Genomic DNA, 72,089 nt, shown 5'->3' with positions numbered 1-72,089 from the left:
TGGTTTTCTAAAGAAGCAGATGGCCCAGGGTCTTGACATGGGTTGACATGCAGGGCAGAACTCAGGCATTTGTTGCAGGTTTATCACAGCAGAGATGAACTGTCTCAGAGGCAAATATGTGCGGTTTTCAAACTCTCTGGTTTCTGTATCATCCTCTTTATTCTTAATGGTGACAGAGATATTTTCCATTCTGCTGGCCAGTTCTATGGTATTACTCTGGAAGTTGCTACTGGAAACTCTACCTTGAACCTGATCCTCCAAACTCTGCGAGGTTTCTGTGAGCATCTAATTTCTTGCATTAAATGATTTTCTGATTAAACTAGCTAGAGCTTTTCTGCCATCATACACTGAACACTGACAAAAATAGGTTTTTGCTCCTAAACGCTCTCCCCAGTTTGATCATTGTCCCACTTTTCTGCACTTTTCATAGCAAATGTTTATTACTTTGATCAATAAGGAACTTTTTTTGTATGGAAATATTCATGCATGTATATGGGTAAATATAAATATACAGGTACGTATGGTGTGTACATAAGCACGTTCAGGAACAAACAAACAAAATGTTGCTATAGAGGAACCCAAAAACCCTCACAGCAAAATGGCCAAATATCTGTGTTTGTCTTACCATGTCTTGCACCAAAATTGCAGCTTAATTTTGGATCTCTGCTGCAACCCTATACCACAGCTTTGGTTATTTTAAATCCATAATTCATTGAGTCCATAGGTGACCTGTTATCTCCTACATGCTATCAAAGCGTTGATTATGAATTCCCACCCATTAAAAAAAAAAAAAGAAATTGTATATGAAACCAAAACCCCAGATGAGAGTTCCTGTCTTTCTCCCAAGCTTCCTCCTAAATTAAACAGGAGCCCTCATTGCCACAGTGAGATTACATTTGCATCCAGAGTGAGCAAAGCATGCATTCCTATCTTTCTTGGTGCATTGTGCTGGTGACTTCAAAGTCTTTAAAGGGAGATGTTCTTATTTATTTATGTTAGGTTTTCAACACATTTCCAGCAGGCACTGCCTGTTTGAGTTCTGCCTCTTTCTTGATGTTTTAATTCACTGCTAGCAGACATGCGTTTCTTAGCAGCATACAGGTTGAAAGGCCAACCTCAGCCTGGATGCTGCTACTAATCAGACACCCTGGTTTGGTTCAGCATTTTAATTCATTTCATTTATTTATTTATATGTTTGTTTATGTTTTCTCCTGCTCAGAGGTTAACTATGGTTGCGTCTACCTATCTCCACAGCTCAGAAAGTAAAAATTCAAGGGATTGATGTCTCTCTATACACACACAATAGACGACTTTTTAAACTACATTCCTCCTCCAGAGTCTCCTTCGTTGTTTGGGATTCATTTAGACATCCTATTACCCTAAGGCAAATAAAATATAATATTATTAATTAACATTAATCACATATTTAATAAGTTCTAAATGAATCATAGGCAAAAAAATTATTAATTTTCACAATAGTCCTGTGAATTAGATCCTAATTTCACAGTTGAAGAAACTGCAGCTTGGGCCGGCCCCGTGGCTCACTCGGGAGAGTGCGGTGCTGGGAGTGCAGCAGCGCTCCTGCCGCGGGTTCGGATCTTATATAGGGATGGCCGGTTCGCTCACTGGCTGAGCACGGTCACAAAAAAGGACAAAAAAAAAAAAAAAGAAACTGTAGCTTAGGAAAGCTCAATAAAGTTTCTAACGAATATAAAAGATTCTCAGGTGCATATCTACAAACAACACTGGACTTTCTTGGGCTACATAACTCGGGGGGATAAACTAGTCTGCTCACAGCTTTAGAAAAACCATATATCTCTTATTTTGACCATATTCTTAGAATTGTGAGCACTTCAGAGTCAAGAAAAGCACTAACCAAAAGTTCTCCTGTACTCATTGTCCTCTGGGTTGCCAGGTGGTCCTTCCATTTTCTTCCTTTCTTGATATCTTGAATGCTCCTCTGCCTACCATGCTTGCTGCTGTTTCTTTTTAGTCTCTATTCCAGAGATGAGGGCATTGAATCCAGGAATATCTAATCTGCTGGCGGTAGTCCACCTTAAAACTGGAGAACTGAGAAGTCACAGTTCTGAGCAACAACAGCTTTGAAATGGTATCAGAACCAGTGATGTAAAGTGGGCCAAACCCAGATAGAGGATCTAGTGGAAGATGAAAGATGAAATCCAAATTGGTATGTGATTGGCAAGACTGAAATGATGGAGAAATTAGCTGGAATCAAAGCTGAGCCACTGGAAATCTCCTCCATCTCAAATGCCTTCTGAAAGTCCTCATTTGCCAGCTAGAAGAGCCTCAGTGTTGACTCAGAGGATGTCCACAGACAACCAGTTTAGAATAGAAAAGAGCTCTTTATGATTCCCGTTTTGATAGAGTAGTGCCTGGCACATAGTAGACACTTGGTAAATATTAGTTGGAAGAAAGTGCACATTCTAGAATGGAAATGCAGTGGTTGTTAAGTCACACTGAGGGAATGTGGACCGCCCAGAACAGCTCCGTTGATTTTCAAGCATTCTGAGTTTAGAGCTGCTTCTGTCTTTTGGCACTTAATTGCAATTTGTGGCAGGCTGGAAAAGATTTATTGGTTTAGAAGGAGAAGACCTGCACACCTCCGCACATGGAGGCACGCATGGTTTCCCCTGACACCAAATAACCCTAATGATGGTTTGATGAGTTAAGGGTAAGCGAATCAAAATTTATTGATTCAATTTCCTCTATAATACACAAGGGTTTAAAAATTCAGGGAAGAGCTCGATTTGAAGATATCAGGTTTAAAAAACAGAAAGCAAAACTTGGCCAAATTGTAGTGCGCTGCTTTTCTTCCAATCCAAGCTGGGAATGTCTACAAAATGAATGGTCAATACATTTCTTCTAATTTTGGTTTAATATAAAAATAGTTGGACCTGGGTTATTAACCCTGGGCTCCAGTCCCTGTCTCCATAAAATGAAGTGATATTTATTATAAACAGCTAGTATTTATTCAGGATTGAGTATAGGTCAGGCACTATTCTAGGTGCCGCATTTAATTCCCCTCATGTATTACCACATTTAATTCTCACAACAGTCCTATAAAGTAGTTACTATTATTATCAGCATTTTACAAATTAAACTCTGGAGGCACAGGAAGATGAAGGAATTTGTTTCAGGTCAAATAGCTAATAACTGTAAAACCTAGGATTCAAATCTAAGCAGTCTAACCCTAGAGCCAAGTATCCAGGGATTCATGGGACACATGCCATTTTGGAAGATGGGTCTGGGGAATCTGGACTGAGCTATATCTTCCAGGTCCTCCTGGAATCCCACTGGTTACAGCATGGCTTATTGATGTGTAATACTGGTCTCTCAAAATGGATCAAACTGACATTAAACCTTCACTTTCTTGACCCATTTTGAGAGACCAGTAGTATACAAATGCTCTGACCTCTATAGAGCACCAATCATTTCCAGTGACTTCAAGTTTGAATTTCGTTATCCTTACACATAGGTTATAAATAAAGAAAAGTATATTTAATTTTCAATCTTCATCTGGGGATGTAGCATCCAGTGTTAAGAGAAATAAAGTAACCAAGCATAACAAAAAATTATGGAAAATGACCAAAAAGAAGAGACTTTAAATTCTGATAGAGTCATACCAGGGAATATTCTGACACATTAACAATGTTGGTAATCCTGTGTTTCTCAGAACATGAATGTTTATGATAAAATACATGAAAAGAGCAGAACAAAATATTATACACAAGTATAACCATAATTACGTAAAAGAAGCAAACAAATAAAACAAGCACAGAAAAAAAGACTGGAAGGAAATTAATGAAAATATTAATAGTTTTTGTCAGTAGGTGGTAAAAGTATGCTTAATATTTTCTTTCTTTTAAGGACTTTTATTTCCCAGATTTCTTATAATGAGTATGGCATGTATTTTTATTGTCATGAAATAGAAACAAAATTTTAAAATATGTAAACACTTTTTAAAAGGCTGTCTGAAATTTTTCATAAAACTTTTGCTAATACATGCAATTCTTGTGAATGCCCTAATGATGGCATGACATACAGCAGAAGAAATATTTCAGTGACAGTATGAGAAAAAATTATATGGAAAGAATAGTACATTATAAATCAGATGATGTGGTTTCTTGGATTTGCTATTCACTAGCTCTATAACCTTGAAAAATCATTTAACCTCTCTGAGCTTCAATTTCTTCATCAGTAAAGTAGAGATAATAATATTTGCCCTATATACCACTGAGAATTGTTGAGAAGATGAAGTGTGTACAGAAATGCTTGGGAAAGTTTAAAGTAAAATACAATAGACTTTATTCTTATTAAAGATTGATAGTTAACTGTTTCAATCTCAGAATAATATAGGAATTTCTAAGTTACATGTTCTATAACTTTAATTGTTTACTGTTCCAAATTGCCTTGACTATTAGTGGATAGTTTTAGCCTTGAGTGCTATAAAGGAAGGCTAGAACTTAGCTAGTTCTAACATGATTAGTGATGAATTGGGGAATGGAGATCATTTGACAAATGATTGAAGGAGCATCACTGTACCGGACATCCCAACTGGAATTCCTGGTAGAATCGTGGGGGAGACTTTATAAGACTATTGAGAAAACCGACGTAGAAGATCGTCAGAGGCAGGACCTGCCTATGTGAGACAGGATGTCAGGGAATGAGGATCATTAAATTAGAAAACAAATGCCTTCTTTCCTGTCTTATACAAACAAGTTTTTATAACCACTCTGAAAACAAATCATCACAGCGCAATATGCTGAGGCTGCGGTGGCACGTGTGAAGGGCTTTAGGAACATGGAGAAGCATGTGGTTGCCCCTGCCTACGGAAGCCGAAAAGGCTTCCTAACGTGGGCAATGATGGAGCTGGATTATGCAGAATGTTAGGTTACATGGGGAAGGAGAGCACAAAAGAACATGAGCTCTTCATGGAACTACCTGAGATTCTCTGTGACAGGAGCATAGAGGAAATTGGGAAAGAAGTGGGAGACGAGCCAGAGCAAAGTGCCTGATAAGCCTTTATGGTAAGTCTGTACTGTAGTCTAAAGTCATGGTAACACAACTAATGTTTTTTTTTTTTGTTGTTGTTGTTGTTGTTTTGTGACCGGTAAGGGGATCACAACCCTTGGCGGGGTGTCGTCCGCACCGCGCTCAGCCAGTGAGTGCACCGACCATCCCTATATAGGATCCGAACCCGTGGCGGGAGCGCCGCTGCACTCCCAGAGCCGCACTCTCCCGAGTGTGCCACGGGGTCGGCCCAAACTAATGTTTTAAAACCGTAGAATTACATGGCCGTATTTGGCTTCTAGAAAGATAATTCTGGCAGCAAGACAGTGAATGGACAAGATGGGAATTTGTCTGGTGGGCAGAGACCAGATAGGAAAATGCTTTTTTGGTAGGGGATAATAAAAACATCAGAGGAATACAGAGGAACAGAGTGAAAAAAGCATTTAAAAGACAATTTGGAAGGAAATAAAACTAGCTCACATTTATAAATTATTACTACATGCCAGGCACTGTGCAATGAGCTTTACATGGGGTATCTTATTTTATTCCTAAAACACTATGAGGTAGGTATCATTTGATGGCTGTTTTACAGAGGAGGAAAACAAGGCTGGGGATTTTATGTAACTTGATAGAGGTCACAGAGTGATGAAGGTGGGATATAAACCCAGGCTGTTTATTTTTATGCATTCTTGGCCTGGAGGTGGGCTGCTTGAGAAGGGTTGCAAGAAAGTGAGAGAGGTCTAGGTGGCCTCCCATGGTTCCACAATGGGACAGTGGGTGGATAGAAAATGAATGCTGGGGCCGGCCCGTGGCGCACTCGGGAGAGTGCGGCGCTGGGAGCGCAGCGACGCTCCCGCCGCGGGTTCGGATCCTATATAGGAATGGCCGGTGCACTCACTGGCTGAGTGCCGGTCATGAAAAAGACAAAAAAAAAAAAAAAAAAAGAAAATGCTGGAGAATACAAAGGAGGGATGTGTTTGAGAGGACTTGTAATATAACCAGTATTGAAATTGTTGAATATCAGCTATCTGGGTAGAGATTCCAAGAGACAAATGGAAATACACGTTTAGCATCAAGGAGAGCGATATGGGTTGGAGATTGATGTTCTGGGATTTTAAACTGTTACTAAAAGAAAATACCCATACAAAATCAGCTGCAATAATTGCGAGAAAGAAAACAAGACAGGAAGAAAGGAGGGAGGGAAGGAAGGAAGAGGGAGGGAAGGGAAAGGAAAGAAGGAAGGAAGGAAAGGAAGGTGTAGGAAAGGTGGCTGCCAGACCACCAGCCTCAGAGAAGCAGAACCCTGGGCTAGAATGCACATGAGGGCTATTGGACCTGAGGGACACCTTTGCTTTCTTGAGTCAGGAAAGAGGCCTAATGAAATTCATGCTCCACTGTGAGTACACCAGTGTGACCTGAGATTGACAAAGAAAACGTGTCGCTAACTTCTGTGCTTAGGGTGGCCTCCAAAACCCTGAGTTATTTGTTGCCATCCATTATTTTTCCCCACACAAAAGAACACTGCAGTTTTATTTGAACTCTGTATTTGATCAGTTAATGAAGAAATCCAGTGTTTATTCTGAGATGCAGTTAAAGCCACATCTTGACTTATTGACTGTTCCGGCTTTGACAGTCAAATTACATACCACCATGGAGCAGGCAGAGCATGCTTCTCTGAGAAGTCACCTCCCCCTCTCCTAAGCACCTCTGTAATGATTCCATAAAAAAAACACAATATCTAAAGTAAAACAACAAAACCAGTCCTCATTTACATGGGCGAAGTATTTTAAACTATGTGCACTCTTTCTGAGTTATATTCCCCAACCTAAAAGCTATTAATCCTTTCTGAATTTTAACAGACTCAAAAAGTCTCTCCATCAATTTCATGTGAGAAAGGCTGGTGAGGGGAGTCTTCCACAAACTTTAATTTTATAATAGAGTTCTTCAGTTCAAACGGGCTTTTGACCTAGCTAATTTAATTGTCTTTGTTATTGATAGCTGCAGAGCTGTAAATAAACTTAGTCTGAGAATGTGCTTGTGAGGTTTATTTTCCAAATAGCATTTTGGATGACCCTGCAAGTGGCAGAATTTCCCATTGTTTCTAATGCTGTTTTTCACTATTACCCACATGAGAGGGTGATGTAACATGGTGGTTACTGCTGAATTTGAGGCACCAAAGTGCTTTCTCCCCTAGACCATGTTCCCTCCAGGACCATTCAGGGCTGGCTCCATGACCAGTTTGCCAAGGGAAAACACACATAGTTTAGCAAATTGAAAGATCCAGTTTGCTGTACCCTCTGCTCCATCTGACTCATCCCTTCCCTAACTAAAGGAGGGGATAGGGTGGATGAAAAGTGGCCTGGGGGGAATTGTCTTTCCAAAGGCAGGGTTAAAGGAGAGCATCTACAAAGAGTAGGGTCCCTTTTTCCCTGTCACTCCTCTCAAGGTTGGTTGAGCCACTGGAGCTTCTGGAAGATGGGAGAAACCTAGGGGAAAATGGCTAAGTGGTATAGCCTGACAGAAACAGCAAAGACCAATACCTAAAATCATTGCATTTCTTTTTTTTTTAATAGAAACATAATTGGTCACACATATCTGTGGGTACCACGTTGAATATCAATACCTGTGTGCAGTGTGAGATGCTCTTATCAAGATACCTAGTATATTCAACATTACACAATGTAATCATTTTGTGTGGCCCTTTACCACTTTCTCACTAAACACCCCTCCCCATCCCCTTAAGGGTTTCTTTTTTTGTTCTTGTGTTTTGTTTGTTCAGAGTTTCCTAGAAAGAGTTGGAAAAATCATGGCATATTGTCATCCTGCTTCCTACAAGTTCTCCTCTTGTTTTTCCTTTCCCTTCCTCCGTCCCTCCCTTCTTTCCTTCCCTGCTGTCCCCAATCCTTGCTCCCTTTTCCTCCTCACCCCCAGGCAGTCCTTCAAACACGTTTGGTATGTATTCTTTCACTTTATATATATATATATACTCTTATAAACTGCCACTTACATGTGTTTGTAATGGACACAAATGGAATCATGCTCTAAATCTTATTGTTGCTTCCCTGATTCACTTGACACTGTTTTCTAAGGTCTGTGTTGCTGTGTGTATGTTTCGTTGGTTGCTTCTAAGTGCTCCATAGTACTCCAAAGGGTGAACTCACCACATTTTATTTATCCAGTCTCCCAGATGGACAACTGGACTGCCTCCAACACTCTCCACTATCTCAAAAAACACCATGCTTAAGTGTCCTTGCACGTATCTCTCTGCTTTTCCTTTTTTGGTATATAACTGTGAGGTGGGTTGCTAGTTCCTAAGGCATACTGCATGGCATTTGATTCATTTTGGCTAGAGTGGTTTTTAGGACTTTACCAGGCTGGAGCCCACCAACAGTACAAATTCCCACAGTTCTACCAATGCTTAGCATTGTCTGGAATGTAAGTTTAGTAAATCTAATTACCGATGAATTTGATTGTTTCTTCTATGCTTGCTAGCTTTTGGGGTTGTCTCTGTCTTTAATGACCTGCCTATATCTTTTGCACATTTTCCTATCCGGTTCTTATCTTTTTCTTGTTGAATTTCGGGACTTTCTTGTATACGGTATATGTAAATTCCTTATAAATTCTGGATGTTACAAATAACTTCTCCAAATCTTTTACTTGCATTTTAGTTTTGTCACTGATGTCCTTCATTGACAGAATTTTTTTGTTTTAATGTGATAAAATTAACCATTTCTATTGCTTTTAATATCATCCTACAGTAATAAGCTCTTATTCTGTTCCAGTGCATAGATGATTTTTACCACTAAGGCTTGTAATATACTTTAGTAATCAATAGGTCAAGTTTCTCCTTGCTTTACCTTTTCAAAGTTGGATTTTTTCCCTTCCATACACATTTAGAATAACTTTACTGGACTGCTAAAAAAATATAAAGCTGAAATTTGTTTGGAATTATGTGTAACTTACAGATTTATTAGAACATCTAATATCAAGATGTCCTATTCAGGAATATGAAATGTCTCCTGTTAATCAGTTCTTTTATATCTTTAGTAGAGGTGCATTTCTTTTTCCCAGAGAGTTTGTGCTATTTGTTAATTCCTAAAACCTTTAAGGATTTTTTCCCTCTATTTTGAATGGTATCCTATTTTTGATTGTATTTTCCATTTATCTCAAATCTGTTTGCCCCTCCTTCTTTGGCTTTAGGCTTATATTTGAAAAAAAAATCACACATCAGCATTCTCTCCCATAGGAGCTAGAATTTTCTTTATTCAGTGGATCTAAAGTATATTGAAATCCAAAGTCTGGCTGATGTTGAAACTTTTATACCTGTGTCTAGTCTGGGGTTTATAACAACAACGTTTTCATTACTAGAGAGATCTGAGTTTTCTTCTAGAGAGCCTCAAATGGTTTGCTGATAGGTTTTGAACATAACCAGTGTCATTTTAGGCAAGGCCACGCACAAAATGGCTGTCAACCCCCTCCCCCTTTTCCTTAGGAGAAGCCTCCTCACTTCTGCAAAATAGAAACCCTTTTGGCTTCCACGTAGGTGCAAGTTTCCACCCGGGTTGCATCAGCCAGGTGGAGCTTCTGCACTAGCCTAATGTTCCTCCTCAGTTGCATCAGCCAGCCCTGGCACCCTACAGCCTATATAAGCTCTCCCACCCCGATGCCTGGTGCTGCTCTCCACTTTGAGTGCAGCCCGGCAGATTTCTTTTCTTTAATAAAGCTTGATCGGTTCCTGGAGTTTCTGCTCACTTTCTTTCATTTGCAAATATTACTGCCTTAAATTCCCACAGCATTTTTAAGAGATAAGGATGTAGGTGGCATGGGTCACTTACTGTATTACCTCAATCATCTAAGGCCACATCTTGACATCATTTGATGAGACATGAGAGATCAGTGAGAATCAGGGACAAGGCTTTCAGCAGTGAAGACAATTCTCCAACCAGTACAGTCAACCTATACACATGCTTCGCGAGGGGCTCAGTACACAGGAACCAGGGGCTGAACCAGACAAATGTCCCTCTGAGGAAATACTTTGCCTGTATTCGTTTCAACTTTTGCTCCCACTGTTTTTCCAGCCAAATCCTTCCCTGTTTTTCTTTTCTCCAAATCCAGATATAGAAAAAAAGTAAAGCTAATCCAAAACAAACTGCCAAATTTATTTTATAGGCTTTAATGTGCCACTTAAATTGCCAGACTATTAAACGCCAGACACAGAGTTGCATTCTCAAGGGCAATGACGGTAGTTGAAATGCTCTTACTAATCTTTAGCCAACAACTTGTGATTTCACTGCCTGCAAGTGTGATCTTACTCTCTGGGGGAAAATGAAAGACCTTCGTCATCATTGTCTTCTTCCTCCTTCTCTTCTCTTTTTCCCTCTTCTTCCTTCTCCTCCCTGCTTTCTCCCCGACCCCCTCCTTCCACGACTGTCCTCCCTCGTCCCCTCTTCTTCCTTATTCATAAAGACCTTTTTAAAAGGAGACAATATCAGCAAAATAATTTTGTGAAAGTGTAAACACATATTATGACAATTTTATTTTATCAATAAAATCAAAGGAGATTAATTGAAGAAATGAAAAAAAATGCCTTCAAATTTTGTCCAAGTTAAATTGGAAATAAATTTAAAGAAAATATTTTTAAAATGTATTTGTATTATTTTTCTTAGAAGTTAAATCATGACACAGACTGGGATGAAATTAAATTTTTAAAAATTATTCTCATAAGTGTTTCAGTGATATTTTCTCTATAAGATGAAGACAAATGCTCACCACAGAAAAATGCTATGAGAGATAATGCACACATTAATTAGTTTGAATTACCCACTCTACAATGTATACATATTTTGAAACATCATCTTTTACACCATTAATATATACAATTTTTATTTGTCTTGTCAATTAAAAGAATAAATTAATATAAACATGAAGACAGACACATTTTGATCGCTTTGATCAAAAATCCTACTATAAAGATAATTATTCTTCCCCATGCAAGATTGTTACTTGTACTACATTCTAATATATACATATTTACTTCTTTATAGCTTTTCCAGATTTATACCAGTTTAGCTCTGCAATGCAGACTTGGGAGATATAACATCATTGAGAATGATGTTGCTTTTAGAACTTGTTCCAGCTGCCTGCTTATATAGTGGGGGCTAAACCTTATGAAGAAAGGGCAGATAAACAATTAGCCCAATTCTTCAAAGTTTCAGTGTGTTCTGGCTTAAAGTTATGATGAACAGAGCAGATAAATGCCTATGAGAAGAGCATTTGAAAAATAAAAGTGAATAATCTCAATCTCTTTCCATCTCAGGTATACAAGTTTCTCTGTGCCCTTAGGATGGCTTATAGAACTCTAGAGGAAAATGGTAACTAATTCAAATCATAAATCAGGAAGGTATCAAAACCAGAGAAAAATTACACCAGTACATTGTAGTATATGTATAGATCAGGGTTCAATTATAGAAAAGGTCTAATCCATTGAATTAGTTGCTCTAAAAAATGTGGAAGATCTTGAGGAGAAGGCTCTAGGCAGAGGTTCCAAGAATAAATCTGAAAGCAACTCTGCAGAACTGACCCACCAAAGGAGCAGCTGCCTCGACCCCAGTATGGGAGGAGGAGGATGACCAGGAGGTTGAGTGACCAGGAAGCCATTGCCTTAACTGTGGGCTCTGGAATACACTCCTGCCATCATCTGAGGATTAAGAAGCTGCTGCCAAAACAACTGTCTCCAGAACCATGCCATCACAGCCACAAGCCTTCCCAACAAAATGCATATCCCACCAAACTCTCAACACCCACTAAATAACGAACTAGATAGTGACCCCAGTGTCTGCTGTTGTTGAAAAGACAAATACTTCCATGGCTATGCCCACCTCATTTTTGCCTGCCAGTTCTTGCATGGGTACATCCGCTGGGTAGGAACCAAGCACTTGCAGAATCCAAGCTATAAGGCAGCCATTCAATAAGGCATAGCACAAAGGGCTTAGAACAGAGTTGAATGAATCAATATCAGCCATATGCCACAGTATGCATATTATCTGCAACCAAGCAAAACAAATTTATAAGCATCTCATTAAAACTGTTGTGGTGGGAAGATCCTATAGTTACCAGTGGACCAAAATGACAATAGGAAATTAGTTGCAATCTCAATTTGTATTAATTTTAGATGTACAAACTATCACTGCACTATTTGTTATTATATATATATTATTTTTGTCAAGATTAAAATATTTTCAGTGACTTCTATTGGTTCACTTGCAACCTCAGTCCCCCTTACCCTATTTTCTTATAAGTTCTCTTAATTCTCACCTGTAATTCCTCTATCATGAGAATTTTCAAAAACCTAACTGTTGAACTTAGAGAGGAAATATTCAATTAGAATTATTTTTATTAGTATAGAGTTTAACACTCCTAGAAAGATAAGGTCTTGACATCTCCTGCTTTATGCCTTCCTTTTTTCTACTACATCGTATAGGACTTTTCTCCTAATGAGTTAGAGGTATCTAGGTGGTTTCAAAACATATTTTTGAAAGTGAAAAGTGAATGGAACCAACCTAAATGTCCATTGATGGATGACTGGATAGGGAAATTGTGGTATATACACGCAATGGAATACTACTCAGCCATAAAAAAGAATGAAATTCTGCCAGTTGCAGCAATGTGGATGAGCCTGGAGAAAACTATTCTCAGCAAAACAATCCAGGTACAGAAAGAGAAATTCCACATATTCTCACTCATAACTGGGAGCTCAATCCATAAATAAACAAATGAGCAATAAAGAGAAAGAGAGAGAGAGATAAAGAAACAAACAACAATCACAGTAATACGTTGAACTTTTAGAAAACTAGAGGTGGAAAAGGGGAGGGGGGGCTAGTGAGGAATTGATCAACAGACACAAAGAATGATTGTGTATTGTAATGATGAATAAGCTAACTATGCTGATCTAACCACCACACATTCTGAAAATCAACATGATACCCCACATGTATGTATAATAAAATAAATAAATAAAATAATTAATCAAAGAAAAAAGTGAAAGCTTAATTATAGAAAGACACACAGACCACCCACCCACACATTTAGAGAGACTAAAACTGGGTAACCTGGACTGAGAGGAGGGGGATGGGTGGGACCTCAGTGGAATCTGGCCTAATAGGGTGAGATTGGGGCATTTAGGTAAGGTCAACATGGTCCAGCCCCCAGTGTGGCCTGTGCAGAAAACTGATTGGAAACTGAGTCAAAAAAACATAAGCCCTACTAAGGTGTGCAGAATTATCACCATTCCAGAGAGTTCCACACATTACCTGGGCAGCAGTTTGTACGGTCACTGAAATAAGAGCTTTCCTTTAGGTCATGAGATAGCAGCTCACTCATGCCATAAGACTTTACTAAGCTCCATGTTGACTGCCCTTTGAGAAAACTTTGCTCATTTGAAATAGTCCAGAACACTCATAAGCCCTGGATAATAGAGTGTGGGTGGACTTGGTGGTCAGGGAAAGGTTGTATGTAAGGAAAATCTTAGCACTAGAACCGGGATGGCCCTGCACAGTGGTGCCACATACACTCATTACACAGAACACGAGGGGTGTTCCTATACATGATCTCCATTTCACCCTCCAATATCCCAAAGCAGAAGGTACAGAAGTTCTTTTCATCTGATCTAGAAATAAAATTCATAGAGGTTTTAAAACTAGCCAAAAGTCAAACCACTCCTAAATGACAGAATGGAATCAATTTTTTTTGACTCCAAAACCTGTGCTTTGTCAATGCATTGATCCTGTTGATATACATCCTTTTTAGAGAGAAAAAAGCAAAAAAAAAAAAAAAAAAAGAAATGTCACAAAGTTGAATTTACTCAAAAGTGTTATTCCGACTTCAGTGGATTGAATTCAGTAAGTAAATTGCCTTATTAAAAGGAAGAGAATTTTTGAAACCTGAATTCAACTTGTTGGAGTAGAAATACCCTGAAGCTATGTTATCATAAGAAAACAAATTTTTAGAAAAACATCAATGTCAAAGCAGCACTGATTTGGTCAATTCAATTAAATTACTAGTTAATTACATGAAAAAAAGTTTAAAAGTAGGGAAAGATGCAGCCAAGGTAGTTATTTGATGTTGTGAAACCAGATCAACAGTCATCGCATTTTCTTTTCTCGCTTTTCAAATTATGGTGTTGGCACAGTGTAGGGAAATAAATTCTGGACTTGTAGAATCCTCAGTACATAATGTTTCTCAGTACATTATGCACCATTTATTAAACTCTGTGTATTTCTACACCAAGGCTGAATTATGATCCCTGATTTTACTGCCCTCTCCTCAACCCCCTGTGCTTGGAGATTAATTCGGATAATTTACTTAATATTCATTTGTTTGTTTATTCATTCATCCCATATAGTTTTAAGCAGTTGCTAGGTGACAGGTATTGTGTGATTGTTATAAAGAACATTTAACAGTATTTCCACGTGAGAAAACATGACACTGTAGAACTGTGCTGGAGCCAGAGAAGATCTCTTGTTTCTTTCTAGCTCTAAGCAAAAGTTCTCAAGGAGCTCAAAAGAGAATACTAAAACAAAGATATTACTGCTATCATAATCAGAAAAGATTTCTGGTTCAGTAAATGCTGTATTTCATGATGGTTAAGATATTAGGATCTGAAAAACTGGAAAATACTCAAATGTCTTTTTACAGGTGAACAGATAAATGTACTACGGTACATCCACAGAATGGAATAGAACTTGGCATTAAAAAGATATGAACTACTGATTCCTGCAACAATATGTATGAATCTCAGTGAATGATGCTAAATTAAAGAAGCCAGACTCAAAACGCTATATGTTTTATGACCCTATTTATAGGACTTTTTTTGAAAAGTGAAAACTATAAAGAAAGAAAACAGATCATTGGTTGTCAGGGGTTGGGGGTTGGGGGAGGGCTTGATTACAAAGGGGCATGAGGGAATTTGGGGAATTAATCAAACTGTTCCATATCTTGAGTATGGTGGTGGTTACATGACTGGGTATATGTGTCAAAGCTCAGATCAGTACACCAAAAAGGATGACATTATATGTATATAAATTATACTTAAAAAATAGTATTTGGTTCTGGAATTTGATGTGTTAGGTTCAAATCAAATCCCACCTCTGCTCTTTTTTTGTATCTTGGGCAAATTACTTTGCGTATTTGAGCTTATTTTACAGCCATTGTTTATAATTTCAGTGTCATAATAATATTTACTTCATTGAGTTGTCATGACGAATAAGTGAAGTCATCTGTGTGAATTGCCTAGCACAGTGCCTGACATGGACTTACTTTCAGCAAAGAGAAAATCACAAGGCTATGCAAATAACAGCAACATATTTACTGCTGCTGTTCTTCTGCCATGCCAGTGGTCCCTCCAGTATTCCCTCACTTCCATACAGGTTCTTCCAGAACCACAGTTCACATTCTGGGCCTCCGCATTTGCCACCCAGGATCAGTATGGGTACTGTGGGCACCCTACCATCCCATCTTTCTACATTTGCCATTCACTGGTGCTCAGCATAGCTGGTTCCATGACACATTTTCTCTTAATGGCAACCACACACTGCGCTTGTCACAGCCAGAAAGAAAGAGATGACAGCACACAATTCAATCATCTTTCACTGTTGATTTATTCATGACGCCTGAATTTTTATTTTTTTTCCCTCACCCAAAATATCAAAGAATGTCATTTACAAACAAAAATAAGGAACGCTTGGAATAATATATGTACCTTACTCCTTGTAATTTATTTCATAGCGCTACATTATTAAGTCCTGAGAACTCCTCCAAACAGCATTATTTGGTAGTGCAAAGAGTTCAGTTATTTTGGAGGTCAAAAAAATTGAAATCACTTTCTTCCAACATCAGAGTTAATGGTGAGGAACCATGGCGTGGATACTTTAAAACAATGGATAGTGCCCAAGTTCTCTACATGGTACAGTGCTTCATTTTGGAAAGCATTATCATTCTTTCTTCCAACAGATTACTTTTCTAATTATATTTTGCTTATGTCATTGCCATTACTTTGCATTCTCTGAGAACTCAACAAAGGACGATGAGGATGAAAGGTAGCAAAATGACCTAGAAAAATACTGGATTCATCTTCTGGAAGTCAGAAACCTCAATGCACAATTATACTTCAACTTGCTTAATAATGCCCAAATTTTTTTAAAAAGTGCTTAATAATGCTCAAATATGAAAAAGAAAAGTGGACCATATTGTAATGGTCTTATGTTAAAATTCTAATGATTCTGGAGAGATGACACATTCATCCTTATTAGGCATTTACACTTTCGTGAGAACAAGTTTATACACTCATGGTTGAGGGGAATGAGACAAGGAAGAGAAACAAATGGGAGCTTTGAGCAACTATAGGGAGCAGGGAGATATACTTCTAAGGGCTGTGTTGACACAAAAAGAAGATACTGAAATTACTAAAGCCCAACTTTTTCTACTTACAGTTGTCAACCCTTTCAACCCATGGATCATAAAGTGGCTTGTTTTGTTTTGTTTTTAAAAAATATAATTGGAAGTTGGCTGTACATAGAAATGTTTCTGAATATTTGTTATCTCATAAATAGTACTTTTAGTTCTGGCTTCAAAAAAGGAAGGTTCTGGATTTTAACTAGTCACATAGTTACATTTGATATGATATAGCCATACATGAGACTTTCTGGAGAGTACACACACACACACACACACACACACACACACACACACACACACACACAACAGCTCCACGGACCCTTTGCCTCTTTTATAAATAAAGCCAAGTTTGATCCCACTCATTACCTGTAACAGGTGCATGATCTAGAATTTGGGTTGATAGTAGGTAATAAAAAAGAGGTACACACACAGTAGGCAATGTGCTTTGGTCACCACACAGCACAGTTTTATTTCAATCATGTGTCAGGTCCTTCACTTTTGGAAGAAGATAGGTTTCTAGCAAAAATATTTTTTTGGCTTGCTGAGTAAATAATTTGGAGCACATCTACCTGCAAGAATAGTATGGTGTTTGTTCTGTAGTAGTGTCCAAAGATAGCTAACAGCAATTTTTCTTTCCTGTTTGTGCATTCTGCTCTACCTATGAAGAAGAGCATATTTCCCCCCTCCTTTTGAATCTGGATGGAAAGGCCAAGAAAATGTGGTAAAAGCAATATTTGAGACTTATAAGGCCAGACCTTAAGAAAACTGACACACCCTGCTTCCTCCCTTTTGAAAGCCAGCTGACAAGTGAAAGGTCCAGGCCATCATGTCAGATACCTCCATGCTATGAGTAGCTGGTCACATGGGCAGATCAGATGGAGCAGCACCAAGGACCATATATGTGAGTGACCCTAGTCCAATCCATACTGAGCAGATGAGCCACCCAGCTGAACCTATTCAACTCACAGAATCAATAATAAATCTTTGTGGTTTAAGCCACTAATTTTGGAGTAGTTGAAACATTTTCCTTCCTCAGTCATTTCATATGTGTCACCTCCAACAAGGATTAAAAAGTCAAATAAACACATGTGCCATTAATTCATTAAGAATGCATATACATTCAAAAGTAATACTTTTTTATTGTGAAAACCCAAGTAACATTTAAAAATTCATATTAATCTTTCAGTTTGAATTAAACCATCACGACCAATAATTTTTATATTAAGAAATCATCCTCTACATTTATTAGGTTTGGAAGATCCTCTTTCTAGGATCTCATTCTTCTAATATAAGCTGAAAGCAGCAATAAAACCAGAAATGCATGTCATTGAAAAGTACATCCATCTATTCATTCATGTTGTTTTCTCTGATTCACACTTTCAAAAATTTATGAGCTCATTTTGAAAATGTGAAAGAAAAAATCAATAGAGTAACCGTGATTTATAAAGGTGAAAACGTCATGTCATAAATATTTCATCAGGAAAATGTGGATGGCATCAGATTTTATCTTATCGTATTCCTCAATCTGATATGATTAATTCATAAGTTAACTGACACCCATTATTAATGGAGATGATTGCTGGGTACATAGAAACAGCACGAGGGCTACAAAAAAAACACGAGGAGAGTTTTAGAAATAGTCTGGGGCAAAGGTGATTAAAGGCACTAAGGAGAAGACAACAGGAAGATGCCAAGATTTTCTGCACGTCTTGAAGAGGAACATCAAAGTGAGTCAGATCCTACAGTCTGCAGGAGACTGGGGCAAACTCCCTTTTTTTTCCTGCTAGGGATGGATCAGATGCCTCTCTCAGAAGCCATTTCAGTGGGGAACCCGGTCACCAATATTTGTCATGACTGTAGCTCAGGTTTCCCCAGATATCCAATTGTCTTTAAGCTCCTCAACTCAGTTTTGAGGGCTCTGGAGAAATTAATACATGAAATGGAGAAAGCAAAAGACATTTTGTGGAGAAGAAATAAACCGACCACATTCAAGAGGCTCATAGTCAAGCAATTAGTGGTACAACCAGTGACATAATAAACACCCATTGATCCCCAGAAGAGCAGGAGGCCAGCACAAAGAACAAAATAAATTAGAAGCAGATCAAAAGAGAAGCATATTCAATAAAGAACTCAGGCAGAATGCTGCCAAGGCCAGCTCAGCACTGAGGTTTCAAATGGCCAAGTCATGAGGGGCTGGATTGCCCAAGCTGTGTACTGCCCCTGATAGAGTTTTCAACGGTGGCCCATGCTGATGTGATTTTATTCTCAAGCTATTGATTTCATTGAAGAAATCTGAGACTTTCTAAGAGTCATCTGGACGTAGAAGGGTTAGAAGGGTTAATTTAGCAGCAGGGGCACTCACTAAGTCTAACATGCTTCCTTGTAGAGGAAATGAATCGTGGATTTGAAGGTAGTCTTTTTATCGCTCCGAAAAACAAAGTCTGTACAGGTGTTATGCCTCCATTAGTGAACTTCTCAACCTGGAGCTGAAAGCAGTCTATTTGCATTGACGTCACATCAGCACAAAGCTGCAGGAGGGTGGGGGGATAGATTCAATTATGCTGAAAGTGACAGAGGATGAGATGAGGAGGTGTGTCAGGGAGGAGGAAGATGTATATGGAGTGTACCAGCCGTCTTGATTCTAACGGGCTGTCCTTGGTTGGAGGGGAGAATTGGTAGTTTTTCTTAGACTGACCCCAGGACAGAACATGCACATTCAAGAATCCGATGTGGATAGCATAGACATTTAAAAGCTGTTTAGCATGCACAAATGTTCCTTAGTCTTTCCCTCCTTTACTATGAGGTCAGATTATATTTATTACACATATATATTTGTTTATGAACTCTATGTGGGGAAAATGAATTCTGATTTATCCACTCTTCTCTTCCTAGTACCTAGCAAGTAGGAACTAAACAATGTTTTCAATAAAGTTTACTAAATGAATGAAATAAATTAACGAATGAACAAAACTCTTGAAATTCTTCCAGAAATATAAGGCATACTTATATTTTCACAAATATTTTTACTTACATATTTCACTTAAATATTTTTCTTCTTTGATTACAGTAACCAATACATTCTTACACACTAGAATAAATTGATTTAGAGCTAGAATGGTATGTAAAAAATAAGTAAAAGATAAATAAAATAAAAATTCAGCAAAACAAAACAGACAAGGTAGGACGGGTAGGAATTTATAAGCAGGACAGGTAGGAATTTATAATCTTATATCTGAAATTTCACCTACTTTCTGAGACCTTGAGAGTTTCATCCCTAAGGATTTTAGTTTCCTCAGCATAAAAGTAAGGAAGGCAGGTAAGGGGAGTAATATTATGTTTAAAGTGCTTTTTAGGGACAATATTCTATGATTCCATAAAAAGGTGTATTTTTTGAGCATGATATGGAATTCAGTAAGTTCACGAGATGAAAAAATTATAACATGTGAGAGCTGAGGAATAATTTCAATTCAGAAAATAAAACGGGGAGAAAATAAAGTATCTGGTCCAACACTATACCTTCAGGAATGTACATGATTAAAATATGAAGGGTTAATGGTGGTCCCATCTTTCTTCAATATTTCTAGTTATGCCTGTTTATTTCCGTAGAAGCTGATCTGGGATTGCTCAACTGGGTTAATGTGAATTTGGAAGCTCCAATGGTTCTCTCTCTCTCTCTCTCTTTTACACACACACACACACACACACACCCCACCACCATCACAACCCAAAAAATGCCTTCCGGCTCAGTTGCTGGCCATCAGGACCCAAGAAATAGTATCTTCCTTTCTCCCATTGTCCATTCATTCAGCAGCAGGTTATTCTGATTTTATTCTAATGGTAAAGGAATTTGTGAATAAAAAAATGCTATCTTTGTATCTGTTGAGAGTCCTGTATTTTTGTTAAACATATGTCATTCTGTAATCTTCCATACAGTAATTTGCTAATTGGAAGAAAATTTGAAGCTAAAGTTACAAGTGAAGCTAGAACGGACTAAATAAAAACAAAGCCTGATTCCTTTGGCTTCCTTATTCCCCCCACCTCATACTTCCATCAGTAATCGGCTGTTAAAATGACTGAAATCGTAAACCTGAATGAAAGTGTGCGAAACGTCCTCTATAATGAAACGCTGGCAGTTTAGAATATGTCATTTTAGACATATGGCCTGTTATAACATTTGATTCACCTATCCAAAAGGAAATATCCAAGCTAGTTTTTTTCCCTTCATTAGTAAAATCCATTTTAAGGTCTCCAGGAGGTAAATTATTTTTAGAATTAGTTTTTATTTTATTAGTCAGGTTGCAGAGTGTCAAAATTGCACAGAAGCCAGTGGCACTTCACTGAGCTTATTAATATTGATACGATCACTCTGTGTTCTGTGCTGAGTGACACTGCTAACCTTCTGGAATGGCAAGGATTCTTTTTAAAGAGACCACACCATTTTTAAAAAAAGAGCCTTAGGTCCTTTCTTCTGGTGTTTGTGAAAAGGGCAAATAGAATGTCTGCATCAGTTTTCTGTGATTCAATTAATTCAACCCACGTTTCCTAAGCACAACTTCAGGCTAACACTAAATGCTAGATGCTAGGTACCCAGGCTGCACAAGAACTCCAAAATGTGACCCTCTACTGTAGATTGGATGCCCACCCCCAAACCACACTGACGCTTAAATCCCCGCTGTAACTGCTGAGAGTGGGAAATCCTATTATGGTAATTGAAAGGTGGGGCCTTGAAGAGGTGATTAGATTGCAGGACCATGCCTTAGTGAATGGATTAATAATGGTGGTCAGGAGCATGGTTTTGAATGCTTTAAAAGGAGAGTGCATGAGGAACTATCCCTTTCTCTGCTCTGCTATATTCTACCATGTGAGAGCCCTGAATTGCTGTAAAGCCACCACCAAAGAAGACCCTCACCACATATATTCCCTGAACTTTGGACTTCCCAGCCTCTAAAACTGTAAGCAGTAAATATTGTTTCTTTACAAATTATCCAGTTCCAGGTATTTTGCTATAAGCAACAGAAACTGACTAATGCACCCTCCCATTCAAGGAACTCAGTTTATTCAGTAAACATTTCTCTAGCTCCTATTAGGTGCCAGGCACCGTGCTAGGAGCTGCAGAAGATTTGAAATGGTTACAGTACTGCCTCTATAGTCAAAGACTTACTAAGTGGTAGAGAGAATGAAATAATTATTCCATTATAAAGATCTCCAGGGGATCAGTGATATGAGAGATTATGTCCATAGGGAGTAAGTTGTCTTAGTTAGCTTTCTGTTGCTTATAACAGAATAACTGAAACTGGGTAATTTATAATGAAACAAAATTTATTAATTTATTTCTCACAGTTCTGGAGTCTAAGAAGTCCAAGGTTGAGAAGGCACATCTGGTGAGGGCCTTCTTGGTGAGAACTCTCTGCAGAGTCCTGAAGTAGCACTGGGCATCACATGGCAAGAGGGCAAGAGTGTGTTCATGTGCTAGCTCAGGTTTTTCTTCCTCTTCTTATAAAGCCACCAGTTCCACTCCCATGATAACCTATTAATCTATTAACCGACTAACCCATTAATCCATAATGGATTAATCCATCTCTGAGAACAGAGCCCTCATGATCTAATCACCTCATAATGTCCTGACCTCTCAACACTGCCACATTGGGAATTAAGCTTCAACATGAGTTTTGGAGAAGACATTCAAACCATAGCATAGGTCTCCAAGGACAGACGATTTCCGAACAGGGCTTAGAAGGGTGGGTGAATTCTGAGAGATGGATATTAAACGTGCAGGCAGGGAGTAAAGGACTAAGGAGATGTTCAAGAGAAAACAGCATGAGCAAAGAGAGGCAAATATAACTGAAATGTAGTTAGCGAATGGCAAGTTGGTCCCTTTAAGTAGAAAGACTGTGTTTGGGGATACAGTGGTTGATAGGGGAAATTAGGTGGTGGCCGTGTTGCTGAAGCTGGAATGGCAGCTGGAGAAGTCTGAACTAAATTTCCACAGAATGAGTGTCTAGCAAAAGTTTCCAAGCAAGGAATTAAATCCATTGCTTATGAAAACAGTTTTTAATACAGAGTTGGATTAATTCTTTAATACGCAAGCATCATATTTGGGATAGTATTTACTAAATAATTCTGAGTCTGCTGTTTTTCTAGAGTAACTAGAATCCAGATTGTCATTTCTGGTATAACCTAAGAATCAAATAGTACCCAGTAATTATGGAAGGTTCAAATCAACATTTTATTTACCATAGAAAATAAATGGACATTTTGCAATTTATATTAAATATACAACCAGGAATTTCTTACACCTAGGCCCAGGCTAAGCAAAGGGAACAGCTGTGCATATGGGATCCCAAAGAAAGGCTGCAGAGTAGCCAGGGACATGATCCTCAGGGAACTGTAAACTTCATCCAATCTCCATACCCTGAAGTGGGAGAGGAGCTTGGGGGAGAAAAGTGGATGGGTTGGCCTATCCTCCATCTTTCCTATTCTTCTCTCCTTTCCCTTTAATCTCCTCTTAATGGTTTTCCTACTAATAGATCCTCAGACCAATCCAATCTGCTCCAAAATGAGAAAGCATTTGTATATCTGTGTATTTTTTCTTTTCTCAGTTATATCATTGATATTTCTAAAGTGAGCTGAACAATGACTTTATCACTGTAGTATGTGCAAGATTTTATTTTTGTGTGTGGGTTTTAATTAGCTTCCACTCTGATGAAAGTTGCAAAGGCCCAACTCAAGAGAGGTTGGACTCTGAGGACTACTGATGATAGTGGAAGCTAAGTGATACTGAACAATAAGACATGACTATAAAATGAAATGGTGTAATAGAGAACTTCGTTTTCCCTTACAAACGTGATTATTTCAGATTTTCCTAATTGAGAAAGTGGTCTGTTTGTCCCTAATTTGTTGGAAGGGAGCAAATATTAATACCGCAACAGAGGCCAGATGCCAAATAGGGTAGATTGAAAAGCTCTGACATGAGTTGATATAATGTAGATTTTATTTTTATGATGTGGTTGTGAATTATGTACTTTATTCATTGGTAATTAGAGAGCAGAACAGATGGAGAAGGTTTAGCTTAAAATGATGTGTCCATTAAAATAACCTACACTGCCAAGTGTCTATTCATGTTCATGAGTACAGCAAATTTGTTCTATTAAAATATGATTGGAAGATAAGGACTTATTGTCATAGTGTTGGAGTCATTCATCTAATGATGGGAGCAAAAATCTTCTGTAAATGTCAAACCCACCTATTATCCTGTTTTGCTTTGCAGAGGGTCTTAACTAGACATTTTGGCTGCTGTGGAAATTCTAATGTTGGCATCTCTATCAGTTTTCCCATTATTTAGACATTACCGTAAAGAAAATCAAACTAGCTACCTAATGAAAACAATGATTTTAACTATTACTTAAGTGCATATCTTTTAGTGTATTGTTCAAAGGACAGATGGCAACTAATTATTTTTAATGTGAGTATTGTATTTTTTTTTTCAAAATATATGTTTGCTTTTATCTCTCACATATTTTCCCCAAACTTTTTGGATGGCATCTAGGGCTGCTTTTTCACTCAGCTTTAATCTGCTTTCACCAGAGTGAGGAAATGAAATAGTCTAGGTTTTTGATGTGAGCAGAATGAAGCAGGCCCTCTCATGCACTGTTGGTGGGGGTGTAAAAGGTGTGCTCCTCTGAGAAGGGATTTGGCAACATGTATCAGCAACCTCAAACAACTCATCACCAGAAATTTCAATCCTGCAGATCTACCCTATAGAAATAACACAAAATACAGACAAACAGAGGCACAAGTACAGCCACACACACAAAAAAGCTTTTACCTAAAAACAATAATTGCATTCAATATATAATGATTAACCATGGGAATTAAGCTAAATGCACTATAGAGGAGATGATTAAGAAAATTCTGGCATAGCCACATAAAGAACTGCTGGGTAGAGTGAGTGAGGCCATCCTGGGCCTTTCATCTCAACCAACCCAGCAACTGAATGCAGTTGCATAAGCCTAGGTGAAATGAAAATAGAAAACACCAAATCAACCCTTACCATCATGAAAAAGGATAACTCATTACTGTTCTAATCTACTAAGTTTTCAGGTGGTTTGTCATACTAAAATAGATAACTGATATGCCCAAAATACTATCAGATATCTCTAAGGGCAACTATGGAAATATGTGTCTTATCTTTCTTTTTTGTATGAAACTAATTAATTCTCATTATAGAAATTGTTTAACTTCTTTCAGACTTTAGAACCTGACATTTGAAATTCCTTTGCAATAGACTCGGCAGTTTTCTCAGGTCTCCCAGTCTAAAGTGGAAGCCTTGCTAAAAGAACTAACCCTCCCAAGACATTGTTAGTGTGCCATTCCATGGTCACTGAAAGTAAACCGTTCTGGGTTGGGCATATAATGAAGGACACAGAAATTTGTGAGCAGCTGTTGGGCAGTTAAGGGGTGAGATAAGGAATATGCAGTTTGTGTGACAGAAAAGCATGCTACGAATATTTCTCCCCACCAGAAGTAAGAAGTGCCGAGCCAACTCTCAGGATAAACACTAAGCAGGAGATTATTTCTTATTGGTCCATGTCTCTAATTTACTGCTTCTGTAATTTCATTGTTGGTGCCTCTCTCATTTGAGAAGGAAGTTGCAGTTCAACCAGTATCTGCTTTTGCTCTGGCAATTTCGCCTCCCTTATTGAGTCACAGAAGACCTGACATTCTAATCAGGGTGGGGCAGGGAACTGTCCACAACCAAATTAGGAAGTGAGTATTTTACTAGAGAATTATAATGAGGATTAAAATGCCAGGCTGAAAGTCAACTGCCAGCCAAGTGACATTCGGTACTGTTGATCACTTCCTTCTCTTCAAGAACTCTCTCCTCCCTGGCTTCCACAAACATTGCTCGTGACTTTCTCCATATCTTTCTGGCCATTCTTTCTAAATATCTATAAAGCACTCTTAAAATAATCATCCCAGAATTTTGGTCTTTATACTTCTCATCTTATACACTCTTTTTGTGTAACATAATCCATTTCTGTGGTTTTAATTACTGATGACTTCTCAATTTGCATCTTCGGTTTCTAAGTTATATCCAACTATCCACTAGATATCTTCATCTGGACCTTTCCCAAGTACCACAATCTTATCATGATTGAACAATGCTTATTTGTGTATTTTTCCCAGATCCCCTTCTCTCCCATTATTTCTACCCAACTTCCTTCCAGACTTTTACCTTCATATCTAATCAAGTTTTGTCCATTTGTCCTCCTTAATGTCTCTGAGAGCAGCATCAAGTCCATTCCCCGAAGCACAGCGTACATGGCGGTTGATGGTGTGGCCCCTGCATACCTCTCCACCTATTCTTTCACCTTTGTTCTGCCCTGAGCCGTAATCATAGCCAGTGGATTTCAGATTTAGTGCGCCTCACACCTTCCTGCATTGGTGTGTACAGCCCTCCCTATGAAGAATGCTCTTTCCTTCTGACTTCCTCCAGCCAACGCCTCCTCATCTTACAAAACTCAGTTCAGAGGGACTTGTTTGAAGGGGCTTCTCTGACATCCCTTCCCTGCAGCTATGTAAATTATGTGTTCCTCCTCCCTAGTGCTTTACGTGCAGCTCTATCATTACATTTTATCATACTGCTTGCAATTGACTCTTTGCTTGTCTGTCTGGCCTAGAAGACCAGCCAGTTTCCTGAGAGCAGAGACTGTGTGTTTCATGTAAGTAATTATATTATTTCATTAAATACTTGGCTCCTAGTATGTGTAAAAGGCAGGCATTGTTTTTGTAATGAGTGAATGTGATATAACTAATCCTTAGGAGAAGGATCTCTCTGGAAGTGATGCAGCAGGGAGAGGCTCAGTGTGACTGTATAGGGTATGACAGAGAAATCACAAAGAGTTCAAATATAAGACTCAGGAGTTTCAGCCCCAGTTAAGTGTGAGTCCATGCCCACTTAGGATACCTGGCCAAACAACCACGTGGGATTCAAACAAAGGGATTCTACCTCAGGCCATGGTTATAGGGTCAGATGTCTTGCAATTACCATGGCAATTCCCACCACTTGTCACACACAAACTCTTGTAGTTTCAAACCAACAAAACCGTCTCCCTTCTGGGCTCTGGCACTCATCACATTTCCTCTTCAAGGCATACTAGACCCTTTCACCTACAATATTTGCCTCTTTTCACTTTATAAACTTCCTCCTTCTGCCAGAGTTCTGGCAAAAGCCATTCAAACTGCCGAGTCTTTGTTCTCTCCACTATCTGTGCCGTGCCATGACCATATCTACTAGCCAAAGAGAGTACATGTGTTTCTAGTCTTTACTGCCTGGGCAGCTAGGATTTGCAAAGCACTAAAATAGGTGGTAGAAGGTGTAAACACAAGTACATAAGACACACAGTCCTGATGGAGCTAAGAAACTCTTTAAAGATGAACAACACATGAAACATATAGTAAATAACAAGGTGAGAGAGGATATGATAACTTGCTCAAGAGTTCATGGGTCAGGTCTTTGTCCATGATACTTTTAATCATCATGACCATCTGTGAGGTTAATTATGGTTAGAGAGAGGTATAGGTGAGGAAATCAAGAATCAGAAGTGAGAGGTAACTCTTGCAGCACCACACAGCCAGAATGAATCACAGCTAGAACTCAGGCCCGTACCATAATTTGATCCCAGTCATATTTTTTCTTCCAGAGCCACAGGAGTTTGGAAGAGAATGCAATCGCCATGGATTAGAAGGCTCAGGCAAACCTTTACAGACGAGGTGAAAATGAATCTAGTAGTTAAAGTATTACCAGGATTTAGAGAAATGAAAAGGAAATATAAGGACATTTGGGGCAGCAAACATCTTTAATAGCACCCTTTTGTAAAATAAAGGATAGAGATGAAACTAAGAATACCTTACCTACCCAGTGAGCCCTAAAAATTCCCTCTTCCAAAGCAATGAAATCCCTTTAACCTATAGCCAAACTAACTTCTTTGTGAATTCTCTCAAAAGTACCAGTAGGTCACTTGGTAGCTCTGGGGGCCATAAATGGAAAGGGTATTTGCAACTTTACTCTGCTGTGATAACTCTGCTTGCTCTACGAGCCTCTCAATTTGATATCCCCCACTAGCACTGAACAGGGTTTAAAATAAATGTGTCAGACAGCCATTGCTTGCAGGTTATGCAATATAAAAATGAAATCCTCTTGAAATAACATTAGCTAAAGAGACCAGCCATTAAATAAATACAGATACTTCTTTCCTGGTCAACAAACATGGCACTGAGCTGTTAGAGGTCTTTGCTAATGTGAGTCAAATGTTGACTTATTGGGAAAACTTCATATTTAGATTATGAGGCTTTTATCCATCACAGAGGAGTCCTGAAAGAGTCATAGTGATATTCGAATTATAGCTTTGTTTGCTTGGTGAAACGAATTCAGTCGCCATGTCTTCCTGCACACACCTTGACCATAAATCTGAATTTCCCCCCGAGACAGGTTGTGGCCAAAGGCCACCATAACGATGTGATCTTCTGAGTATCAGGATAGAAATTTGACCAAGTGGCTTGGGAATCAAAAACTGGAGACTGACACTAGCCTAGACCTTTTTCTTACAAGAAATTGAGGTTCCCTCTATAAGCAGGCTTTCTTAAGTGTGCCTTTCTTTAAAAATATTTCCTTTGATTTCCAATCTTCACTTCAGAAAGTAATATCAATTAAACTTAAGACCAACAAATATGGGTATCAGTTGTTTCCTGTTCAGGGAAATAAGAAATCAGAATCCTGAACCACAACTATTTTATGTGACTGGAGGCCCAACCCAGGTCATTCTGGAACTCTGGCTCCATCAATCCATTTCTGCAGTACATGCCTTCTTGTCTTTTTCCATGTATAGAAACAGCCACCAAGAGACAAGACTACAGGGTATCTATTATCTCAAGTGTCTATTTAACTCAAACTATGGTATTAGTGTCACAGAACTCTTCCCAACCTCCAGAAGTACCACCCTGCTGGCTTTGCTCTTAGCTCAGTCTTTGACATAAAACAGGAAAATACCAGCACACCTACTTTTCCAAACTACCCTTGTCAGCTGTTGCCTATGAACATAAGTATAAAAGACATGATTGACTTGAATGAAATTACATATGAAACATGTAATACAATGCCCAGTGCCTAGACTTTCCAGCACTTCTTGGAGAAATAACACATTTGACCCCAACAGTGAATGCAAGCTTGCATCTGCATCAACCTGTAGCCTACACTTGCCCAACTCATAATCCCTTCGTACCTATGGGCTGGAAAGTCTTGTAAAATCCTCAGTTTTTCTATAGAGGCTTCAGTTCCAGAGATACAGAGATGACAATCAGAATTAAACCAACTCAACTTCCTTAAAGGGAAGAAGTACATTAAATCAATTTATACTTGTGTCCTAAAAGAAATTTAAAATCCACGGGCTAATTTCCATCTAAATCCACAGATATTCACATTTATATGTTGGCAATTCACTGTCATTCCTTCACTGTCACTTCAATCCTAAGATCGAAGGAATAGCATGGCTCATTGGGGTCTTGCATACTTCCCTTTCATGAGCACTGCCTTAGCACAGGGCAGTAAGCCAGTGATTGAAAATAGGTCTCTACAAGCCAAGTTTCATTTATTTTCAAATTTCTGTCATGCATAGACCTTCATTTCTACCTCCCTTTTCCATCCAATTTCTGAATTTTATTGTAGGCATGTGTGTGCATGTGCATGTGTGCATCTGTGGGGGGAGAGGGAGAGAGACAGAGAGAGAGAGAGAGAGAGAGAGAGAGAGAGAGAGAGAGAGAGAGAGAGAGAGACAGACAGACAAAGAGGAGTTTTGGTAATTGGGTTGAGAACTTTGCTGGATCTTTCTGTCTGAGGCATTTGTGCAGAGTAAATGGAGATGGATGAAGTAGAGGTGAAATAGAGTTGTTTTTAGGAAGCATTGCAAAGGGGGACAGGAGGTGGGAGGAAACGGGAGAGGTGACCAGTGCCTGTTCTTCACTGTTTCCTATAAATTGGCAAGCCCTCTATTTGGTTTGGCTCCAGTGGAACCCTTGTTCTGTGGCATTGGCCAAGTCACATGACCTCTTCAACTTGTCTTCTCATCTGTAAAATGGGGTTAATACCTTATCGGGTTGTGGTTAAATGAAGTGACAGATCATATGTGAAGACATTTGCCAGATTCTTGTCACATATCAAGTGCTCAATAAATATTCGTTTCTTCCTTCCTGAAGCCCAAAAGCAAAGTTTGTGAGAGCGATATATTTTGCTGAAGGAGACCAAAAGGCATATATCAAATTCTACTTCTTACAGTAATATGTCAGCATGCTGGTAAATGTGCTGTATCTGTGCAAGGAGAATAAATTGAAACGATTCATGCAAATTCTATTGAGATTTGAAAAATCAAAACTGCAGGCAGGATATACAAAGAAGATGATTTCCTTTAGATCTGAAGTCTGTGTTCTTTCAACACTCTCTGATTTCTTTTAAGTCCTGGGTACCCAGGCATATGCCTATGTTTTGGTTGCTTAGAAGCATAATTTGTTTCTCTGGTGACTTCGCATTCTTCTTTTCCTAAATTTTTCCTTTATTTTCATCTCACAGAAGCACTGCCATCCTTCTTTCAAGTGATAGGTGCTTGATACATATTCCCCAGCTGTGATCTGTGGTTAGGAAGGCTGGCTTTGCCTCCTTTTTCCACCCATGGGTAGAATATGTTCTTTTTATGATATATGAACTTGAGATTGCAAAACTTTTGATCTGAATCCTTTATGGCTTTACTGTGTAATAGGTGAAAGGATTGGAAGTAAGGTTTGGGGAAAGAAGAAATGGGAACATTTTTCTCTAATTCCATAAAAGACCTTATTTAGGATATTTCCCTCTGGTCCTATCTGGAGAGCGCCACTGTAATTATAGATTGCTTTGATAAAGGCTTTCTTAAAATGCACCGAAGTGGATTCAGAATTCCATTTTTTCAAAAAGTGAAGTACAGAGCATTTATACACTTTGCTCATTTACTAGTCATAAGGACTCAGCAAGATTTCAATAAAATAATTTAAAATAGTTAAAACCTAGGCTACATATGACATATGTGCTCAGTACTACAATTTACTTCAAATACTGGTGATGCTTAGCCTAATCACTTACAAGCCCAGCTAGAAATCCACTAGAATTCCACATTCTTATAATTTGAGTTTTTGTTAATATTTTCTTATCAGTAGTACTACTAATAAAATATCATAAATTTATCAAATAGCTATGCATCAGGCTCTGTTATAAAAGCTACATTATTTAATACTGCCTCCAAAACTTCGATGAAGGTACTCTTATTCCCATTATAGAGATGAGACTTATTAAGGCACTGGAAGATTAGACATTTTTCCAAAATCATACAGATATTAAATTTTAGAGCTGGGATTCAAATCAAACAATTTAGATCCAGGGTATTTGCCTTCAATAGGGATTGTGCCTGGATATGTTTGAGACAAGAATATCATTGTCTTGTCCTTCTTGTTACAAAGATGCTAATACAAGTAAGAATATATAGATTGGGTTTAGATGTCTTCATTGCATTTTTTGTAGATTGATGGCAAAACTGACCCAGATTTTCCAGCATTCCCTGTACTCACATCCTTTATTAAAGACTTTGCAGCTACTTCCGTAGTGATTTTCCTCATCCCTCCTGGAAACTGGGCTGGGCCTATGACTTGCTTTGATCAAAAGAATGTGGCAGAAATAATGATGAGCCAGCTGTCAGTCCAGCTTCAAGAGACATTAAACCTTCCACTCTAATTTTCTCTCTGAACCTTGTCACCACCATGAGATCTGGCCTGAGACAGTCTACTGAAGGTTGAAAAACTATATTGCATAAAGTAATCCCTGTGAGGGGTATTCCCCAGACTCTAGCTCTCCTGACACCTGACTGCAGACATCCAAGCCCAGCAGAGATCAGCTGAGCCCAGCCAAGCTCAGCAGCACATCCCTGCTGTCTTCTAGAATCTCCAGAAATAATAAAGTGCTAATGTTCTAAGCCACTGAGTTTTGGTGTGTTTGTTACACAGAAATAGAAATAGCTAACCAATTCAGTGCTGGTAGGATGGGCGGGGGGGGGGTTCTTAATGTGTTTATGCCCTTGATTGCAGAGTTGTAGCATGTTGCAAATTCTCTTAATCAACTTTCTCATTAAAAAAAACAAAATAAACAAACAAACAAACAAAAAAACACAGAAACTAAGACTTAGAGAGATTAGTAACTCTCACCCTTATCTCCATATTCCCTGTCCACAGCTTTCCCTGTTATTGTACAGTTTCTATTAGTTAGAATTTATAAAAGCCTTTTTTAAAGCTGCAGGTTAGAAACAACCTAAATTTCTAGGCATAGAAAACCATGCTAAATGGATTCACCAGAAGTAACAGTTTAGCACATTTCTTAATGCTGAGGGTGTATATACAACCTTTGTGCTATTTTTTGGTGAGCGTCCAGACACATGATACTTGTTTTTTATTCCTCTATAGGGACCTTATGAATGGATTTGAAATATGATTGCCAACTAGGCTTAGCAGACCTTATAAAAGAAAAGCATTGTGGGACTTATCCATCAACTTAACACTCCCATCCCCCTTAAATCATAGAAATTCTAGAACTAGTATTTATTAGCTTGTTCTTTCTGTACATCAATTACCTTAGGCCCTCTATGCTGCAGCTCCATCAAAAGCATTAAACAGTTCCCAGTGGCAAATTTCTGGTTATCTTTAACTCATGCTGTTAAGTAAGTTTCCACAGTCTTTATAGCTCCAGTTTTTATTGTATTTTTTAAAAGACTTCGTTTCAGCTGTTAAAACTCAAGACATTGACTTAAAGGGAAAATACCTGCCAGCATGTGAATGTAGAATTTGAGTCTTCTGCTTTATCAAGGCCAGTGGGTTTGGGGCATCCCTACTATATTGGATAGTTTTCCAATAGTTGTTTGCTTGGTTTTCTGGTGTTAATATATTACATCTACATTTCTAATTAATTGATTGGTTTTTCCACCTTACAAGGTCTTTAGCCAGTTATCTGGCCTGCCTCAGCTTTCTTCATCTGGATGGCTTTATACTTCCCAAGCAAACTTTCTGCCTCTTTTGAATTTGTTATTTTCTGGTTTGTGTGATTAGAGGTGAAAGCCCATCCTTAGCTCTTCTCATGCCCACAGCCTTCTTCACGATGTCCCTGGTCCTCTTCCTTTCTTGTCTGGGCTCTTAAGATGACCAGAGTGATGTTCCTGCACAATGCCATGGTTGTTGTAGGACGCCACGCCTTCCTCTACTTTTCTCAACAATGTGAAATTTGCCTTTTTGAGAGGAAGTTACTATTTTAGAAAGGGGGGAGCATTAAATTGAGCCACACTTATGGGGTAGTACTACTGTTTACAAGGTCCTGTCTAGAGTTTTAAAATTTGTTGTAATATCTATACTGATTTCTCCATCCATGTAACAAAGCAAAACAGTTGACCTAGTATGTTGTAACTCACTTTTAAAAAATTCTGTCACCTTTTTCTTACATTTCATTTCCTTTAGGTAAGGGATTTTGAACTGCTCTAAATAGAAAAATAGGCCAATCAATTCGCTTAGTGATTTCCCTGCCTGCATTTAAAAATTTCTATTTGTATTGCAATTTGCCATTTTCTTCACTTAGTTGTTTTGGGAAAATTTCTGTCTTGCATTGATACAGCTTTTCTTCCAAGTGATGTGTTTGTTTTATTTCCCAAATAATTTTCTACCCACTTAAAGCCTACTAGGCCAGAGTGACTCAACTATTTTTTTTTTATTCTTCTGTGCATGTCTTATTTCCTCAGAGCAATGGTTTACAATACTTGAACACCCTTGAACACACTTTCCAAATATATTGATATTTATAAATTTTTGCATGTAATATATATTTACATGTATATATATAAGTATATCATGAACATTATAAAACATTATAAAAATGGGAATTGAATAAGGAAGATGCAAAGTATTTATTTTTTCTAATATATTCTTTCTGAATATCTTATATATCCCATTTTGGACACCCAGGGTTTAGTGATGTTACATTGTTGCATGTTATTTATCTGGTCAAAAATTTTAATATCACCCATCTCTGAAATGGTGTAGCAACGAACTTGGAAAATAAATAGTTGTCTATGGACTCCAGATTTACTATTCACAGGTTAAACTGAAAAAGCATCCAAAGGCTTTCTGCGTATTTACAAAACTGGTAGTTATTGATAGTCACAAGCTACTTAATACATAGAATTCTATTGTAATCTGAAATTCCCTGTTCTAGAAGGCAAATACATTTTTGCTATGCTAAAGTTAAGAATTTTATGTCCTCCTAGAAGATATTAGTTGGATCCTCTTTCGTTGACAACCTTTTTTTTTTTTCGTTGACAACCTTTTGAAGTTGTTGAAGCCAAGTACATTTTGACAATGGGAAAATATAGTTCCACTGAATGTTTTCATGGATCTAACTTGAAACAGCTTAGCAATTATAACACAGATGACTGGAAACAAAATAGACTTAAAAACATAGAACAAATGGGTTTAATTTCATATACATGTATGGGAAAAAATACGAGTGGCTGGACACCATTTTAATGCAATTGTACATATACAAATAAATTTTATTTCATTTTAAAAAGCCACATTAGAAATATTTGATACATTTTAATTAATTTTTATCAATTTAAATCAATTTTCTAAGCTGTGACTATGTTTAAAACCTTTATGTATACATTTTGCTCTGTTGATTTCTGACTTGATTCTGCAGAAGAATCACTTTAAGGGAAAAAAAATATATATTTAAGGGAAAAAATATATCCATATTCAGAACATTTGGAATAACACCCAGGATCCCCAGGTGAGTCTACTGAAGATGGATCAGAGATTTCATTTTTGATAAAGATGCATAGCTTGTTTTGATTCCAAAAGAAAGACAATTTGTGCATGAAATTTTATTTCAAGATCTTTTTGGAAATTTTATCAAAAAATATTTATTTCAGAACCTAATATGTGATATTTATTTTCTGATGACTACTCTAGCTTTCTCGTATATTGAACACACACACACACACCTGTGTTTCTATCATCCTATTGTAATATTTTAGATAGTGCATAAGTAACAGCTGTCAAATGAACTTGGATATTATGTCAATTAGCTTGCATATTACTTTTATTTTTAGCTAGCAACAACAAGAGGGAAAGATGCAAATGACTAAAGGATTTAGTTTTGGTTTTTGCTACTAGACTATTTTCCTTATTTTTATTCTCTTTCTACTCCAGCCTTCTATTGCTGTTACACTTGCTTTTTCCCTTCTTATTGTATTTGTGATTAGATGGGAGGCACCTGTGTTATAATGGAATGTACCAGGGCTTCAGGTCAGCCTGCCTAGGTTCAAGTCCCAGCTCAGCCACTTCCACTGACTTTGTCTAATCTTTCCATGGTCTACCCCCCACCCAATTTCTTTGTGCTTTAAAAAATGTAAACCTAAGTCATAAACCTTGAAAAAAGTCAAAATTCAGAAAAAATAAAGGAAGAAAATTAAAATTGTGCATATGCCTGTAACTCAGATATAATTACTGCAAACATTCCAATGTATACTGTTCCTGATTATTTTCTAGTCATAAAAAATTGCACACTTAAGCACAAACACATATTTTTAAAAATTAAGACCATATTTTATATACTGTCAAAGGATTATGTGTTTTTATTTTAATTGACTACATTTTATTATATTGTGTAAATGTTCTTTTTATTGATTTAAATTTTAGACATTTAGAAATAGTGGTAGAAAAGATATATTTGCATACATGTGTTATGAATGTAATTAGAGAATTATATAAGGACACCTAGAAAATTCATGGAAAAATGGAATGGAAGGATAATACAAATTGTTTGATGAACTTTCTGAAGACCCCTCATGTATATGCAATTTCTCTACACAAGATAATTTCCATCTTTGAATTTCTTCCACTTCAACAAATGAGAATTGGGAACAGCATAAAATTTTAAAGTAGAGACTTTTCCAGAAAAATGAAAGCTGAGGGAGTTCATCACCAGTAGACCCGCCTTACAGGAAATGCGAAAGGGAATTCTTTGAGGGAAAACAAAAGGCTGCTAATTAGTAACATGTAAACATATGAAGTATGAAATGCACTGGTAAAGGCAAATACATAGTCAAATTCAGGATACATTAATATAGTAATGGTGGTAGTAAATCACATAACTTTAGTATAAAGGCTAAAAAAAAAGTATTAAAAAGAACTATGGCTAAAATAACTTCTTAATGGATACACATTATAAAAATATGCAAATTTTAGCATCCAAAACATAAAGTGTGGGAATGGGGGGGGGGGTAAAAATGCAGAGCTTTGTCATGTTATCAAAGTTAAGTTGTTATCAGCTTAAATTAGATTGGTAAAACAATAAGATGTTGCTATGGGTTGAATGTCCCCCCAAAATTCATGTACTGGAAACTTGATCCCCATTGTAACAGTGTTAAAACAGTAGAAAAGTGTTAAAAGTGTAAAAGTGTAAAATGGATTTCCCGTTATGTATTTGAAAGGAAGAGTCTGTAAGAGGTGATTAGATTGAGAGGCCTGTGCTCTTGTGAATGGATAAATCCATTCATGGAGTAATGGGTTAATGCTTTAATGGGTTATCAGGAGTGGTTCTAATGCCTTTGTAAAGAGAGCAAGTGAGCTCCCTTGCTCATGCCATTTTCAGCAAGTGATTGCCTGCATTGGCACAAGAATCCATAAAGGGCTCCCACCTAGAAGAAGGCCCTCACCAGATGCTCTCCTTGGACCTAGAACTTCTCAGTATCTGAAACTTTAAGAAATAAACCTCTTTTCTTTATTCATTACCCAGTTTATATATTCTGCTATAAGTGACAGAAAGCAAACTAAGACAGATGTTTTACTTAAGTTTCTTGTAATTACAAAACAAAAAAGTTATAGTAAATACACAAATATAAGAAAACAATAAATATAATGATAATAGTAAATCCTTACCTATCAATAATTATTTTAAATATAAATGGACTAAATTTGCCAATCAAAAGACATAGAATGGCTGAATGGATAAAAACAACAAAGACAACAGCAACAAATAAGATCCAACAACCTTCTGCCTAAAAGAGACTCACTTTACCTTTAAGGACACAAATAGACTGAAACTGAAGGGATGCAAAAAGATACTCTATGCAAATGGAACTCAAAAAAGAGAAAGGGTAGCTATACTTATATCAGAAAAAAATAGAATTTAAGTCAGAAATTGTCAAAAGAGACAAAGAATATTATTATATTATGATAATGAGGTCAATTCATGAGGAGGATATAACAAATGTAAATATATATGCACTCAATATTGGACCACCTAAATATACAAAGCAAATATGAATAGATCTGGAGAGAAAAATAGACAGCAATAAAATAATAGTAGGGGACAGTAATACCCCTTTTTTCAACAACAGATCCAGACAAAATCCAGTAAGGAAACATTGGACATGAACTACACTTTAGACCAAATGAACCTAAAAGATATATACAGAACATTCCATCAAACTGCAGCAGAATACACATTCTTCTCAAGTACACATAGAACATTTTTCAGTATAGATTATATGTTAGGCCACAAAACAAGTTTTAACAAACTTAAAAAAAATATTAAAGTCATATCAAGTGTATTTTCTGACCACAATAGAGTATAGTTTTACACTAATAATAGTGATTTAGGAGGAATTTTAGAAAATTTACAAATTCATGAAAATTAAGCAACATGTTCCTGAACAATCATGGGCCAAAGTATAAATTTAAAGGTAAATTTAAAAAAAAATCTTTAGACAAATGAAAATGGAAGTACAACATACAAAAACTGTGGGATGCAGCAAAAGCAGTTATTAGAGGGACGTTTATAGCAATTAAAGCCTATGTTAAAAAAAGAAGATCTCCAAAAAAACAACCTTAAGTTACACATTAAGGAACTAGAAAAAGAAAAACCTAAGTCCAATGTTAGTAGAAGGAAGGAAATTACAAAGATCAGAACAGAGATAAATGAAATAGAAAGTAGAAAAACAACAGAAAAGTTCACCAAAATGAAGGGTTAGTTTTTTGAAAAGATAAACAAAATTGACAAACCTTTAGGCAGACTAAGAAGTAAAGAACAGACTCAAATAAATAAAATCAGAAATGAAGTAGAAAATAGTACAAATAATACCACAAAAATACAAAGTACCATAAGAGACTACTGTGAACAATTATACACCCACAAACTGGACAATCTAGATTAAATGGATAAATTCCTAGAAACATAAAACCTACCAAAACTGAATCATGAAGGAATAGAAAATCCATGAAGGAATAGAAAATCTGAACAGATTAAAATTAAGTAAGGACAGTGAGTCAATTAAAAAAAAAAAAAAAACTCCCATCAAAGTAAAGTCTAGGACCAAATGGCTTCATGGCTATACTCTACCAAATATTTAAAGGAGAACTCATACTGATTTTTTTCAAGCTCTTCCAAATAATTGAAGAGGAGGCAATACTTCCAAACTCATTTTGTGAGGTCTGCATTACCCTCATAGCAAAGACAAACAAAGGATAAGGCCAAACAAAGAAAGTTACAGGCCAGTGTCTCTGATTAACTTCAATGCAAAATCCTCAACAAAAAAACTAGCAAACCAAACTGAACAGCATAGTAAAAGTACCATTTACCATGACCAAGTGGGATTTATCCTCAGAAGACAAGAATGGTTTAGCATATGCAAATATAGAGATATAATGTATCCCATTAACAAATGAAAGACAAAAGCAATATGATTATCTTATTAGATTCAGAAAAAGCATTTGACAAAATTCAATATTTTTTATTATAAAAACTCTAAACAAATTAGATGTAGAAGGAAAGTACCCCACATAGGAAAGGCCATAAATTACAAACCCACACTGAATATCATGCTCACTGGCAAAAAGTGGAAAGCTTTTCCTCTAGGATTATAAAGAAGACAAAGTTGCCCACTCTCACCACCTCTATTCAATATAGTACTTGGAAGTCCTAGTCAGAGGAATTCAAGAAGGAAAAAAAAAAGGCATTGTAATTGGAAAAGAAGAAGTTAAATTGTCTCTGTCTGTAGATGACATGATCTTATACATAAAAACCCCTAAGACCTCTCCAAAAATCTGTTATAAGTAAAAAATAATTTTAGTAGAGTTGTGGGATAAAAATCAACATACAGAAATCAGTAGCATTTCTATATACTAACAACAAACTGACTAAAAAAGTAATCAAGAAAAACAATTTCATTTACAATAACACCAAAAAAGTTACTTAGCAATAAATTTAACCAAGGAGGTGAAAAATCTGTACACTAAAACTACCAAACACTGATGAAAAAAGTTGAAGACACATATAAATGGAAAGATATACTGTGTTCGCAAATTGAAAGAATCCACAGTGATTGTGAGCAAAAAGAATAAAGCTGAAGGCATCACACTACCTGATCCTATAACATACTGCAAAGCTATACTAATCAAAACATTATGGTACTGGCATAAAAACAATGAAACAGAATAAAGAACCCAGAAATATTCACATATTTACAATCAATTGATCTTTAGTAAAGATGCCAAGAGCACACAATGAGAGATGGACAGTCTCTTCAACATGTATAGAATGGAATTGAAGTTTTATCTCACACCACATGCAAAAATCAACTCAAAGTTGATTAAAGACTTAAATATAAAACCTGAAACTATAAAACTACTAGAAGAAAATATATGGTGAAGTATTCTGAATATTGTTCTAGGCAATGACTTTGTGAATATGACCCTAAAAGCACAGGCAACAAAAGCAAGAATAGACAAGAGGAACTGCATCAAAGTAAAAAGCTCTGGACAACAAAGGAAATAATAAACAGAGTGAAGAGATAACCATTGGATAGGGAGAAAATATTTGCAAACCATATATCTGATAAGAGGTTAGTATCCAAAATATATAAGGAACTCAGACAACTCCATAGCAAGAAAACAAATAACCTTATTAAAAAGTGAGCGAAGGAACTGAATAAATGTTTCTCAAAAGAAGACATAAAAATGGCCAATAGGAATATGAAAAAATGTTTAATATCACTAATTAGGAGGGAAATGTAAATTAAAACCACAAAGATATTGCCTCACATTTGTTATAATAGCTATTATAAAAAAGACAAGTGATAAGGGTGGGAGATATGGAGAAAAGAGATCCCTTGTACACTGTTGGTGTGAATGTAAGTTAGTACACACATTATGGAAAACAGTGTGGAGATCCTCTAAAGCTGAAAAATAGAACTACCATATGATTCAGCAATCCCACTACTGTATGTATATCCAAAGGAAATGAAATCAGTACGTTGAAGAAATATCTGCACTCCCATGTTCATCGCAGCATTATTCACAACAGCCAAGATATGGAAACAACCTATGTCTCTATCAATGGATGAATAGATAAAGAAAATGTGATACACACACACACACACACACACACACACACACACACACACACACACACAATGGAATATTGTTCAGCCTTTAAAAAAAGCAGAAAATCCTGTCATTTGTGACAATATGGATGAACCTGGAGGACATTATGCTAAGTCAAAGAAGCCAGGCACAGGAAGACAAATACTGCATGATCTCACAAATGTGGAATCTAAGAAGGTTGAACTCACAAAAGTAGAAAGTAGAATGGTGGTTGCCAGGGGCAGTGGGGAGAGGGGACTTGGAATAGGGAGATGTTGGTCAAAGGGTACAAAGTATCAGTCAGGTTGACTAAGTTCTGGAGATTTATCACAGATCATAGTGATTATAGTTAATAATAATGTATACTCAAAAATTGCTAAGAGAATAGCAATATTCTTAAATTTTCTCACTACAAAAAAAAGACAAGTATTTGAGGTGGTGGGTATATTAATTGGCTTGTTTAAATCATTTCATAATGTATACATATGTCAAACATCACATTGTACACTGTAAATACAGTCATGCATTGTAAACACACTTAACAATGGACCGCATATAAGACGGTGGTCAGAGCAATAGGCTATGTCATATAGCCTGGGTGTGTAGGAGGCTACACCATCTAGGTTTGTGAACTCATGATGTTCACACAATGATGAAATTGCCTAGCAATGCATTTCTCAGAACATATCCCTGTTGTTAAGTGATGCATGACCGTCTATAAAATCTTTTTGTCCATTATACTTTAATAAAGTTTTTTAAAAAATGAAAATAGAAGGAGGGGACAGTGAGAAAAGTAAATAGAAATGTAGGAGCGAACAAAGCAAACATAAGAAACTTGTTTTCTCTTGTTCTGTTTTCTCCTTGCTTCGTCTGAGTTCTTAGTTAGAGACCTAGATAGTTAATGTGGTAAATCATCAATTGCAAATTTCCCATCTCAGAACCTAATTTGTTATGGGATGCTGACAGTTCATCCATTAATGTTCTTCCCAGAGAGAAAAAAAAGCCCTAGTGGAGACTAGATGGATTGGCAAGGAGGAAATGGGAAAAGAAATAAGGAGAATATGGGAGCAGGAGGGAAAAGGAATTTAGTTCACTACGTTCACATTTACTTTAAACAGGCCAAAATAATACTATTATTTCAAAATATGTTTCACCACATATTTGCTTAATGTGGGTTACACCTCCATCATTGCATATAATCTTTTATTTATGTGAATGCTTCCTACGACATGTGTGTTCCTTATCTTGACTATCTAGTTCTGAAAAATCATCTTGCAGGTATTTTTAGAATTGCTCACAGTTGTATCAGGTGAGGTAATAGATGTCACATGACCTACATAGGTCCTGGCACATGGCACTCAAAGATATTTTTGGAAGCAGATTCTGAATCTTTCAATGTGAGCCACTGCCATAATCTCAGCCCCCTTCCTTTATGGTTAGAAAATACAATTCTGGTAGCATAAATTGCTTGTTAGCTTGTTTTTCTGCTGAATGGATTAACAGCCTGATGTCTACACTTAACAGAAGAGAATGCCTTTAAGTCCTCATGTACTTTAGCAGCTATAACATTTGCAAAGGCTCCTGAATCAATCTTCTATCTTTCTGGTTTATTGTCATTTAAGAACAGATGTGAATTCCTTTCCCGTGTGAAATTTCATGGCTGGACTCAGCAATACTTCGCTCTGGGCCTGCAATTCGTCACTCTGTTGGGCTATCTTAAATTCCAATGCTGGGAAATTGCTGTGTATTTCAGCAAGATAATTATTTTTGCCAAATCTCAGCTACCTTTAGGTATAGAAGGGACACCCTGGAATAGGCAGATTTAGTTTGCATCAGCATTTAATAAAAACTTCTCTATATTTCCTCTTGAGCCCCTCCAATGACTCATAAAATAAATAGTATAGCATCAGCTCCTTATTTTTGTCTCTGCTAGTCTTTTTTATTCTAATCAGGCACTGCTGTCAAAACTGTGGGCTCACAGTGATAAGAGCTCATGAAGTAAATAGATAGTCAAACTCACCCTGCTTAAGTAATTTTTCGCTGCAGGGTATAAGCATTTGCCTGTGTTTTAGGTTTTTTTTGCATTCTTTCTAAGCAGAGAATTATTAAGTTATTTTATTCTTCTGCTTCTATTCACTAATCTTATATAGTTGGACTGGCTTATATTTCTAATCAGGGGCATTTAATTTTATAAAAGGATATGCATTTATTAAAATGGAGATAATGTAGCTAAGTATATGTATCTATCTAACATCTATCTATCATCTAGTATTTATCTACTTTAGAAAGTATTGAGAACCTGCAAACATATTTTTGATTTCAAACTATTTCCAGTGAATGTTGGTCTGACAAAATTTCTTATATGTTTTTGTTTTTTCAAGTTCCATTGAATGATTTATAAAAGCCCCTAATTTATAATGGATAAATCATTTTTGAATTAACAAGGACGATAGCTTGATTATTTTCATTTTATTTAGGAAAGTTAGCAAGCATATAAACAAACAGACACAAAACATGGAGATGTACACATTTAGCTTTTCCAATGTGGTTTAAACATATGACAGGCTTACTTAAGAATAAATATCTCTTTCTCATTTTGTATATTGAAGGAGACCATAGATTCATTGCTGGGCAGCATAGTTTAATAAGAACGGTCAGAGTGAAATGCCTTATGAAGCGATTAGATATTATTATGAGGCACTCCAAAACATGTTATTGAAGGATCTGGAATAATATATCTTTAATAAAGAAAAGAAACTCAAGGAATGGAGCATGGCAGCTATTATTAAATATTCCAAAGTTTCCCAGGTAGAAGTGAGATTTTTCTTTTATGCCCAAAATAAAGCATGAACACCACAGCATATAAAGTGTTAAATAGCATTATTCTGAAAGAACCCAAATAAAGAGCACCCTCTTTTTCCACTCGAGTTCTGAAGTTTTGGGAATAAACAACAAAGCAGTGGCAGATAAAGATCAAAGCATTATTCTTACTAATGAAGGAGCTCGACTGGAAGCACATGGTAGCATGAAAGCTAACCTCAAAACTAGGCAGATTTCCCATCCCAGTTGGCCTACCCCAAGGGCAGCGCTCCCAGAGGAAGGAGGGATGTATATTGCCATGTGTTGCTCTCACTTCTGAGAGGAGGAAAGTCAGGGCTGAGCCAGTCATGCCCCTTTTTGCATCCTAAATGTATCGATCAGAGAAGCCATCTGCCTTCTCAGAGATGAGTGAGTAAATGGGGCCAACGCCAGGAGTGTATTTGGGAAAACTGCCTTTATGTGGAAATCAGAAGTGAGAAAACCATCTCCCTGTAATGATAAGAAAAGTCTTTTTGTTAGTCAATACATCTCAAAGTTCCATGTCCTGCTTTTGGAGTTCACCAAAGAATTTAATGTATTCGATCAATAATTGTTTAGTGCACACCAGTTCTGTGCTGAATGCTGGGGACACAATGGCACAGAAAAATAGGTACAATTCTTCCCCTCATGGAGCTTAAGCTGGGAGAATATTCAAGCTCAGGGTGGACAATGAGTTGGCAAAAATGTGGTAGACCAGTGACTTTTCGCTTTGGCTGCACTTTGAAATCACCCAGGGAACCATAAAAAAGATTAGTGCTTGGGATCCACCCAATTCTAATGCTGATTTAGTTGGTCTCGTGTTCAGTCTAGGCATGAGGATGTTTAAAAACTCCCCAGGTAATTCTAATGTGTAGTCAAGGTTGAAAACCACTGTGGTTAAGGAAGTTCAAGGGCAGGATTGTGAATGAAATAGATGCATATGAATGCCTCGATCATGCTGCTATTCCACTGCTGGCACATACCATAGGTACTCAAAAACGCTCACTGAATGAACAAACTGGCAAGTCAATGATTCTCAGCCCTTTTTGTCCTTTTAAAGGATTATTCTCTTTCATATTTGACTTCTAGATAAGAACTAACATATCTGCAATCTTTTCTTCTTTGTTCATTAATTTTTTACTTGACTGCTCTTCAGAGCTTCACTTTCTGGACAGATTTCTAACTTTTCTGCTTTGTGGCTTTCAGTGCTTGATCATCTAGAATGCTTCCAAATTGATTTCACGTGAGAGATTTTGAATCAGGCAGATTAACCACTATGGAATAGTATATGGCAGAATTCTTTTTAACCTGCTTATATTCATTTTATTCTCTCATTCATTCATTCACTCACTCATTTATTCAATATCATTCTATTTTCTTACCTTGTTGCTGGTTAATTGGCAATCTAGAATTGTTCTAGAATTTCATCTTCCAAAATGCTGTTAATGGATACAAAATTAAACATAAAATCTTCCATGGCTAAATCCCTTGTGTCTTACATACATTAAAGTAATTAATAAATTTAGATCATAAGTATTTATTTAAAAGCTTCTCTGTGCTAAGTACTGTTCCAGGCACATATGATACCATAGTAAATTAGATCATCAAGTTCCCTACTCTCAAAGATCTCACATTATGAAAGGTGGAAATGACATTCAAAAAGTAAACTGAACAACTGAGACAATATTTTCAAATAATAAAATGCATTGCAAAGACAATAAAATAAGATGATGGGATAGAAAGCAACTGGGAATACCGCTGGGTATAACAGACCACTTTGGATAGAGTGATCAGCAAGGGCCTTCTTGTTGAGAAAACATTTGAACTGAGACCTAAACTATGATAAGAAGTAAGTATTTGGGAAATAGTTCTCCAGGTAGAGAGAACAGCAAAGGGGGGAATTGCTTGGTGTGGCTGAGAAATGTACAGAAGGCCAGTGACTGGGGTGAATGGTAGGGGTACAGTGGCAAACTAACTTGTTCCTCTCGGGAGTTGTAAAGTGGAGTTCAATTTCACTCAATGGAAAAAAAAATGTACAGGGACACTTGTGTTTCTGACAATATGAAAGACTAAAAACCCTAAAAAAAATAGCAAACATACTTTTGAATTCAAAGCTAAACTCACAAGAAGAGAAAGAAAAGTCCCAGAGGCTAGAATGAAGAGGGAGTTGGAAATCAGAAACGTAAACTAAAGATGAAGCTTCTGCCTTTCTGTAGGTAGAGAAAGGGAGCTGAGATTGAACAGGTCGAGCAGCTATGGAGCTTATGTTTTAATGGCCCCATCTATTTCAGAAGACAAGGCAGACTTTTGGCCCACATGTGGTGGGGGGTTGAAATTGATAACACATTATAAAGCCAGAATCCACGAAGGGTTACACCTGCAATTAAACTGTGTGCTAGTAAAAAGTCTGCCCACCTGGAGAGGAAGATAACTAGGAATCTATCTTGACCTGGGTAACAGAGATGAAATAAAGGCTCTGATAATTTGTAATCACAAGTCTGTCTCCAAGAAGGCCTGTGGTACAAGTTTTTACTATAGTGTGATCTAAGCACAAATAGAAATTTAAAGTAGTACAGACTAGTTATCTGAGATAGGCAGAAAGGAGAGTAGGATGAGGGAGAGGCATCCAGAGGTCTTCAAATGTACCATCAATGTTTTATTTTTGAAGCACAGTGATACTTAGTAGGAGTTGGTAATATTACTTTTTTAAATGCATCTCTAAATTTTAAGTTATTTATAAAATATCAATTAATTCAACATGAAAAATATTGAAATAAATGTAAAAATTTTTAAATGATGAAAAATGGTAAATTTCATAGAAAAAAATGTTTGCTTAACATTTGGTCATTATGCAAAATCCTGTACTTTGAAGACAGTTGTATAGATCTACTACCACGTATAATTTACTCCTACTTTGATTCTTCACAATCTGGCAGCACATGGTTTCTTTCTCATTTCCTCTATCCTATTGTTAGTTGCCATCAGTATCATTATCATCTTCATCATCATCCTTATGCCTAAACTCTTAACTTCTGTATTATTAGATCAGGAGCTTCTTGAGGACAGAAGCCACATCACATTCTTCTCTGCTCCCCACAATGCCAAGCACAGGGCTTTGCACACCGTAGTCATCACCACCTTCGATCAGTCTCAATAGACCCTAGACTGTACTGAGCATTAGGAATATAAAAATAATAATATTAGCGAGAAGTGCTCCAGCCTAGAAGAGCTGATAATATAATTGGATGGAGAGTGCATACCTGTAGTGGTACAGAATAATGTCATCCTAACAGCTGGCATTAAATTCTACTTGGGAAGGAAATGTTTTTGGGGAGAAGGTGGGAATAGCTTGATATTTTGGGATATAAGGTGAGACCACGGTGGCATGAATATCCAGAGGCCAAACAACAAAAGTGATGGGTTAGGTTCTCTGCGTGAGAAAATAAGAGAAAGTTTGTTCTGTTTGTGGAAAGGAATGGGAGAAAAGGGTGACAGAGAGACCAGATGGGTATCAGAGGTTGGGATATGGTAAGCGAATAAAAAGTCCCGGGAGGTGAGATGACTAAAGGAGCAGGGATCGTTCATATTCAGCTTGAAGTTGTTTGCGTTGCTGTGAAGTGGGACACCTCTTGAATTATCCTCAATTCTTCAGTAATGGCTATTGCATTGTGAATGCTTCCATTGAGGGAAGGAAGCTTTGTGGAAACTGAGGAGGGGCTGGGTTTCACATTCAGGTGTATCCAAAACAGAACAAATACAGTACTCTGGGGCAATAAGATACTCTATAACCCGAAATGTTTCAAAATGGGTAAAAGCCTATAGTCAGAGGGGACCATATGAAATTAAGCCCCTAAAGGACTTTGAGGAAATCTTGGGGAGGACTTTGAGTGTTCACTGGGGTTTTAAGTTGATGTTATTTAGATCTAAAACTGCCAGGAGACCCTTGTTAACATCTGGGATATACTTGCAAAAGGCAAATAGCAATGTAAGGTGGAAAATATTAAGAACCGAATAAGTGGTATTCAGCGTTAAAGCAACATCAAAGGGAGAAATACCAATGTCTGTGAGAGTCAAGGAGGGAATTCTAGAAAAGATGGGACTTGAGCTAGATCTCCCAGAAAGATTAAGATAAGGGGGGAAAAGCAGTGAGTAAAGTGTCTGAAGCAACGAGAACAGATTGAGCAGACACGAAAATGGGAAGACTGACCACGGACAGCCTTTACGTGCTCAGGGAAGGCGAGTACTCCAAGGAAAGCATAAAGGTACTAAAAGAATCACGTAATGCATCCCAAATCTAAATATTAATGGTATTAGGAATTTTTGGTCTTTTGTATTAACCACTCTATGGCTTCCTTCATTAGTGTATTTAACTGTTTCTATGACTTCTAAGGGTCCCAACCTGTACATACAGGTATTGCTAGATGTAGGGAATTGGGTGAGCCTGGTGGCAGGTGTCACACACGTTGGCAGGGGTCACACATGTGCACATGAGTGAACTGTGTTAAGTCAGTCACATATTTTGGAGCAACTAGCAAAGCAGCCTATATCCTTGGCATTATCTCAAAGGAGTAAGGGTGTTTAGAAATGGATACCAATGCTGATGGTGTTCCAGTGGGCTGCTGCTTAGTGGCAGTCCTTGTCAGGTGAGTTCCTTTCTGACAGCGGTTAAGCTGGGAAGGGCTGGCATGAGGCGTGGAGTTCACAACATTGCTCCTGAGCCTGTGATTTTGCCAAACACTGTTCTGGTAGTCTGAGGGCCTGGCTGTGGTGCAGGTGAGAGGCACAACAGGTAGAGACACCCACAGAGGACCGTGACAAAGAGACGAGACGCATGCAGCACCACTGAGCACACATCAGTAGTCTCGCACTGCAAGAAGTGTAAGGCTGCTTAGTAGTTACATGGAACTTTTCAATCATTCATTAGTTAATCCACATAATACCCCTCTGAGGAGAGTATTTTTAGTTCTTTTTTGTTTCCAGATGAGGAACCAATGGCATAGTGAGGTAAAGTAACTCGCCCAAAGCCAAACATCAAGTCAATAAATAGCAGAAGTGTGGTGGAAATACAGAGTCTCTAAATTCCTACTTTGCTTAGTTCATAAATGCAATGTGGTCTTTGGGAAAAGATCGAGTTGATCCTCAAAGAGAAAGGATCCTTCATCGCAGTAATTGGTACATTTTTCTGCTAACAAGACCTACTTGGGGAGATTTTTTTTTCAGGACTTGATGCTTTTTGTCCACTCTGAAACAGTAAACCTGAAATAACAGCCACTGTAACAGGGCATTTAGGGTTTGCTGAGGTTGCTGAAGTGCTCCACCTGCCCGGGGTCTGAATCCTTCAGTTGTGATGCCCGGGGATTGCAGTGGTGTTCTTTGTAAAGGAGTAAGGATATTGAGAGTAAAAAGAAGCCGAACACAGAGGGGAGAAAAGAGGGAAAAGAATGAAGTCCACTTCATATCCAGCCCTCTGGACAGAGGCCATGTCCTTGTGGCTTGAGGAATGGGGACCAGAAACTGATGGAGGAAGTTTGGGGAATTTGTGAAATGCTAACGTAAAGATTATTATTGCCTCAAGGTCCGGCTGACCAGGTGTGGTTCAGAAAAAGAAGGTCCTTCTCTCAGTTCTACAAAGATTGAAAGCATTAGGAATAGTTGGATGCAGTGGGCATAAACTTTGACCTGTTTATTATGGCACCATCAGCAGGAGCAGTGACAGGGCTTCTCCAAGCTGTTTTTAAGACCGTGATGTCAAGGAGTGACAGCAAGAGCAACGCAGGAGAAATGGAGGTCTTCAGTGACTCTGGCTGGTGGACTGATTTGTGAGGCATCCCTTCAAGGATTCCCAGAAGCACTTGGCAGGCATTTGGGGACACAAGTTCATCACTCAGAGGCACAGCATAAATGTAACCATGACCTTAAACGTACGGGAAGAGGCTAGTGAGGGCAGGGACTATTTGGGTTTTATGGCTGCAATAGTTCCTCTTGCCCTTGGCTCCACATCTGTCCTTTCTTCTATCCCAACAAGTCAATCATGATTTTTCTCAATGTTAAAAATGAACTGCTCTGTATGATTGCTGATTGATGATGATACCTCACAATTACACCTGAGAAGAATGAGGAAAAATCCAACGAGACTTTTTCGGTTAGAAACATCATTACAATGTAGTACAGCAAGAGAAGAAGATGGCTTCAGGCTCAAGAGGCCTGGGTTCAAATCTCAAATTTTTTATTCGGTGCTATAATCTCGAATGAGTCATTTTACTCAATTTACTTCAATTTCCTTAACCGTGAAGTGGCAGCATAAGCTACTTTCATGTCATACATGTTCTGAGGAACAAATGGTGAAGTATCCCAAACTCCTTTGCAAAGTGCAATTTATAATTCATAATTGCTATTTTTAATGATCACTTGCTGTTATGTACATTCTGAGGATTACCTCAATCAAGAACTCTAGGAGGTGGGTACAATTCTCTACAAATTTGTATCCACCAGGATTCTGGCAATAAGCAAATAGCATACTTAAATGGGGATCATCTGAAGAGATTTTAATAAGGGGGAGCTATTTACAAAGTTGTGGGCATGGTATATGGAAACCACAAGTGTTAGTGCAGCACCCCGGGGCTGCTAACAAATGGCACAGTTATCACCCTGAGGCCTAAAGGGCAAGGGAAAGAAGGAGTTATTGGAACTTGGAGAATGCTGCAGGGCGAAACCCACCTGGCAGCTCTTAGGACCCTTGGCTGATGGATTTGGCCAGCCTTTGGCAAAACCACACAGAGGAAGTCAGGAAAATCAATACCCTGGCATGAGTCTCTTCCTTCTTCCGGTCTCTTGCCAGCTACTTGGAAGCCAGGGGGCAAATGAGTCCACTGATACAGTCCATTTAATGGATGACCATATTTCCAGGTTTGTCTGGAATAAATATTTGTACCCTTTTTCTGGCATAAATATTAATAGCCCTCTCCTTTTATACCCAAGTATCCCATTTTGGACATTAAATTAAATGGCCATGCTATGGTAATGATTTGCCTCCTGAGGTTGATAAAAGGATGAGGAAGGGTGGTTAATGGTTCTGGGAAGGGAAACAGAAAAATCTCACTCATAATCTTACTGAAGAAGAAATCAAGATTTAGAGGTTCACCAACCTGCTCATGGTGGAACAGCTAGTGAGGGGCACAGGCAGTACAAAAGCAGTTTAATTACAGAAGCTAAGCTCGTACCCATTGCTGCAGGACACTCGGCCTGCAGAGAATACTTACCTAGAGGGGGATTAAAACATTTGTTTTGGGGCTCAGGAGTTTATACCAGTCGATATCACGGGAAGAACTTTGGTTGTATTTGTGAATTCAGCATAGCCAGATATCATATTTTGCTCTTCTTATTACATTTAGCTGACATGAAGCCAATTCCTTATGAGGGGAACACAGGCCAAATCTGTACTTCCCATGGCAGGAAGATTTCCCGAATGCCCCCCTTAAAGAAATGTATCAAATTCATTTCTGCGGACCTCTTAGATGTGCTAATTCAACATTCGTATAGACAGAAAGCCTACAGTTCACCCTATGATTTTGCTCCATTTTAGTCAATTCTCCACGGTCCTTCGGTGGAGTGAATCTTTCTAATGACTTACACTTAATGGCAATAAGTGGAAATGAAGGCAATAAAGAAAGCCCAAGGATATTTTATGGCTTTGGATATTTTAAAATGCAGTCCCCTGGAGTTGAAAAAGTTGGGTGTTACGAGGTAATCTGCAAGCCTCCTACAACCTTTGAAGAGGCTCTCCTTTCCCTCAGCTTGTCGGCTGAGGGGTGGGCACAGGCTGCACACATCAACCACAGCTCTAGGCAGCAAGTGGTGGACTATTTGAGAACCTGTTTGTTTAAACCAAACAGAATAAGATTGAGCTTATGTAAAATTGTTTTGAAAGTAGCTCATCATCATTGTCAGAAAGAATTAACTTAATTCTGAGCACTTAATATTCTTTGCTAAGTACTTTTTTGTTAAAACTCGTTTGGTTACATATAAAAGGGACACAGACATAAAAATATGATATTGACAAAGATGTATATGAAACCAAAGATAATATACACCTACTGAGAGAGAAAGAGAGAACCCCTAGTCATATATGTAAGTATGAATATATACATGTGAATTCATTTTAGGGGTAGGTAATAGGGTCATCTGTTTATAACAGAAAAGACTGGAGGCTTCTTATCTGGGCACCAATGCCATACTGGCATATCAAACTGATCTGGTACAGTTTGACTTTCACTGCACAAGTTTACTTAAAACTACAGTGCACTAACGTCGCCATAGGCTTCTTGAATGCTAAGCCCAATGACGTTTCTCAGTCAAGACCCTAACGTAGCAGAATTTATGACTAACCAACCTCTTTATCTAGAAAACCTCTCAACATCTGGCTTTAATCATACCACTATACCCATGGTTCTCTTCCTAACCCTTTTTCTAACTCCTCCAGTGGTCTCTCCTCTTTTTTGTCCATTATATGTTTTTGTTCTTTAGGCTAGGGTCTAATTCTTAGTCCACACCTTCTATGCTGTCGTTCTGGAATAATCCCATTAAATGCCAGAGATTCAATATTAACAACCCTCTGTGGACGAAACATATTCTACTTCTGTTGTCTTGACTTTTCTTCTATGTTGCAAGCAAATATTTTACTTGCCTTTTGGATATTTCCATAAGGATGATCGATTAGCACCTCAAACTCAGTATGTCCACAACAGAACTTATTGTACTTCCCAAATCTGCTTTAGTTCCTTATTCCCTATTTTAATTCTGGATGTTACCACCCACTCACTACATAAACAAGAAATCTTAGTGATTTGAATGCCATCTCCTTGCCACTCATTTTTACGTCCAATTAATAGTCAGGTTTTTAAAATTCTACCTCTGCAGGGATTCTTAAATTATTTCCTCTGTTGTGACTATTTTCACAGCTGCCCGTCAATCTGCCTACAAGCTGGCCTCCTCGTCTCTCCTCCAATTCCTTCCCACAATCCATCTTGAATTCACCATGAGGGTTATCATTATCATAATAGATTTTATCACTTAATTTCTCTGCAGAAAAGTTTTATGATTCCCCCACTCCATTCTTGATAAAGTTTAAATTTGTTCCATAATTTTGTGCCTCCTTATTTCCTGTCTTACCTGTACCCGCGTCCACCTCCCTGAACCAATCTTATGCCCCAAATTCCAATTATACCTCCATTTCTCAAGTATGCTATGCTCCTGATGTTTCTAGATTTTTCCAGTCTTCATTTTTCATAGTTCTAGTAAGCCTTCATGAAACTTTGCCTAATTACCTTATCCTATCCCCACTGCATAGTGTTAATACTTTTCTGAGAAGCATGTATGAACCTGTCTTGCTCAGTATTGTATGTGTTGGTTTTTTTCTGTAACCCCCATGCCAGACTTTGAACTCATTAAACACAGGACTGCCTTGCTTATCTTAAGGTTTCCTGCAGTGCTTGTCATAGTGCCTTATACATAATTATACTCAACACAATTTTTATTTTTTTTCATTGTAAATTTTTATGGAGTACAATTTGTTGCTTCAATGCATGCATATATTGCACAGTGATCTAATCAGAATAGTTAGCATATCTACCACCTAAACATTTATTATTTCTTTGTGGTTATACCATTCAAGATCCTTTTTTCTGGCTATCTTGAAATATACAAGACAATATTATTAGCTATTGTCATCCTAGGGCACCAGAACTTATTTTTCCTATCTAACTGTAACTTTGTCACTTTGTACCTGTCTACCAACCTTTCCCCAGCCTCCCCCCTCCTCCCTTTCTCTACCTCTGGTAATCACTATTCTACTCTCCATTTCTCTCTCTTTCTCCTCTCTTTTAAATTTATTTTTATTAACCCATGATAATTGTATATATTTATGGAGTAAAATAGATGCTAACTGGGTACATTCATACTGTGTGCAATGACCATATCAGGGTGCTTAGCATTTCCATCACCTCAAACATTTGTCACTTCTTTGTGTTAGGAACATTCAACATCATCTTGACTAGCTATTCAAAGATACACAGTACTTTGCTGTTAACTCTAGTCTCCCTATATTACTATAGAACCCCATCTCTCTAGTATTTCGTCTTCACTGATGACTCTCTCCCCATCCCCGACTTCCCCTTCCCACCACCAGTTTCTACTAACAACTATTCCACTCTCTACTTCTATGAAATCCACCTTTTTTAGCTTCTACATATGAGTGAGAACTTGTGGTTTTACTCTGTGTCTGGCTTAATTCACTTAACATAATTTTCTCCGAGCTCATCCATGTTGCTGCAAATGGCAGAATTGTGTTCTTTTTATGGCTGAGTAGTATTCCATTGTGTATACCACATTGTCTTTATCCAGTCATCCATGGAAGGGCATTAAGTTGGTTCCAGCACTTGCCTATTGTGAATAGAGCTGTGATAAACATGGGAGCGCAGGTGTCCCTTTGACATGATGATTTCCATTCCTTTGGATATATACCCAGTAGTGGGATTGCTGGATTGTATGGTAGTTCTATCTGTAGTTGTTTGAGAAATCTCCATATTGTTTTCCCTAGGGCCGCACTGATTTACATTCCCACCAACAATGTATAAGAGTTCCTCTTTCTCTGCATCCTTGCCAGCACTTGTTGTTTTCCAGGATGAGATGATATCTCATCGTGGTCTTGATTTGCATTTTTTCAGATGCCTGTTGGTAATTCGTATGTCTTCTTTTGAAAAATGTCTTTTCAGCTCCTTTGCCCATTTTTTAATCATATTATTCATTTTTTACTATTTAGTTTGAGTTCTTTGTGTATTCTGGATATTAATCCCTTGTGAAATGCATAGTTTGCAAATATTTTCTCCCATTCTGCAGGTTGTCTTTTCACTCTGTTGATTGTTTCATTTGCTGTGAAGAAGCTTTTTAGTTTGATTTAATCCCATTTATTAACTTTTGTTTTTGTTCTCTGTGCTTCTGAAGTATTGTTCATAAAGTCTTTGCTCAGACCTATGTCCTGAAGTGTTTCCCCTATGTTTAATTCTAGAACTTTTATAGTTTTGGATCTTACATTTAAAGTCTTTAATCCATTTTTAGTTGTTTTTGGTGTATGGTGAGGGTCTAGTTTTATTCTTCTTCATACAGATCTCCGATTTTCCCAGCACCATTTATTGAAGAGACTGCCCTTTCCTCAATGTATGTTCGTGGCTCCTTTGTCAAATCAGCTTTGTATCTCATGAATATTCATAACCAATAAAAAAAGAAAAAAAAATCAGCACCTAAATAAATAAATACATACATACATAAATAAATAAATAAATAAATCAGTTGGCTATAGATGCATAGATTTATTTCTAAATTCTCTGTTCTGTTCCATTGGTCTATGTGTCAGTTTTTGTGCCAGAACCATGCTATTCTAATTACTATTGCTTATGTAGTATATTCTGAAGTCAGGGAGTGTGATACCCCTAGCTTTGTTGTTTTTGCTAAGGATTGCTTTGGTTTTGGGGGTCTCTTGTTTCATATAAATTTTTGGATTGTTTTTTCTATTTCTATGAAATCTGAAATTGGCAATTTTATGGGGATTGCACTGAATCTGTAGATAACTTTGGGTAGTATGATCATTTTGACAATACTGATTCTTCCAATCCATGAGAATGGAATGTCTTCCCATTGTTTTGGGTCTTAAATTTCTTTAATCAGTGTTTTGTAGTTTCCACTGTGGATCTTTTACCTCCTTGATTAAATTTATTCCAAGTTATTTTATTTATTTATTTTGCTGTTATTGCTATTGTAAATGGGATAGCTTTCTTGGTTTCTTTTCCTGCTAATTCATTGTTAAAGTATAGAAATGTTCTTGATATTTGTATGTTGATTTTGTATCCTGCAACTTTACTGAATTTGTTTATCAGGTCTAGGAGTTTGTTGGTAGGGTAGATTTCTTTCTATAAAAAATGATGTCATCTGCAAACAGGGACAACTTGACTTCTTCCTTTCCAGTTTGTCCTTTATTTTTTTCTCTTGCCTAATTGTTCTGGCTAGGACTTCCAGTACTATGCTGGGTAGAAGTGGTGACAGTGGGCCTCCTCATCTTGTTTCAGCACTTAGGGGGACAGCTTTCAGCTTTTCCCCATTCAGTGTGATATTAGCTGTGGGTTTGTTATATATAGCCTTTATTGTATTAAGATACTTTCCTTCTGTACCTAATTTTTTGAGAATCTTTATCATGAAGGGATATTGAATTTTATCAATTGCTTTTTCTGCATCTAGTGAGATGATCATATTTTTTTCTTTCATTCTGTTGATGTGATGTGTTACGTTTATTGATTTGTGTATGTTGAACCATCCTTGCATCCCTAGGATAAATCCTAGTTGATCATGGTGGATAATCTTATTGATGTGCTGTTGGATTTGGTTTACTAGTATTTTATTGAGGATTTTCACATCTGTATTCATTAGGGATATTGACCTGTAGTTTTCCTTTTCCATTGCGTCCTTTCCTGGTTTTGTTATCAGGGTAATGCTGACCTCCTAAGAAGAGTATGGAAGAATTCTACTCACTTCAATTCTTTGAAATAGTTTAAGAAGCATTGGTATTAATTCTTCTTTAGATGTTTGGTACAATTCAGCAGTAAAGCCATCTGGTCCTGGGTTTTCTTTTTTTGAAAGACTTTTTATTATTGATTTTATTTTGTTACTTGTTATTGGTCTATTTACGTTTTCTATTTCCTTTTGGTTTAGTCTTGGTAGGGCATATATGTCCAGGAATTTATTCATTTCCTCTAGATTTTCATAGTTATTGGTATACAGTTGTTCATAATAATCTCTGATGATCCTTTGTATTTCAGTACTGTCTGTTGTAATGCCTCTATTTGCATATCCAATTTTATTTATTTAGGCCTTTTCTCTCTCTCTTTTTTTTTCCCCCTGGGTTAGTCTGGCTAATGGTTTGTCAATTTTGTTTGACTTTTCAAAGAGCCAGCTTTTCATTTGACTGATTTTTTTTATATTGTATTTTTAGTCTCAACTTAATTTATTTCTGCTCTAATTTTTTATTATTTCTTTTCTTCTACTAATTTTGGATTTAGTTTGGATTTAGTTTGTTCTTGTTTTTCTAGTGTTTGTATGTGTATGATGGCTGAAAGTCTCAGTAGTGGCTTTTCCAGGGGTGTGACAACTGAGCTGTTTCTCTGAGTTAGGGGCATGGGTGCACTTTGGCATGGCCAGCTGAGTGCAGATCTGCCAGTGGCCCTTCTGCTGTGCCAGTTCTTGAGGCCTAATGAGAAGCCGTGCTTCTTCTGCAGTTTATGATCTGGACTGCCAAGTGTGGAAGTGCTAAGCTGCTTCACAGGAGGTGGGCAAGGCCACCAGGTGGGGCTGCAATGAGGGGGCCCATCCAGCTGCTTCTGGGCAGCAAGCAGGGCTGCTATGCAGGCCTGCAGTGAAGAGGCTGGTGCAGCAGCTTCTAGGACTGTTGGCAAGGCTGCTAGGCAGGACTGTTCAGGACAGAATTGCCCGGCTGCTTCTCTAGGAGCGTGGATGTACTTTATTTTCACTGGCCCGAGGACATATTTGTTAGGATAGAGATCCATAAGCTGTTTTTCCAGTTTGAGGGCTCAGGAACACACAACTGAGTGCACTGGAGGGGCTGGGGGGGTTCATGGGCAGGAATGGGGGGTGGTCTACCTGAGGAGGGTATGCCTGTCTGATCTCTGGCCAAGGACATGAGGGTGTGTCAATTCAGCAGGACTAGGGTTGGCTTCCCAGACTGCAGAACTAGTCACAGACTCTGTGAGCCTAGGCTTCAAGCCACTGGGGTCAGGGCATTGTAGCCTCTCCTATGAGTGAAGGGCAGGACCTTAAGGTTGGGGAAGCACTGTAACTACTAGCCCCAGGGCAGGGCATGTTCCCAACAATGGCTTTGTTCTTAAAATGGCTTCACACTGCATTGGCTTGAGTCCTGAGAGTGGGGTGTGGGGAGCGCATAGTTTGCGCTAGTGTTCAACAGCAGTGCACAGTGTGTGTTTTCTAGGTCTCTCCCCATACTTGACTTTGGGCTTGTCCTGCCAAAGGATCTGCAGGCCTCCGTAGTGAGGATGGGGATCGGTGTGGTTCCTCGGCCTACCTTTTTGCTGCAAGAGAAAATTCTTTCTGCACTAATCCTGGTGTTAGATGTGGATCCTGAGGTCATGTGCCTCTCTGTCCTCTCTATGCCACCATTCCAGACTTTTATTCTCCACAGGAATCTCACCAGCCTCCAGCTGCACTCCTACACTCTCCAATAGATGCTTCATCAATATTCAGCTGTCTCTTAATTGTTCTGGTCCTTTTCTTTGAGAGGCACAAGCCGTGGGCATCTTTAGTCTGCCATCTTGCCCCCTCCCTCAATAAATGCTTATTCTGAGGAATTAAAGTCATGTTGTTGGTTCCTTTAAAATATATATTAAATTTTCAATGTTTTTTTTATTCCGGTAATGCTACCCCTAGGGGAGGTCCTAGTCACTCCTCCCCTTGTTTACTATTTTAATGGACTTTTCCTTTCAACCCAGTTTGCATGTCACCACTTTCATTATGTTAGTTCTCACTCCCAGTCCCAAAATGACCTTGACTGGCTTTTGCACCAAATGCACACTCTTCTGCCCGTTCTCTACAAGTCATCTGAGATCCCCATTCTTTTCCTCTCCATCCCCAAATTACTTTCTATTGCTCCATAAACTCCATTCTTCATACCAGTCAGACTTAGTTCTCCCCTACAGTCCATATGTGCCATGCCGTTTCCACATTTAGAGGATATTTCCTGTATCCTCTACCTGCAAAATCCATCTTTTAAATTATGCAATGAATAGCTCAAATTTCAGGTTCTCTGTGAGGCAGTCCCTCACTCCTATACCATGCATGACTCTTGTACTTAAAATCAGTATCCCAGGTGATAAATCAATTGTTTTCTTATTGATATAGGTTGGTTAGTTTTCTTGCTCCAACTAGATTAAATGATCTGTGAGGCCAGGTACTCTCATATGTATACTTCTGTATCTCTGCCAGCAAGTTTGAGCACACTACTGGTCACATAATGCTTACTGATTGATTAAAAATAGTTGGGGATGGGGCCTCCACCTCTAATAAAATGGGACAATATAACCCATATAATATCCCAGGAAATTGCATGTAGTGAATGGCTTTTAAGAAGGACTCCCATGGTGAGGATTGGGATGCTTACTCAAGACTCAGGTGGATACTGCGTAGGACCACAGAAGCATCCGGCAGAGTCTGCCTAGCTCAACGAGATGGTTTATTGTGCCCACCTCATCTGCTGATCCAATCAACCCTAATTATAATCACTAATTCTATTAGCTTCTTAAACCTATTTCAAGAGAGAGTGCATTATACTGAACAACCATCAACAAGTAATAGAGTTATGCTCTTTCGACATCAGGCTCCATTCTAACCAGCCAAGCAGAAAGAACATTTTGCATTAATGTTCTCATAGAAGTGTACAGTTTTCACTTTTAAAAACTTTATTTCTTTGGTCAATTGTTTTGGTCTGTAAAAGCCCAAAACAGGTGTGATATTTGCTTTCTGATTTTTAAGAGGGATAGGCAGAACAACATAAAAGGAGAACATTTTATTTCCAGCTGTCAGGGAAGAACCAATCTTGATTCTGCAAAGCTTATTAGCTGGAGGTAATAGAGAAGGAAAGGTGTCAGAATGCTGTAATTGCTGGCTTTATGCTGCTATACAGAACATTGTGCCTCGGGGCTATTTAACAATATTTCCCCAATTCAGAAAGACACTGTTATTCTCCACTCCCCAGAGCTCTGAAGTGGGTCAACATAAAATTTAATATGAGTATTAGGATGGAGATTAAGCTACAGAAATGAGAAAGGCAAATACACTATTTATCTACATCTTGGCTGGTGACGCTGGTGACAAAGGTACTTGCCAGAAATGAACCCCTAATCTGCAAACTAGAAGAAACCCTTAAAGGATAATTTACAAAAGAAAGGTAAAATCATCACTCTTACTTAGATACAAAATAAACATATGTAAGAAAATGCGCTTCACTCCTTAATGAGGGACTGGTCAGATGGTACAACCAATTCAAAGGAAAATAAAAAAAATAAATAAAAAATAAAAAAAACAGGTGCATTTATAGATCAAGAAATAAAGAAAGGAATGTGCAAATTGGGGCAAACTAGCTCTTCCTCAGTGCAGGAGAGAAGTCAGTTGAACCTTCACTGGATAGAATTAGCTTGTCTCTAGTCAAGAATAATTTTGAATTGCTCTCAGCTGTCTACACCTTACAGAATTGTAACACAACTACCTTAGAATCAAAGGGGTGGGATCTTCATAGTGCACAGTTTCCTGTGGAAGCACCAATTTTTCCCTACAAAAGACATTTAGGGCAATATGTGAAATATAATGTGCTCTTTCTCAATTGAAATGTGGGGAGTTTTTAAAAAAGAAATTCAGAAAAAGGAAGATATTAAAAGTGATCTTAGGTGAATGTTAGATGCACACCTAAGTGCCCAGATCCTGGTCTGAAGTTTATCCCCGAAGTTCAGCTCTGCACACCAGGTATAAAGGCAACGTCTCAGTGGATGGGGGTGATGTGAAATGCTTCCTTTCTCACTACTTAATTCCTTTTCTATTTCCTTTTGTTGTTGTTGTTGCTGTTATCCTTACATGTTTCCACCTAAAAAGAAAAGAAAGACTACTCTCATCGACAAAACGATGGTTAAAATTATCAATCATCAGGAGGTTGTTAAAGAAAGCAGAAGTGGGTGCGGAGGTGAGAAGTTGGTTCGAGTAGTTCAGTCACTCTTTACTAGGTAGAACAGGCTCGGTTCTGCCCATAGAATTAATCAAGCTTCTCCACCTAGTCTAATTTTAGATAAACATAGAGCCCACTAACACAGTTTTCAAAATGTATTCCAATATGCACTAGAGAAAGGGAGCAACTAACCTGATATTTAGAAAACTTTTTGAAATGCTGAGCTCCCTGAGAACAACCTCTCTCTATATGATATATAAACCCATCACGACACTTAATGCCTGAAGCAAGGACTTTACAAATGTCTCTTTGCTGGTGAGCAGAATGTTTATGTTAGATGGTGCATCAATAAAACCAAGCAAAAGGCACAGACTTTTCTACTTGTCTGTTCTTTATTGCCGAGGAGACTGCTTACTCAGGCCTAAAAGCTATCTACACTCCGTTCTCATTCCTCAGCCCCCGCAACACAAGGTTAGGCTAAGTTGTATTGCTTACCTTAGCTGACAAAGCTTACTACATCACAAAACTAGAAATGGCTTTAAATGGGCTCTCCGACATTGATTTCTTCAGTTCTTCTTCATATTCTTTCAAAATGGTGGTGGTTTCTGGCTCTCTCTCCCCCCAGGTTCCAGCACTCTTTCTGAGAGTTCCTCTCTCAGAAATGAATTATTTTTCTCCTATCATATGGTTCATTTTTGTTCTCCTCAAAGGTCAATTTCTGCCCCTGTGGACTAGGAGAAAGCCCTTTTTAACAACAGGGAACAGTAAACTCAGGGTTGAAGATCAAATGCAGCCCATTGCCTGTTTTTGTATGGCCTACAAGCTAATAATCGGGAGGGGGTGTGGGGAGAAGAACATTTCATAACATAAAAGTGTGTGAAATGCCAACTTTAGTGTTCATAAATAAAGTTTTATTGGAACACAGCTATGCTCATCTGCTTGTGTGCTGGTGATAGTTGCTTTCACAGTACCAGGGCGGAGTGAAGTAGCTGTGACAGTGTCCCTCTGCCCTGAGTCCTGTTCTGTGGTGGGACCTGCTCTGGCCCTTCTGCAGTCATGCCCCTCAGCATGCATAAAGCAAGATGCTATTGATCACTGTTTCTGAAGATACTAATGGGGTATCCACTGCTGTGGGAATTGATAAGTTAACATGTTTATATTTAAAGTACTTAGAGCAACTCCCAGTAAATAGTAAGAACTATGTATATATAATTGTTAGATATTATCATCAATTTTAACCCTACTGTCAGTGACTAGAAATCTATGTTTTTTTCAAATAACTAATGAAGAATGTGAGTGGTCAGAGGCAGAACTGGGAGGAAATACCAACTTGAAAAGAAATCACATAAGATAAAATGAGCTTATACAAAGTCAATTTACATTATTGGCCAAGTCTTCTTTTTTAAACAACTAAAAAAAAAAAAAAAACCATGGGAGATGCTGTAAGTGCCCCAAACTATACAACAGGTCATATGTGCTATGGCAGCTGAGAGTCTGGAGATAATTCCAGAGTGTCAGTGAGCCAACGACAGTCAACTGAATTGCAAATCATACCTCTCCAACCAAGTAACTACAAACTCTGGCATGTTTTGAGATTCTCTACTGGTATGCCTCATGAAGGAAAGCCATTTCTTGATCTTTTTCACTATTACCAGTTGTATAAGAGTATATCTAAAAGCCAAGTACTAATTTTTTTGGAATCGTATGCGGGTCAGAGAAATAAGCATTGTGAATAACAAAAAGTCATGCTAATATAACCAAGATACAGTCTTTTTAGAGTTAAATAATAGTAGCAATACTAACTGTCATTTATCAAGTGCTTTATATACTTACAAAGTAGTACCATTATTATTATTATTATTTCCATTTCAAAAACTCCTAAAGTTTGAATGACTCTTTCAAAGCCATGCACATTGTGAATAGCAGAGCTGGGATTTTAATCCAGAACTATCTCATGCTTAAACTATCTTTTTTTTTTCTTTTACCCAAAACACAGTCTCTTAAAGCACAATGCGCTTGAAGAGAACATATTGTTGTATGTACACGATGGTACCTAATGATTGTCACTCAATGCAATGATCCCTGTGTTGCGGTGAACTTCAATTGTTTTATGTGCCTGTCCATATGTGGTTGTTACTCTTTTGATTAAGTCCCTGGATTGTCAAAATTGTCACTAATGTATCCATCATGGTCCCTGGGTGAAGTTGTTCTACTAAACTTTCATACAAGTGGCACTTTCATAAACATCAAAGATGCCCATTGACAAGCACTAAAAAAGATCCCAAGTAGAAACCACATTGCTGACTCTATATATTCTACAAGGTTCCTTTGCCACAGTTCTGGCAAGCACATTTGGTAATTTTATTTCAGTTCCAGGAAGGGACGGCCAGAATCATCTCCTGGACTTCATATTCGTCACACAGACCCTTTCTCCCTCTAAAAAGCTGTGTCCTCTTTCATCCAATGTCTGCAGTGTCCCTGCCACCTGGCTGCTCACAGAAAAGGAACAGATTCTAGAACATCACTTCCCAAGGTGAAGTATATCCATTTCAATCTCTAAATGAGGAAACTGCTGGTGCAGAAAATCACTAAACAAAAAAGCATCTCCTTCAAATGCCCTCATGAAAGGACATGTTCCCTGGCAGTGGAATTAGGAAGTGAGCAACCATGAGAAAGGGGCACCAGCACAAGGAAAATCTGCTCGTTCCAAAGTTCTGTGCCAGTCTGTCAAATCTGTTAGCCATTGGGTAGTATGCTATGCCAGGAGGAGGCACTGGCAGCAGGAGAAAGATCCCAGGATTTATTGCAGAGTCTCAGAACTGGTACCAAGAAACGTCCTCACTTTTAGTGACTGTAACCCCTGAGGTTCAAAAATCAGTGCTTAACCAAGGCCAACGTCACCTGGACTCCTTGACAAGGACATCCCAGTATACCCTGACGTGATCTCCCAGATATGGTTTTTCTAAGCACAGAGTTCTGTTTCCCAGGAGGAAGCTGTGTTTCATTGAAAAGTGTACTCTAACTTAATGTAATATTTGTTTTCAATTCTTGAGTTTTGCCTCATAAACCCTACCAAACTCTGTGAGTTGGTTTCCCCATTGACATAAAGGAATCATAGTATCTACTTCTTGGTGTTCTTGTGAGAACCAAATGGAATATAGCATATGAAACCTCTTTGTAAAACTAATATTATCCAAGTCTTTGCTGGCATAGTCTAGTTCTGTTTTACAAGTCTTCTACATTTTAAACTGACCTTTCAGTTTAGAAAGGCAACAATTACCAAGAGCTGTGAAGAGTCAGGAAATTCGGGCCCCCAATCTCCTTTCTTTTCCCCTAATTGTCTAGGGGTGTTCCACCATAAAGCAGTTGTCACCAATCCTCTCTCAAGCAATAGAAATCCCTACAGGTAGGGGATGTGTTAGGTGACAGTGAGATATGGGTAGGGCTTGTTAAAGAAAAAGGAAAGACTCTGTTCACATCTAGCTTCTGTGATTAAAATTACACCTTGCCTTGTCTCTTCAGTGTTGTCAAGTAGTTTAGCTGTCACCCATCCACTGTTTACTCCAGATTCCTTTTTAGGACTGCTGGCAGCATGATTACCGACCGACAAGCAAGTCTGAATATTGAGGCTGCTGAATGATTGGCATTCTTAAACACGGTAAACATGAAGACTTTTCATCCAGAAGATGCTGATTTTGCTCCTGGCGGTGAAGAGGGATGGGCCATGTCAAAACCAAATGAGAATCTACAGTTCTGTGAAAAGACAGACTTCTCAGAAAGGGAAACTCGAAACTGAACCTGACTTAATCTGTCTTCTCCCTGAGTCTGCCTTCTCCCTTTTCCTCTTGGTCTTCTCCTTTAAAGACTGCCCTTTGCCTGTTCCTCTCCTCTCACCTCACATTCATTCCATAATACAAGACACAACATATACTCAACACATTACATCCTAACTGGCTTACATGTAAAGTGTGCCATTCAAGTCTCAGTGCAGTCACTGATATAGTTGGGTGACCCTGAAAAAGCTTGTTTTACCATTCTCTGACATAATGTTGGCAATGCCATAGGATTCCCCCTGCTTAATCCTCATGCACATGGACACATACCATGTTAGGATAAGATTAAAAAAATAAAATTAAAAATTGCTTATACTGAGGATGGAACTAGAACCTTGTGTCTTCCAAACAAACATGAAATAGTTGATCAGATCTAATTATCTTTCAGCTCAACAAAAGCAATGAAGCCATCCAGGCAAGAGCAAAGATCAATGACTTTGAAGAGGAAAATAAAATTGCTTGAATTCAACAAACGTCTTTGGTATTTGTTTGATTTCAAATTTGCAGATTTTTGCAAACAGTAAGCACATAATTTTATGCCTTCCTCCCCTATTTGAATCCATTGACATTTATACATAATAAACTTGCTCATCAAGTTACTTTATCAAATATTTTATAAAAATATATAGTTAGAATGAGCCTTGGACATCATTGAATCCAATTCCCTTGTTTTATAGATGAGTAAACTGAGCTAGAAACATAAGTACACTTGCAGAAGCTCACATGGTCCATAGCAGAGATGAGCCTAGAAACAATGTCAATGGAGGTCTAGTTCGTGATTCTTCCCACCTCACTAAGGCTGCCAGGTAAATCTCATATAAAGAAGCCAGTATTCTGGTGGGAATAACAGTGTCACATCGTTTCCAAAGAATGAACAGAACATGTGCCTCCCAGCAGAAAATTGCTAAAACTTAGTATTCCTAAATTGCTATGAAGCCCTGCAATGCAGCAAATACCTCCTCCTGTCTCTGAAGACTTGTGCAATTATCAAAAGGATAAATGGATGGCTACTTAATTAAAACAACACTGGAAGAAAGAAACTTAAGCTAGTGTGACCACATATGCCCTTGTGTTGCACAGCCGATATTCTCCATGAATCTCATACGGAAAACAGTCTTTCAGGAAGAGCCAGCTGAGCTCAAGTGGTGACCTCAGAGCTTACATAAAATTCACAGCTTGCAATATGCAGTCGAGCCTTTGAATTTTAAATTCTGTGGCATGACAATGACATAAAGCACATTTGTTTGTTTCCTTCTTTCTTAAAAGCCTAATAAAGACATTGTACAGAATTCATTACCAAATCTTGGCTGGAGTCTTTGATCTGCGCTCTGATTCCTAAGAGCTCAACCTCTATCAGATGCCCACTCCAGCTGGTAAGTTGACATGAACGGCAAGTCAGGCTCGCAACATTGGCAAATGGCAACAGCTGTACATGTGAGCACACACACAACACACAGACCTTGTATGATGTGTGTAATGTGTGTGTATGTATATATATGCAAGCCCACTCAATTCTCTTAAATAATAAGCATCTTTTACCCTCTGAAGAGCCACAGAAATGTGAACTACTACTGTAGCCCTGTTAACAGCCAACTCTGTGACAAGGGCCTACTCAAAAGAGAGGAAAGTCAATAAAAGTAAAGTGTAAGTGTACTGTTAATGACAGGTTCTTGCAGGCACTTTCCCCCAAATTATACCATTCCTATTCAAATACCATCTCAAGAGTCTCAGACAGTGTCAAGTGCAATCATTGTTATTGCAGTTGCCAAGGTAATCAATTGAAATCATAATGAAGGGAACAGAAGGAAATCAATAGAGTCTGAAATTACAAATAAAGAGAAGCTATCGTTTAAGAGCATTTGGCTGAAATCTTCCATATTAATGGAGTCAGAAATGGCTGTGTCATTCAGAAGCAGTGTGGTGCATAATTCAGCTGAGTGCATTAGAATACCTAAAAGCGATTGCAACAATTAAGGCTGCCTACCAAGAATCTGTCCACCTTAGAAGGCACATTGCTGAGTTGTTTATTATAGTTCTACTGTGTTTTCATATCTTAAGATTTTCAATCATCTCTCAGAGCACCCTCAGGCAGGAGGCAGGATAAGCTTGTGTGGAGACATCAAGAGCAGGTTATTAGTCCAGTTTAATTCTGAGATTTGGAGGTAAAAGAAGCTAATCATGCATTTTATTTTAGAAGCATCCTCTTTTTCAAAAATTCTATTGATGTGCATGGAATGATACAGGTAGTAGGGAAGGCAAAGGATAAGTATGAAAAATACATTACAGGAAAATTGATTATTGCCCAATCTCTAATCACACGCCTGAAAAATTCATTGGGTTCTATCAGAGTGACATAAAATCTTTCAATTTCAATGTTATTTGGATGGGTGTAATGAATATTTCAGGATTGTATAATACTCATCATCAACTGATCTCCCTAAAGAGAGACCAGGAACCAAATGACAATAAAGATTGAAAAGCTATCCAGTTCTATTATTGGGAAACAGTCCATAAAAGGGATAAGGAAGTACGAAAAAAGTATATAGAGTTTCTCATATTGGATTATCATTTGGATGTGAAAATGACAGGTTTATGGATTTCAGCAGAAATATGTTTATTACGTTATTCAATATTCCATGACAGGCTTTCCATATTACACTACACTGCTTTGCAGGCCTTGATGTACAGGCTGTCTGTTAGAGAAATCCTGAACTTTTGATCTCAATCTACAGATGGCAGGAATACGGGAAAAGCTTACATGTGTTTGGCATGGATGTTATGAGAGCACTGGAACAACATGCATACAATGTATACAAACTTAACTATACTCAGTGAAAAATAGAAAAAGAAATAGAGAAACACAACAATTGACCTAGTGTGAGTTCTGTTGCCATTTCGCTCAGTGAACTTAAACCCATGAATGTGCATGAAAGGAGAGGCGAAGAGGTGTTTTTTGCACAGCAGTCTTAGTTCCCGCATGCCTCTCCAAATGTGAGCACGACAATTCTAGTGTTTAAAGCTATTTATTTTTCACCTACTTTTAAAAAATTATATCTTTATTTTTGTACAACGTGACCTCTACATGTAACTTGACTCCTACATCTGGTGCTCAGCCTGAGAATTGTCAATCAGCACAAATACTGAAGGCTCAACCTAAAGTCAAATGAAACTTATTAAGAGAAATTGTGCTTCTCTCTACCATGGTGCCTTCCTATCATGCTTTCAAAGATAATTTTCACTGTTTGCAGTGTTGGCTGATTTTAGAACCCAAACTCCATATAAATTTTTCACGTCTGAATTTATTGTCAGTCATTAGCACTCATTCAATTCATACAATGGAAACATGTTTTCCAGAGCTTACAGTTCACCATTATTGGCACCTTCAGGGAGCTTATTAGAAACACAGAATCTTAGGGCCCACCCCAGATCTACTACATCAGAATATGCATTTTAACAAAATATCTGGCTAGTTTATATGCACGTTGACACTTGAGATGCACCATGCCAGAGGTCTCATGCATGTAAGGAAAATGTATGTTGTAATAGACCTTCTTAGAGTCTTATCTAAGTATTAACTAAGAAAGCAAGAGAGAGAAGGAGAAAGCATATGCACATTTGTGCAGGTGTAATAGTTGGAGCAGAGAGTACTACTGCTACATGTACTAGCATATTGTAATCATCACATTAGCTTTGGCATTATAGTTATTAGTGGTCATAAGTAGATTCAAACTGTGTTCATATTTTATCTTCCCTCCCACCTCCAGACAAGAAAAATGCATGTGAACAAATAATTAAAAGACCACATGATAACTGCTTTAATAGATATAAATCAAATGCTGAGAAAGCTCAGAAAATGAAACCATTCATTCTGCCAGGAGGAATTGGAGAAAGGCTTTCTTGAGCATGTAGTAGCTGAATTGGATATTGGGAATAAGGGCATTCTAAACAAGAATGCAAGATATGCTGAAAGGCTTTCCCATTTTGCAGTTGCCAAGAACTTGAGAGTGCCTAGAATTTATGGTGAATGTGCTTTGTGATCTCTTTAGGTTAGGGAGGTTGGAGAGGAAGGGATGAATAGGAAGAAATGAGGATGGAAAAATGGATGGGGCAGAAAGGGCTGGACTATAGAGCTGAGGTACCACTACAAGGCCTAAGTCTAATGTACTAAGGATGCCAACCCCAAGGTTCAATCTTAACACTGATTTATATGGCAAGTGTTTTAACAGTTTTATCAAAATCACATATAAAATGGCACCCACATATTAAGATTGCACCACTGAAAATCAATGGCAGTCTTGTCCAGTAAAACTGAAGATCTGATTTTCAGAAAATAAAACAAATCGTCATGTTTGATGTCATTTTTTGCAAGAATATATAATAAGCAGTGTATAATATCCGAATATGTACCTTGTCTTTCCTATGTCAGTGGTGGCTGCTCCTTTGTTTTCAACATTCTAAATATTCTCAGCTTTAAATCTCCAACTCTAACGTGTATGGATGTTCAAATCTCTCCCAAGACAACACATATATTACTTGAGGGACACAGAAAGATCATTTCTTTCTCTGTGTCTGAACTCTTAAACCCTCGCTTGCCATTTGAGTACTATCCCAGGTGAGTCTAGACAAGTAACTCAGTTTCTCCACCAACTCTTACAAAAAGAAGCTGCTCAAAGCATTCCTGAATGTTTGAAGGCTCAAAAGACCACACACCACACAGTTTTGCACTATCTATGAATCCTCTTCTCTCATCACTATGCCTCTTCCCAGAGTCGCAAGGAAAGAGTAAATACTTCCCCTGTTACAGAAGGTAGATTCCTACCCCCCAGGAACTCACCTTCTACTCCAGGCACTTACTATATATAGCGCTTTTCAAAATTTAGAATTATTTTCTCCCTTAAAGGAATTGTGACATCAGCTATGAAGAGCAAACTCGTTTACTTTGTTACACAGCATATACCAGCATGTACTATACAAACAAAACATATGAGGGTACCTCAAAAAGTTCATGGAAAAATTCATATTTTCTTTTAATTCTATTTTTCCATGAACTTTTTGAAGTACCTTGTATGTATATATATGTACACATACATATATCTGTGTGTGTATATATACATATATACACTATATATAAGTATATGGTATGTCTTTGTGTGTGTGCATGTGTGTGTGTGTGTGTGTGTGTGTGTAAAGCAACATTAACCATGGTTATATCTGAGTACAGGATTAAGGGTAATTTTACCTTCTGACTGTTCCCTATATGTATTTGTTACATATGGAAATATATAATTTGAAAATTGGCTAGCAAAAGGGAAAGTGTTCAACAGCTAATTTCATTTGAAGGAGCAGTTTCAGTTGAATAGTGAACAAAAGCTGAAGGACAAGGGCTTCCTGACTCCACAGGAGCACATGGATTTGAGACCATCCATGTACACTATGGTTTGGAAAAATTGTACCTTGAAAGGTACAATTGGGATGATAGTTCTAAAATAGTATTTACTAAAGTAATTCCAGAGTTGGTGCCTGGGCCAATACATCTAGGAAACACTGTCATAAAGGAACTTTTGAACTATGTTTAACCCAGCATTTTCAAATGTGTTTGACGATAGCACCCCCCTTCTCCATAGAATACTATATCTTAAAGATTAGCGTATCGTAAAACACATTTTGAGAAATTCTGCTTTAAGGAGTAGTGGAGTTAATATAAAAGTTTATATTTACTAGACCTGAGCATGCTTGTGGGCCTAGGGGATGGAGACAGTGGAAGGAAGAGACCGAAGATGTGAGGCAAAAGAAGTCTAGTTTCTTTGACCAAGTTTCAGAAATAACATAAAGGGATGAAATCGAAACCTAAAGATGAATCTTTCTACTCACAAGGACGGTTTCTAAACCAACAATTTCAGGAACACTTGTTGAAATTTCATTTTAACTAGATTCCCAGGAGATGTGTTTGGACATTAACATTTAAGAAACACCGCTGTAAGAAGGAGTGAGAGCAGAGGCCTGAACACTGTGGGAAAATATTTGAAACAGCTGTGTGGGAAACACAGGGAGTTGACAAGGGTTCATTTGATACCGATTCTAATCAGTATTTTGGTTTGGTTGTTATTTAAGTTTGTCCAGTGAAGTGTAGAACCCAGAAGTAGAGAAAGAGAATTATGGTCATGATCCAGAGCTGGGGATTGACAGAGGACCATGACTGAAGAGCAAGGGAGCAGGAAGTTCTAAAGAGACCGAGACAATAACATCGAACTAGCTGAGTTAGAATTCATTAGTGGTGCTGGCCAGTTTAGCTTAGCTGGTTAGAGAGCAACCTTGTAACACCAACATCACAGGTTCAGATCCCCATACTGGCCAGCCATCCCCTCCCCCCCCAAAAAGAGAGAGAGACGAAAAAGACCAACAACCTGATAGCAAAATGGCAAGAGATAGAGTTGATTAGAGGTTCCAGTAAAGCCAGAAAAAGAAGCTGATGCATGAGGGATCAGGAGAAACCACAAGAGGTGTGCAGTTGAACAAAGAGACCTTTGTTGGTTGGCTGGAGGTTGGTTTTGAGGGATGAGGTTCTGGGGTGTAGATCACAAAGGTAGAGCAGCTTTGAGCGATGATTTTATTCAACTTTGGGTAGCTGAAGAGGAATGGAAATGCAAATCTCAGAAACTAAAAGTCACAGAGCTTAGAAATTTAGACATTAGGGCTCTACTTTGTTCATCAACTTGGAAGTTGGATTAGTCAAAGAAAGTCAGGGAATGGGGTAGGAAGGAGAAAGCATGCTGGTTAGATACTGAACCCAAACAAACTCCATCTAGAAGCAGCACCAGACAAAAATAAATTCACTGGTTGCTGTCTACAGGTCTCAGGAGCACGAACTCAAGAAAAGGAGAGAGAAAGTGAGGGAAATAACAGAAGCAGGAGAAGAGATGGTGGTGTGGGGGAGGGGGGCGTTTATCCTGTACAATTGTCATGCAGAGTGCTGGGTGCATCTGAATCTCCTTCCCTCTGTGGTCCTAGATTGGGTTGTTACATGATAGCATAACCCCAAACAATGAAATACTTGGATATCTTCCAGATTTTATATGTGGCCTTGGCCAACTAACATCAAGATGCTTGGGTTATGTCACACTGGCTTTCAGGGATTAGTCTGTAGAAGGGGGATTCCAGGGGTAAAAACAGGTTTATTTGAGGAGAAACAGCAGAGAACACTCAAAGAAAAGTTTCAGTGCAGAGAGTAGTTTGGCCACAACAGAAGAAAGATAACCAAAAGAAAACTTTGTGATTATGCAAAGAATCACTACTACTGCTACTACTGCCACTGCTACTAGAACATTTACTATTTGCCAGACACCTCTAAGTACCTTGCATGTGTATTATTTCTTTTCAACCCCTGAATAACTCTATAAGGTTGGTGTCATTAGCACAGCCCTATTACATATGAGGCAACTGAGGTAGAAAGATGTTAAATAATTTGTCTGAGGTCATGCAGCTAGTAGGAAGTACAGTCAGGATTTGGACCTACATAGATAATTCTAAAATCCATGCTCTTAATAACCTCACTATACATTACCTTTTGGATATCATCTTCATCATTGTTATCACCATTTTAATCATCATTTTCTTCATCATCATCAATAGCTTTTATATGTTGTAGTGATTTGTAATTTATAAAGTATTACCTTCATGTGATGAGAAGATTCTTTGAGCTTAAATCAATACATGTGGTTTTGATACCCAATTCCTTGCCCTCAACACTCTTGCTATTTCTCAAAGTGTGCTCTGGAACAGCAAGACCAGCACCACTTGGGAGCTAGTTACTAAATCAGAATCTGAATTTTAACAAGCTTCCCAGGAAGGTCTACATTAATGTTTGAGAAATTCTGATCTATGCTATTTTAATAGTCTATTAAATACACTGTTTATTCCCAGGTAAGACTATTTCTGGGAAAAATTAAAGTAAGGGTTTTAATTATCAGAGCTTCCTACTTTCCCCTCTCATGATTCTACTTTTCTCCCTTAGGAACTATATCAGTGTGAAAGCTTCCAGCAGCAAATACCAAAAAAAAAAAATCCTAAGTGTAATGGACTTCAGCTATGAGGAAATGAAGGATCTCATGCAGCAGGAAGCCAACAACTCAGAGATGAAGGCTTATTGACTCAGTCATCACTTCTATGTCTTCACAGACCCAAGCTCCTTCCATGAGCTTTGACCTCAGGCTGGTTCCCCTGAAGCAGTTCCAGGCTTTACCTCCCTTCATGGAGCCATTGAGAATAAGGAGACACCCTCTTTGTGTCTCCTTTTTTTAGGTGAAGGAAACATTTATTAGAATACTCTCAGGAGATTTCATGTCTTACCAGCCAGAATTGGCCCACTTATTACCTTCTAAACAAATTACCAGGCAGGGGAAAGGGGTTACTTGGACCACTTTATACTAATTTCTGGGGTGAACTGGATGCTGGGGAATCAACAAGTGTGATCACTCCAGAATCCACAGCACCCATGCTGCCACTGGCTGCCAGATTCCTGCTCAGATCTGCCGCCCTGGTGTCCTGGCTTTCTGCTCTGTTCCCTCAGCAGCTCTCAGTCTGCCATCAAGACACTCTTATAAACAAATTTACATGGTATT

The sequence above is a fragment of the Cynocephalus volans genome, chromosome 16 (genome assembly GCF_027409185.1).
Source record: "Cynocephalus volans isolate mCynVol1 chromosome 16, mCynVol1.pri, whole genome shotgun sequence".
NCBI classification, from domain to species: domain Eukaryota; kingdom Metazoa; phylum Chordata; class Mammalia; order Dermoptera; family Cynocephalidae; genus Cynocephalus; species Cynocephalus volans.
The sequence above is the reverse complement of the archived record's forward strand: the minus strand, read 5'-3'. Positions refer to the sequence as shown.